Below are 72,089 nucleotides of genomic sequence, written 5' to 3' on the forward strand. Positions count from 1 at the left end.
CATTTTTTGAAAAAATAACAAAAGATCATTTTGTCAAACTAAAAATAGAAAAATTACCGGTTTAGGTGACATCAGTAGACATCACAAGCCGAGACAAGTCCGCAAATATTCCGTATTAGGGTAGCGCGTTCCAATTGGGAACGCGAATTTCTGTGTTGTTAGTCCTTGTTTGTCTTTATTTACTTGAACAACAACGAAAGGCGGAAAATATAACTTTGTTGGCAGTTTTTAGAAACGGTTTTCTTTGGTATATTGCTGGACTTTCCTCTCAAGTGACGCGCCGCTGCTGTCGAGGCTCGTCATTTGGCTGCTGAATGAGCTCTCGAACCTCACTTTGCCTCTAAATGTTATTCGCCCCAAATATCGATCACTCGGTGTTCTCACTTAGTGCATAATAATGACATTTTGATCAACTGTCATTCGCTCTAAATGCCATTAGATCTGTCGTGTAACAGGGGTATTAGCCACTGAGCCACCTCTGCAAGTTCAACTTTTCACAAGTGTGCTAATATTCTAAATTTCGGAATATTTAAGCGAACACAATGTCACGTTCAGCTTGAAGTCAAACAACCTATTCAAAAACATCATATTTTTAAGTATTTTGATGTTTGCAATTGCAGGTGGACAGTTGTTTCAATGAACTCAAACACATATAAAATTACAATCGTTCAAAATGAGAAAACTCCCTCCTCAAAGCATATTTCTTGCATCAAGATAAAAGTATTGGTGTGTAGAACGTATCGCACTTTGAGTGTATGCAAGCAACCGCGGCTAAATGTATCGGCTTCCTTCCATAGAAAGGCGCTGGGCGTGTAAGTAATAAAGGCGGGAAGCCTGAATGCGAACCGTCAGCGGTGTGGTACAGGGTTGGCCAGGACATGGGTGGGTCCGGAAATGTTATTCGGTTACCGCTTTTACTTGGGTGTTGCCGTACATGCAAGGGTGGACAGGGACCCAAACCAGCGTAAAACGTGGCCGAGAATTCAAAGCAAGTATTGAAGTAGGAAGTCAGTTGTATATGAGGGCGTTTCATGGTGAGCGAAATTACAAAGGGTTGTATTGCAGTCGGAGAAAATGTACACTGGCGTGGTGGTATGGATGGGGAGAGTAGCGTACCTTATTGCAAGGTCCGTTGTGTATTCTCTGAGGGAAGCCGGATTTGTAGGGAAACAAAAGAAACCGAGGCAATGTCATAAGAGGGCAGTTGGAGAAATAAAGCCGTGCCAGCTGGGCTTTGTTACCTGGAGAGTGTTGCCGGAGGCATCTTGAGCACCGCGCCACGTTATTAGGATTCGAAGAGAGAAGCAAGCATCGGGAGTTGGTGCGATGCCAAGAAGAAAAGAGAGGCTACTCACAGGTCACGTGTGCATTGCAGGAAAGCTTGTTGGTGCTAGTGGAGAGAGAGAACAATCTTTATTGCCCCCAGAACCTATGTCCAGGTCCTGATCACAGTCTTTAATTCTCCGGTTCCACGTAATGCTGAAGAATGTTCGGGCGGATCCGGCGCACGTGTTCATATAGAGCTACCTTAGCAGCCTGGATGTTCACTATCGGTGGTAGAGACAGCCAGAGCTGCCGGGAAGTGATGGAGGCAAGGGATGGGGCAAGATATGGTGAGGTGCACTTCCAATAAGAATGAGTGATGGATGGGTAGCAAGAACAGTTGGGACAGGAAGGATGGCCAGGACGCCGATAGGTATGGTGAAGGATGTTATGGCAGGGGAGTGAAGTTTGAGCCCGCCAAATGAAGGACACAGCCCCACGAGTTGGATGCGGACTGACGGGGGGGTTCAGGTTATGCCTCAAGGCTCCATCTTGACACCCACCCTTTTGGAGGACACTCTCCAGCAAGCGTGGTATGTCATCCAAGGCTACGACACGTCTGTCGGCCTCTGTATTCGCCAAAATCTGCTCTCCTCGTAGTCAGTAAAAAGCGTGGGGTGGCATCCGTTCGCTTTCTCCTTCAGGTACTCCTACATACCACGTGTTAATACCCAGCGGATCCTCGGATTATGCGGGCAGCTTGGTACCGACTACTGCGGGCACTCCAAAATCAGATCACACAGCTCTCATATCTCTGCTGAGTTGCTAACCGATGAGCTTGACTGCACAAACATTACCTGCTCCGCCTAATCGATGCTTTTGTTATGTTGCTGGATACTATACATAATTCAATACTTGCAACCTTCGCCTTCTCAGCGTTCGTCTCTGGAGGCCTCACCCCGTACACTTTACTGTTCGTTGTGGGAGTACCCTCCTACACTTCCCGCGACACCCTTTGAGATGTTAGAAGATACAACGCCCTTCAAGAACTACACATATAATACACTACATATACTACACATATACTAAATATCTTCAAAAACATTGCACTTGTTCCTAATATTTTTTACTGTATGCAATGTCTTGTATGCCGCACCATGGATGGCCTGGGCCCTAGTCAAGTTGTTTATACAACGTTTAGCCCAGGAATCCATGTATATTCATCTAGATCCCTTTTGGTGAATAAACTGAACTGAACTGAACGTATCGCGTGCCATCAGCAGGCCTAACTCGAGCGCCTGCAGACTTCTGCCCATGGTCACGCTATTGTTGAAGAACTTAACTAGCCACTTCTGCATTGTCCCCCGTAACTCCCTCCCTAGGCCACTTTCGCTAGTTTACAGGTGGAGTCTTTGCCCCGCAACATGATCCCTGATCGACGGCGTAATCTACGTGCACTGCTCGTTCCGGCCCACTCCAAACGACTTTATTTTCTACTTTGCAGTGGCTTCGTCGTTTACTTAACTGGTGCCAGCAACATCCCCCCAAAAGACAAGCGGGTAAGCAAAGTTTTTTTGGCGAAGACGTCGTTCTTCTTGCTCAAACGTACTCAGACGCTTTTAGACTTCCGCCAGATCCCCAGAAGCTCCCAGTGCTGGCTCATGCAGGTGTTTCTTGCGATTCAGGCGTGTCTTGCCCAGCTGGAGTACCTCCTTGTACGTAAGGGTGTCCTCGAGCTTAACGAAGGAAGCGAACCTCATCAGAGGGTGTCGGTTAGACGTGTCGGTTAGACGTCGTATCCCCCCCATCGGACACGTGTTCCTGTCCTGAGTTGCGGTCGCGGGCATTCTGGAGACGAGCTTCATTACCCTTGCGCTTACCGGGGCACTCTTTGAACGTAACATTGTGGTCGTCGTGTTCGCTTATGCCACATGCATAATTTAACAGCTTCGTGCGAGTTTTCCGGGTCTTGTTCAGGCTGCGGGCAAGAGGAAGGCCTATGGCCGGGCCGAAAACAACCCTAGGAATACACCACGCCTAACTTGTACGGGCGAAATCGCAGGATACTACCGTAATATGTGATGCTAGCTGGAGCAGATGTCAGGCCCTGAAGGGTGACTATTGCGCTAGCACAATCTCGTGGAAAGGCATGTGAGCGTTGCCGCGACGGTTTCTCGTGACTCTTCCGGCTCGACGCTGAAAGCTACATGCCTGCGAAGGTTGGAGCGCGAAATCAGGTATGCCTGAATCCCCACTGCAACACGGGCAGGGACGGGCATCTCCTTCAAGCCCAAAAGGCGGTCATCATCTGCAAGCGAACGCACCCACACGGAGATGGTGTTACTGGGATGGTGAATGGCGTAACATTAAAATGCATTTCTTTGGAGGCAGAAATTAGGGTTGGCTTGAAGGACACAGTTGGGCAGAGTTGTGACGTTCAAGCACTAGCGAGGTTTAATTGCCGCTTTGTACAGCTGCGATACCCCGGACGCCGCCACACGCACATCAGATGGGCTCTCACGTTTATACGCAAATCGGTCCTGAGTCGACCTAGCAGACGAAAACGGCAGAATAGAGGCTACAAATTGAATCGCATGCTGCTCATTTGGCACAGGATGAGTGTGGTCAACTGTGTGACCAGATGAAAGGCCACTTGAGCATGAAACGCACGTGGTCTACTCTTAGACATCTTCTAGACCCTGAACGATCAAAGACTGCCCAAATTAATAGGCTCACAGCTATTGCTCATAATTTCCAGGGCACAAACCAACAGCTGATTGACGCGGCCAATTCTTTGTAAATACCCAGGCGGGAAAATCTGGATCTACCTCCCTACCAAGCAACGGCCAAGGCAGAACTTGACGCTGATATCACAAAGGCTGAAATACGAGCTGCTGTACTCCACATCCCCCAAGGGTCAGCTGCGGGACCAGACGGAATTACTAAGAAAATGTTATGTAACTTGTACGATCCTTCAATCTGGACACTCACCAATTTTGTTAATCATTTTTGGACATCCGGTACCCTACCCCAGTCATGGAAACACGCAAAAATCTCTCTCATCCCAAAACCAAAAAAACCTCTCAGCATGGATCACCTCAGGCCGATATCACCTATGTCGTACTTGGGGAAAGTTCTTGACGAGATAATCTATGCACGGCTAACAAAACATGTCACCTCCATCAATGCCTTCCCTCATTCAATGATTGGCTTTCGCTCTGGATTATCGACTCAGGATATCCACCTTCAATTATTTCATGAAGTCATCTCTCCAACAATTAAAGTGGACACGGCTACCATCCCTGCATTAGACCTCACGAAGGCCTTTGACCAGGTTTTTCATTCGGCTATCTTGCAGAAACTAACTGTTGTATTCCCGGGAGAACGCACCTACAACTATGTGCGAAGCTTCCTCACGTCGCGTACAGCGGTCATTCAGGTTGTAGACAATTTTGGACCCTGTCAATATTCCCTCCATTGGCACACCTCAGGGCGCCGTTCTCTGCTCTCTCCTTTTTAATCTTGCAATTCTCCGTGTCCCCCAGAAACTTGAGAAAATTCCTCGCCTTAAATTCAGCCTTTACATGGACGACATCACTCTCGGGATGTCTGGAGGCAGCGATGCACACATAGAGGAAACTTTACAAACTGGAGCACAAATTGTCATCGAGGAAGCACGTGCAGCCGGAATTGACTGCTTCCCTACTAAATCCGAACACCTTCTTTTACCTGCAAACGCACCTCCAAGTCCGTCCCGGACATACAAATTACAATTGGTGACATCACTGTCCCGGTGGTAAACAGCATACGTATACTCTCTCTTCTAATCCAGATTAACTGGGCTAACACTCAGTACATCTCCCAACTCTCTTCGCACGTGAATCAAACAATTGGCCTTATTAGGCACATAACCGCCCGGAACACAGGGCTTAAAGAGGAAGACAGAGTGCGACCGGTGCAGGCTTTTGTCATAAGCCACATCACATACTCACTGCCTTTCCTTCAGGTCACTCCAACTGAACTGAAGAAAATTGTCTGATCAGGAAAGCTTACAAGGCTGCATTACAGATCCCCTTGTACACTTCCACTGCCGGACTTGCGAGCTTGGGAATTCACAACCTCGCGAAGGAGCTTGTGGAGGCCCATCGCATAGGTCAGCTGCAACGGCTATCAGGAACCTCTACTGGACGGCACATTCTGGGAAAATTCGGCTGATGAGCTCCGCTACTCACAGAGATCAAGCTTCAAATCCCCCCAAATATCCATGCTAATATCCTGGTTTCCCACATCTGCGCAATATGCACCCAACTTATCAAAGGGCTACGCGACGGGTATGAGCGCATAGTAAGCGACTCCCCGCCCGACCGGACATTCTTTATGTGGACGCGGCAGACTACCACCGCCATGTTGCATATGCGGTAGCAATCATTGACCGCCCTAATGCCCCGCCAGTTGACTCCATTTCTGTCCGCGCCGTTAATCCTGCAACGGCGGAACAGGCGGCAATAGCGCTTGCCTTAACGCACTGGCCAACTCCTACAATTGTGACCTCCGATTCGAAAACAGCCATTCGAAATTTTACCAGGGGACTCCTATCCCCACAGGCACTCAATCTTCTCTCTCAAAATCCCCCCTCCACCTCAGTAGAACTGATCTGGACTGGACCCCTGCTCACCCCGGGCTAGGAGGTAATGAAGCGGCCCATTCTGCTGCTGCAGAGTTCCCTTTCCGAGCTGGCCACAGCCTCGTCCCCTCGCACGGTGCAAGATCAGCTAGAGATAGCCTACTCAGCTATCACGACATAGGGACACAATTCCGCCTCGCCCGCCATGTATATCCCCCTGCTCACGTCACCCTCGATAATGTGCAATAACGCACGGGGCACCTTCTGCAGGCAGGTAGCCTCCCCTGTCGCGCCGCTGCTCCATCGCATTTACCCGTCTTTATTCCCATTCCCGAACTGCCCATCATGCGGCATTCCCGCCACCTTATCCGACACAATGTGGGCTTGTCCAAATGATTTTTTATTCATTCATTCATTTATTGATACTGTCAACCCTCGCTTGAGGGTCATAACAGGGAGTACAATAGCTAGTACGAACAGAAAATAGAAAAACAAGAAAAGGCAATGACAAGGCAATGCACACACGAACAGTATTGGCCGTAGTTCAGCCATGACTAAAATAAGCATCAATTTTGCTACCAAAAGTTTGCACATCTGTGCTATTAACAATATGGTCCGGTGAATGATTCCATTGTTCTATAGCATCTGGAAAAAAAAATGACCACATAAAAATGTCACTTCGAGCCTTGAAAGGATTAATGGGAGCTTCATGATTCGATCTCGCGCTGCGTTTTCCTGGAAGGCGTATGTACTCGTCTTTAGGTATTTGTAATAGGCCTTAGATGATACGAAATTATGTTTTAAGTTTGTTTTCGTCTTCTAATTTCCAGTGATTATAAATTGCACGAATTGCCCTATATAGTGTACAAATCGCCCTGCAAGCCTCTGAATTCGTTCTAACTTTGTGACCAAGTGTTCCAGGTGGGGGCTGCAAACCACGGAGACATACTCCAGTCTAGGTCGAAAATATGTTTTGTACGCAAGCAGTTTAACGTACTTTGGGGTTTCAGGCAACTTCCCTCTTAGAAAACAAACTATTTTAAATGACGCAGAACAAACCGATTCAATATAAAGATGCCACCTTAAGTTGTTCATAATTGTCGCCCCCAATAATTTAAAATAAGAAGTTTCACAGAGATTGTTGCTGCCGATGTTGTACTGATTACTGAGAACATTTTTCTTGTTAGTGATGTGTGCATATGTTGTTTTCTTGAAGTTAATTTGCATATCTCATTCGCAACACCACAATTCCCGATCTTGAAGGCAGTTGTTAAACTCCAATTGATTATCAGTACAGCTTACGGGCACATAAATAAAAAAATCATCAGCATAAAGTTTCATTTTAACTTGTGGCTTTACAATAGTAGTTATATCATTTATGTACAATAAAAACAACAGCGGGCCAAGCACGGACCCTTGAGGCACACCTGAAAACACATCTAGCGTAGCTGAAAAAGAACCATCAATCCTTACCGCTTGCTTGCGGTTATTCCGGTAGGCACTAATCCAATTTAAAATTTCATCACTGAATCCCATTTTTCGCAGTTTAAAAAGCACTTTAGTGTGGTTGACAACATCAAAAGCTTTAACAAAATCAATACAAATCACATTAACCTGCTGGCGGTCGTGTATAGCCGAGCTGAAATCATGAATTGTTTGAAGCAGTGGCGTCGCTGTGGACTTGCCACTTCTAAATCCATGCTGACAGTCATTAAGTCATTGATTGGCCTACAAGTAAACAATGATATGCTTTGCTATAACGTGCTCCATTACTTTGCAGTAAACAGGCGTCAGTGACACAGCACAATAGTTGCTAATAATCATTCGGTTGCCGGCTTTAAACAAAGGTATGACTATGACACAGAGCCAGTCCTGTGGGATAGACTGACTTTTTTACAGATTTTCTAAGATGATGACAAGAAAGAACGATGCCCATTCTGCGTATCTTTTCAGAAATGCAGTTGGCATTTTGTCCTTGCGCTTTGTCCGGAGAATATATTAAGGTGACTCTGTGCAGAGTTATGCAATTACGTGTCGTCTTACCCGTCCCTTTCGGCCGAGAAATAGAGACTCGGACACGTGGTTTTAAATGCCGCCCATGTGACTTCGCAAAACTGCTATCAATGGACGGGCTGCAGAAGCAGCCCAATAGGGAGCCTTGGGCTGGCGGCCGGCCCGTCGTCGAAGAACTTTTGTTTAGGGGGGATTATGGGTTATCAAAAGGAGGAGCTGTGCCAAAATAAACACACCCCCTCGCTTATGCGCAGCGCGAAAAAAGTCTTGGGTGGGTAGTGTGGCACACCCCCCACTGGCTACGTCCCTGGCTCGTGCTACGGCGACATTGGCTGGCGGCTCCCGATGCTGTTCGGGCGAAATTCTCCGTAGGCGATGTTACTTCTCCCCTTGCTCCCTCGCACTAGGCGCATGCGCACTCCCCGAAAGTTGGGCTATTTCGGTCCAACGGTGCGAACAAAAACGCACCTTCACTTTCCTCTTGCTCGCTTTCACTGGAGCATGTGAATTTCACGCCGGCGGGGCGAGAGGGTGTCCGTACCCAGAAGGGCCCTCTGCAAGAGTTAGAGCGCATGCGTCAAAAAAGCCGACTTGGAGAGGAGATGGGAGCAACAGGAGAGGGAAAGCCCCGGTCTCTTCCCTCGGAGTGACACGCCTTGGTGACGTACACATGCTTTTTTCTGAACTTTTCTTTCAGATTCATGCCCACCAAATAAGTGCATAGTATGCATATACTGAGGCTATGCAGCACACGACCAGTCTGTCCACATCTTCATGTTATTCATAACAACAAAAACAAAGCCAGATCTTCTCTTGGTTGAAATCTCCTGTTTAGTCACAAAACTCTGCGCGCATGCCCTACAAGTGCTCATAGTATTGAATCACCCGGATACAGTGAATAAAAAAAGATTAGCGAATGGCGTTATTGAATCAAAAATGCACATACAGAAGCCGAAAGTTCCCTACAGTGCACAGAGACCCACAAAATCTCCGCATGGGGTCAAACCGGATTAAAAGCTGTCGAACTGTGTCTCAGAGAATCGCGCACACTGAAAAGGCGATTAAAAAACGTTTACCGAAAGCGTTATCCAATTAAAAGGAGCATAAAAGTCTAAAGTATGTTACACTGCACAAATACACACAATATGTACCCATCCATTCAAACGGGATATAAATGGCACCTGTTCAACTACGCCTCAACGCATGCTGCAGATCTCCAAGCCAGACATTGCAAAGTGGACGCAGCGGTTCAAAGAAGAAAGGAGTTGGCCGCTGTCCAATCATGGCTCAGAACAGCGCGCATTTGGACAGGCTGTGCATGGTGTCGTATCCGGAGCAGTTGAACGCCTCGAAGAACTCTGGCAGACTTGAGGCCGCGAGGAGGCATGCCGCGTGGGCTGCCACGTCGTCCAGAGTGTTCAGGTCGGCCGGGGCGCCTTTGCCGACGCACAGCGTCAGGCAGCTGCGCTTGATGAACAGCGCGTTGGAGGCAGACAGGCGCTGCTTGTCCGTGCCGGTCACGGACGGGTCGAAGAGCTTCTTCGCGGTGTAGGCAACCCGGAAAGCCTGCGCGTTGACCATCGAGAAAGGGAAAGACGTATTAACAACATTCGTGGGGGCGCTTAAACTGGCTATAAACACACAATACAACTTCCGTTTATTCAAAACACTCCTTTATCCCGATAGCAATGATGTCTTTTCATTTCAAACTTCAGACAAATGCTGTAGTTAACAAGGAGAACAGATGAAGGGGTGGTGACTCTCGTGCCACTATCCGGCGACGTCTTTGTGGCGTCACCGAATTAATTGCTTTTGCTTGTTAACCCCTTTGTTAAAGCTGAGCTGTCTATGCCTCACTCATGGCGGCCGTCCCGTCACCAAAACGCCCTGAAGAAAAGCCGACTTCACAGAATGTTTCACAAAACGATGATGATGATGACACGGAAGGCAAATCAAGCTCATCACGAAAGAAAAAACGCTTCCCACGGTGGGAATCGAACCTCGGTCCCTCGCGTAATGAAGCCAACGTCTATCGGACTCCGCCATGCCGCTATGGTCGAAGCAGTCTGGATTTTGGACTTTGACTTGCAGTAACGTTACATAGAAGGAAGCTTCGCCATCTTTCTCTTAACAAAGGGCAGTTTATTTTTAGCCGGCAAACGCGTAAAATGCCGTGTGAATTTCGCAACGGTTTACATAGTCGCGCACTGTATTCGCAGTGGGCGGGTTACAGTGTGCCGCCAAACATGGCAACTCCGCTAAGTTTTACCTTATCGGTACCGAAGTAACCAGCTGTGCGGCGTAGTAACCCGCTCTAGGTTGTAATGGCCATTACCGGCGAACGTGTGAAAAATCAGCCTAGTATTTGCAAATTTCGCCGAAAGACACTCGTCTTCTGCCATTTCTGCCACGCCCCACACTCTCTTCGATCTCAGTTCCCTCATGCTCGTTCTGTTCCCTCTCGCTCCATCTGTGATAAAAGCAAAGGAGGTCACCTCAGTTTGATTTTCCCGCGATTGCACTGATCGCGCGCCACCTGTTGGGAACTTTTGTTATTACTTGGGTGCAAACTAATCGAGTTAGTGTTCGAGCCTTGTTTTAGTGCCTGGTGTTAACCGCTTTAAAGCGCTTTTATTGGCTATCGCAACAACAAAACCCATGTATTCTTTTTCTGAACAGAAGTCGGATAGTGTCATTTATATACCTCTATTTTGCCTGGAATAGGCCAAATGTTTCTTTTTGCTGAACCAAGTTGATTTGCATAAAGCATGTGTGAATCAGTTATAGGAGGTCTGAAATGCATTGCCTGTGCATGATTCGTATTGAGCCATTCTTTTAACTTCTGGTCGGGCGGTTCAACCCAGTGACAGACAGAAAGACCAAAAGTTACGCCTTTGGGTAACCCAATGAAGGCCATCACCTTTAAAACTTGTGCAGAAGACAACGATCCGAGTCCTGTGGCGTAGCTAATGCGGCCAGTGTAGCCCGTGTGACAAGTGTAGCCAGTATCGACAGTGTAGCCAGTGCGGCCAGTTTTGCCAGTGTGTCTAGTGTATTCACCTGGATGACGCCGAAGGCTTGCTCTAACTGTTTCCTCTCGACTGGCGGGTGCAGGGTGGCGGACTGGCGACTGTAGCAGGCCCACATTTGCTGGAAGTTTTTCTCCGTCTTCTCTCCCCAACCGGCGGCGTAGATGAACGGCATGAGCCTGTGGCCGAGAACGGGCGAGATGACGCCGTAGTTGACGAAGCTCTCCGTCAAGCGGTCGTAGAACGATGGGGGCACGGCGAACATGGGCGGGATCACCACGACCCTCGACGAGTTGTCCACCACCATGTTGGTGCCCTGTTACCGAAAAGGGTCAAGAAGAGGACCAGATTCAGGTTCTGGGTACTGCGCCGAAAAACGTCATGGACCATTCCACTCTGAGAATGTGGACGACCGGCGAAGGTTTCAAACAGACAGTAAAGAGGTGACACAAAATTTGAGCGAAAAGTGTGAGAAAACGGTATTTTTCTTGAGCGCTGATGGTGGTCATCTTTAAGAAACGCACACACTATTATTTTGATTGTACTGATGTTGAAAATGGTGCCCGTTGGTAACTAATCTACTCAAGATGCCTATCCAATTGATGAGACGGATTAGGTTACGGTACGGGTCGTTTTGCACGGTGCGCTACTTTAGTGGTGACTTCGGGCTTATGGCACAACGCGCCAGAAGTTCGTTTTTCGTCTCCTTCGGCTGTTTATTGAATGCCTCCCTCTTCGAATACCCGTGCGTTTGTTCGCAGACATGAAAAAATCTATTGCACTCAACGGAAGTGGAGAGAAAGTGATTCGCCATAATGGGCTATAGCGCCGTTATCCGACTACTGCTAACACCCAAATCAATTCAAATTTCCCGCCCTGTAGTGCTCGGGCGCCCGCTGCCTGAAACAGCACCAGCGGGAGTTCCGTTCTTTTCGTGCTCTCGTTTCCTTCAGTACGTGCCAGCGTTGCACTGCCGCTTCTTTTCGCTTGCTATCGCAAAAATCATTCCAACAAGCATTCCGAACTAAATGAAGGTGGATGCTGCCGGTTAATTACATATATTTTGCGTCAAATGTACCTGCAGTTTTTCTTGCGCTAAACAATGGGGAGATGTATGACAAGCGCCAGCGTTTCACGAACTTCGAACCGTTATGACTATTTAAACCGCTTGGTTTTTTTTAAGCCTCCGGGACGCCCTACGACGGAACGCCGCTCTCTACTTGGGTCCGTTATCTCGCGGCACCACCTGATTCCGGCAGTCGTTTGACATCGACCGTTACAGAGAGCTACGACGACAAGGCGAGCCCCTAAAGTGCTCTGCACTCAATACATGAAACTGTTTTCAATAAGCCTGGTTTTAAAAAATGAAGAGAAGAGGAAACACACCACGTATTTAGCCATCGTAACCGCTCAAATCGTTTTGCCCTCTTTGGGGATGGTCCAGAGAAGCAGGAATATGAAGGTAACAACTGGGACACAGCCAATGAGCTCCCACAATAGTTAGAAATTGCCTGTCCAAGGAGGTCCATTTATGAGATATGCTCGTTTTCATAGTCTCGGACCTTCGTTTGCAAAATTGTGCGTGATTCAATCCGAACAGGTCAGGATGCGGCCTGTTTATCCATCAACCGTCGCTAACCCTAACCATGGCTGCCGCTAAACTAAGTTCAGCGGACTTGCGGCCATCACGATGTCTTTTGCTATGGGAACAGAGGCCGTCACGGAAAGAAGATCATTATCACGGGGGCTGGGCGCGCTGCTTTAAAATCAACGGAGAAAGCTGGCCAGCGAACGAAGGAAGGAGTAATGGAGTTATGGAAGGAGTTACGGCCTGGTGTATTTGGCAGCTACTGATCAATTTCAATACACCCAAACCTCGTTACACACGCGTGCTCGTTTTCGTCACCACAAAAAAAAATTCCCCGGTGCACAGGTGCCTGGAAGGCTAAAGCCTGGCCATGCTTATCAGACACTCCTACAGCGTCATCGTGTTTGCACCTTTCTTAGTTTTTTTTTCATTCGTGTTTTGCGGTGAATTACTTCAACAGGCTTCCCAACTTCTATGTTTCTGCATTTCTTTCACCGCTTCGTTTCTTCGTCTCTTGGCGCGATTCACTTGTACGGGCTTCTTACAGGAGTAGTGACACGAAATTTCAAAGCTGAGACAACTATGTAAAAGGCTTCCTTTTTATCACGAGATATCTCCCAGCAAGTTTCAACAGTACCCGTTCAGAATAACATTTTCTAAATTCATTTATTCTCTGCCCGCACGAGAAAGCCCAGAGCGGGCCAGCATGACATCATATGATACTTGACCCAAACTGCCGACGTCAGGGCGCCCGTAACGTAGCCTACGCGCAGGCTGCGGTTGGCGCACTTTACTACAACGTGAGTACACGTCATGGCTTTGGGATTGACTGCATGCTGCCCGGGCGCGCGAGGATGGTGAATACGTGAAGACCTCGGCCGCTCTCGGCGAGCGCATGCGCTCACTCGCGCGCGCATCCCTACAGGCAGCGGTACGACAAGAATGGTGACGTCACGGATGCTCTCCTCTCATGGCGGCCGCTCGGCATTTGTTTTCTCTAAACCGAAGCTGACACGAATAAACGACGGCGCAAACGATGGTACACGCTGCGATCGACCTTCTAATGTGCTATTCTATGATTATTAGGCTAATAGGCACCCATAGCAGCAAAAAAAAAAAACACTAAAATTTCGTGTCAGCCCTCCTTTAACTGCAATGTTGTTTTTTAGTTTCTGTCTTCGCTTTCTTTTGGCGATAACTACTTCGACAGACCGAAACTTCCCTGGAATCCGCTTTCTGCGTGGCTGGAGTTCTTCCGGTCTACTCACGTGCTGCATGTTCACGTGTCTGGCGGTTCGCACTAGGCTAACGTTGGCCTCGCCGCAAGCAACTTGTTGACGTAGAGCGGTGGGAAGGCGCCGGGATGCTTCTATGAAGACCACGGTTCAACTTCTCAAAATGGCGGCCACTTCCTCTACCAAAGAAATGCAACATCAACACCTGTTCTTCGCACAATGAGCCATTAAAGGGACACTGAAGTGTTTTGTAAGCATTGCGGGATTAATAGGGGAAATGGTATTCTGGAGTCTCTAGACAATGTTTCGACCATTCTCCCTGCGTTTACGCGACTTTATTGCGCGAAGAACCCTATTCGAAAATGATGTGCTCCTCTCTCTGCATCCTCCTTGCCGACTTCCTATGAAGTCTAGTATCATGTCAGAACAATATGGCTGGGCTTGACTGCGCTACTGCACGGCTCGCCGACGCGCTCCATGAGAATCAGTCGGAAAAGCGTTTAGTCGACCGGCCGCTGACGGGCCGTCGCAATTCGGTCGCTCAGTTGGAACTAAGCCACGACACGTTTGTGCCAGGAATAATGTGCCTTTAGTTTGTTAGTTTGTTGACTGTTTGTTGACTGTTGTTTGTTAGTTTGTTGACTGTATCTAGCTCTAAGTCCAAGCACTCCACACAAACGCACATGCGATGCTTCGCTGACTGGTACGCTGGTGGAGAAATTTAAGGCCACTTGAAGGCGGGAGAAGAGCTATCGCAGTTAATATAGGTATTCAGGAAATAACATCAATCGATCATTTTATCGTGCAGTGTATAATAAGGCGGCGGGAAGCACGTTTTGCACTGGGTGAACTAGTACAGCGGTCAGCAGCACTACCACTAAGCGAACGCTTTTGCGGCTAAGGAATGCAGTTGCTAGAGATTAGTGAGATATTTGTGGACATTTGGGGGACGCTTACGGCACGAGCACTATTCAAGATATAGTCATGTAAGCTGCTTGAAATGCTAAAACTAAATAAAAATGATGCGCTCTGTATTCCTGTCCCTGGCAGCGCTTGATGACGGCCCAGCAGCAATAAAGAAAAAAAAAGTGCGCTTGATTCCTCTGTCATAGGAATCCGTAAAGCTAAAACGCAAGATTTGGCGACTTGTTATATATTCGTAGTAACAGCGCTAACAACACGAGACAAAGAGAAGAGGGCACAAACATAGCGCTGACTAACAACTAAGTTTTATTGCTTAAGCCAGTGGTTCTTATACACACATGGGCAAAAACTACAAAAAGGAAAAAAAAAGTCCCTGCGTTTTTGCAGCCGCCCTTTTCTACAGGGGCGATTTTCCGTGCAAGCCGGATGAACTTCCCAAGCGTTGTAGTCCCGCACAAGGGCCGACCGCCAGACCGGGGAGCCACTTGTACCTATTTTACCTGTAGGTGCCCGGCGCCACCACGGCACACGAATGCACATGGTGCCTTCCACAGCCACGGTGGACGCTCAACTCGCAACCGCCTGTGGCCGGACATGCCACCAAACTCTTTCACCCCCGGCAATGGCGCAACGCGGCATGATGGCTGGGGGCCCCACCAGATGGACAAGGGTCAGGGACCCCTCGCAAGGGTAAAGGCAGCTTTCCAGGCGTCGATTCCCCTTTCAAGGGTCCGCACTGGACCAGAGACGCCTGTACCCGTTAAAGAAACCGGTGGGTGCCCGGCGGTACGAGGATTCGATCCCAGTAACTCCCGCATACGAGGCGAGTGCTGTACCTCTGTGCTGTAGACCGACAGCGATGGTCGAGTGGTAAAACAGTCGTCTCGTAAGCGGGAGGTACCAGGTTCGAATCCTGGGCCGCCCGAGACCCACCGGTTTTTTAAAGGGTACAAGCGTCCACGTACCGTAGCTTGTCTCGACGGGGAAACAAGCGCTTGGAGCTTGACAACAAGCAGCCATGGGGGGCCATGTGGTAGGTCCCTTGAACCCCTTCGAGCGGGGTCTGGAACTTCTGGGCACCCACCAGTTCAAAGGGTACACGCGCCCCTGTATCGGCGGGGAATGAAGGGCTTCGACACGCACTACCACTGGGTAGACGTGGTAGGTTCCTCGGGAGCCGCTGGTCCCCCACAAGAATAAAAATGTGGACAGGTGCCCCACCGTACGGGGGATCGAGTGTACTGGAAAGTGTTACACCACGTCGGTTTGTACCATGGGGTACGAGAATGTGGGAGGTACTTCGGTACCGCTGCCAACCAACCAGAAAAGTTGGTACAAGCACCCTCTGAACCGGAGACCTCGTGCTTGGAAAGTTAGCCGACTTTGTCGGGAAATGTCCCAGTGGAAGGGGTCGTAACTTTTAAACCGACGGCGATGGTCGAGTGGTAGAACGCTTGTCTCGTAAGCGGGAGGTACCAGGTTCGACTCCTGGGCCTCCGGATACCAACCGGTTTCTTTAAAGGGTACAAGCGTCCCCGCACCGTAGCTTATCTCGACGGTGAAACAAACGCTTGGGGCTTGACCACAAGCAGCCGTGGGAGCGAACCTAGGAGGTTCTTCGAACCCCTTCTCGCGGGGTCAGGAACCGCTGGGCACCCACCAGTCAAAAGGGTACAAGCGCCCCCTGTACTGCCTTGGCAGGGGATAAAGGGCTTGGACCCGCTCTAGCACTGCGGCATACGTGGGAGGCTGCTGCTCCGCGACTTCAGCCGCTGGCAACCCACCAGTTTGAAAGTGGGAACAGGCGCCTACCTTGCGAGGTTCCCGAAAATCATAATACCACGCCGGACCGTATCATTGGTCACAAGAAAGTAGTAGGTACCTCGGTACCGCTGGGCACCAACCAGTATAAAATTGGTACAAGCACCCCCTGAACAGGCTATTCAGTGCTTGGGAAGTTACCTGACTTCGTCGGGAAATGCCCCCAGTGGAAGGGGTCATAACGTTTAAACCGCAGCGATGGCTCAGAGGTACAGCACTCGCCGCATATGCGGGAGGTACTGGGTTCGAATCCTGGTTCCGCCGGGTACCCACCGGTTTCTTAAATGGGTACAGGCGTCTCTGGTCAAGTGCGGACCCTTGACAGGGGAATCCACGCCTGGAAAGCTGCCTTTAGCCTTGCGAGGGGCCCCTGACCCTTGTCCATCTGGCGGGGCCCCCGGCCACCATGCCGCGCTGCGCCACTGCCGGGGGTGAAAGAGTCTGGGGGCACGTCCTGCCACAGGCGGTTGCGAGTTAAGCGTCCACCGTGGCTGTGGAACGCACGATGTGCATTCGTGTGCCTTGGTGAGGCCGGGCAACTACCGGTAAAATAGGTACAAGCGACTCCCCGGCATGGCACTCAGCCCTTGTGTGGGACTACAACGCTTGGGAAGTTCACCTTGCTTGCACGGGAAATCGCCCCTATGGAATGGGGCAGCTGCAAAAATGCCGGAACTTTTTTTAGACATAGCAGAGATGGCTCAGAGGTACAGCACTCTCCTCGTATGCGGGAGGTACTGGGTTCGAATCTTGGTCGAGGTATGTCGAGGTGCATGCACGGAGGCAAGTGGTTGAAAAGAATGTTTCCGCACTATTCGACAGTTGCCACTTATGAGTTCCTGCAAATTTTTTTCATTGATCACACAAATCAACAAGAGATGGTGGTTCCAACTGATTAATTGGTTACCTTTGTATTGTACAATTTTTTCGCGAACACAATATGTAACTTTTAGACTTAAAGCTGATCTGAGAAATAATATTATTCCCCCGGTGTATTACTTTCCTGGAATTCTTCCTAGTGTATTACTTCGCTGATATTTCATCGCGCGGAATTGAAGGCGTGATTGCAGGCTTGCCTATGGAGCTAACATCCCTGTAATGGCCTACCTGTAAATACGTGGACTGCATCCACCCTCATTGCAAACTTAGCTTCGAATGGCTTTACTAACACAATCTTAACGCCAACTCGTGTTAGAGTTTGTATCGGTTCACGACAGGATTAAAGCTCACGCAGGTGTTCACAACGATGCCGCAATTACATGAACGTTGCCATACTTGTCCGTGCCATATTTTGCTGACATTAAAAATTGTCCCCATGAGCCGATTTGATCGTGTATACAGCGAATTAGTTATGAAGATTGGCATTCTTCAAAACGGATATTAGCCTTTATGATTGGCATCCGGTTTTATACAGGCTAACAGGCTTTTTTACTGCCCGTTATGGCGGTAGCGCCGTTCCAGTGTAGTGTCTGAAGCATTTCGTGCCGTGTCGAATCATAATGGAGGATTTTTTGAGATTTGAACGGAACCAGAGACCACTTAGTCTCAAGACAAGTCGGGATACGTCCCCTGAACACGACTAATTACGAGAGAATGAATGGCTATGCAATCAACAAAATCAACAGCTGTTTTCGAGAGGCAGTTCACGTAAACCAAGACAGCTACTTGCAATCCATGGGGGTGTCAAAACTGGTCTCTAATCACCTCTACCAAGGTGCTTACCCTCAGTTCTTTGGAATAATCCCTGGTTTTATTTCTCTTCGCTGTACAGCGTACCTCGCTGCCGAGACGGTACATGGTGATCCTGTTGAGGGTGAAGTCGGTGTCGGAAAGCACCCGTGCTTTGTAACGCGTGCAACGGATCTGCTCCTCATCCAGATCAGGCATCATGGCTGTAACGACCGTGTATTTCTGGACTTCCCTGTCAGCCCTGGAGTGATCCCCCTCTTCCATCCAGGAGTCCTGCTGAAACACCCTACGGACAAAGAACTGGAAGTAGTTGTTGACCGACTTGACCGCCTCCGAGCTGATCCGGAGGAAGACGCTCATGAGGTGGTCCCACACGCGCTGGAAGGCCTGGCGCGCCGCCTCATAGCACACGTCATTCAGCGTTGGCGTGTTGTCCGTAGCGGCGAGCATGAAGTCGTACCGCAGAACCGTCGCGGCGATCACCGCCAGCACGTAGAGAGCACCGGTAGGGCGCTGGCGGACTTCGAACGCATTCTGGAGGTCGCTGCAGACGTCTTCGAAGCCTGGTGCGTACACGGGAGTGTCCCCGTTGAGCGAGCTACCAGCCTTGAGAAGCGCCTTCAGGGCGTCGATCCACACAGTGTGATTAAATCGCGGGCAGTCGAGGTCGCGGAAGGTCTGCGGCGTCGCTGACCCCGGGCGCTTTGTCGAATTCTGCTTTCTTTTGTCCTCCATGGCGACGATGTCTTCGACCACCTTTTTCGTGGCGTATCTACCACCAATGGCTCTCAGGACGTCGAGGAAGTACCTGGAGGCCCTACCTTCCTCGCCCGAGCGTCCGCCGTACATGATATTTTTCGAGAAGGACCAGCCCCGGTAGATAGTCCAGCTGGCGCTCGTGGGATTCGCCTCGCTCGAGATTCGGAACAGCGTGTGCAACCGGAAGGCGTACGACAAGCGCACGAGCCGCCTCAGCTGTGTTGCCGGGTCCGTCGGTTCGAGCCAACGGCTAACGGTGATGTTCAGGCGCTGAAAGAAATGAACGGTTTCCGTTACAGGGCGGATGTTAGCGCCAGCCTGGGTGTCCCAGCTACATGCACTAAGATTTTAAGAAAGAGAAATGGCGTGAGTCGAAGAAACCCCAGTGCATAGTCTTTCAGTACAGTGGAGTAGCTGCCAGTCATTTTTTTGTTAATTAGTTATAATCAATTATTTGTAATCAATTGTCTAAACCAAGAGGAACTTTTCCAATAAATAAAGTGTCTGTGATGGGCATGTAGGTTCTCACGAGAGGCATTTAACTGCGATCTTTTCAGCGACCAGCCAATTGCGTACTCATTTATTCGGATTGGTAAAGAAACTCCGGTTAATATCAAAAATGCCAAGTGACAGCGCTCTCATCCGCATCATAAAGCAGTGCCCTCAAAAATTAGTGATAATAAAAAAAATAAAAAAGAACAGAAGAAGCCACGACCGAGTTTTTGTCTTATCTGTTGCACGCGCGCCGCGAAATATGCTGTTGCTGCTGCTTTCGCGCATGCCATCACCAAAGTGATTCACTGTCTCTTCTGGCCGGTGACAGGCAAAGTACTGTCACATGCTGGAGAAGTACTGTTCTAATCAATAAAGTGTCAATACGCCACTTGTAGGTACCCACGAGAGGCATATCACTGCGGTATTTTCATCGATAAGCTGATTGCGTACTCGTTTATTATGACTGATAACGAATCCCCCGGAACATAAAAAAGATGACGTGACGGCGCTCCCACCTGCTTCAGTAACAAGCGCCCTCAAATGGGCTGATTGAAAGCAACTGCATTGCCTGTCTCATGCCCGAGGAGACAGCGCATCACTTTGATAACGGCAGGCATGAAAACAGCAGCAACAGCGCAACAGCAAGTTTCGCGGGGCGCGTTTGGCAGGTAAGACACAAACTCGGTCGCGATTTCTGCTTTCCCTCTTCGGGGAGAACGCTAGGTGGCGCCCGGAGGAACACCAGGTCCACATGAGCTCCGAAAAAAGTGGTTATTGCGGCCAAAAAGTTTGTGTGGTTTCACTAGAACATACGGAGGTTGCACCGGAACATCAAAGGGACGCGTGCATACCAAAGTCAAGGCAAGTGCACCGATATTTTGGATTTCATAGCCACTCTTCGTTTCAACCACGCCGGCCACCACGCTAAGCCTAATCAGCGGGGCGCAGGGCCGCGCCACCCACGGCGTGCGAGCGTTCGAATGCCACCCGAACTCACCGTGGGCGACAGAATGGACGTCGTAGAGGTGGAAGGCACGGAAATAACAACGGAAGAATATAATGCCACTGAGTGGCTCAAGAAAATTGACCGAAGGCGCCAGGCGCTGGTGGCGCGAACAGTAGACAAGGATGGCGGCGACGGCGACGCTTCAGCTGGGGAGACCGGCCGACGCAGCCAGGGCGGAGACGGCGACGCCACACAAGAACGCGCTGCTCGAAAGAAGGAAGGGAGGCGACTTGTGCGACAGTCGATCGCTTCGCAACAGCCAAGACTGCCCCGGGATGATTTCAAGATCATTATGAGACCCCCAAATGGATTGAACTTGCGCAAAGTGCCTATGTCGAGGCTCTTTGAGTCCATAATAACAGCCGCACATATCGACAGCGTGGCGAGCATAGGGTTCGACCAACTAATCGTGAATGCCAAACGGAACACCATCGTCTTCAGCACGGCAAACATAGAACGAGCAGGACAGCTCCTTAAGGTCATGCACCTGCACATGAATGGGAACAACCACGAGATCTTTGCTTATTCAGCGCCGCATGAAACGTGTGGACCGGGCGTAGTACACGGCATCCATCCCACCCACACCTAAGGGGATCTCGACAAATATTTCAAGGCCCCAAGAAACCCGGAGATCATAAACGTGCGACGAATGGGCAAGACGGCGTCCATCATCATGACCTTCCAGGAAGAGAAGGTCACGATGTGGGTCTTTTTCCTCAACACTCCGTACAAGTTCGTGCTGTACAAAAAGAGGTACGAGGTGTGCTACACATGTGGTGAACTTGGTCACCGATCAGACGTGTGTGCAAACCAGGACAAAAGGTGTAGGAACTGCAGGACAAAAAACCCACCCGAGAATCATCCGTATGACTTGAAGTGCCGACTGTGTAGTAAGGGGCACCCAACAGGAGACAAAAGGTGCAAGAAAATCTTCCGGACACCGTACATAGTCAAAAAACGACGCTGGGAAGCCAAGCAACACGAAGAAGGAAAGAGAGAGAATCAACGCCAGAGTCATTGGGAACAGCACCAGCAAGAACACCACCAGCGCAGCAGCTCCAGCTCCAGGTCGAGCTCCTTCCCGAGGCTACCTTCGCTCGGCGGAACCCGGGCCGATACCCGGTCCAGATCGAGATCCAAGTCCAGGGCCAAGGAAGACGGGGGCAAAGGGCGTAGCCTACTGCAAGACGAGAAGACGCCAGGAAACAAGGTGAGCTGGGTAGACAGAGCCTCCCAAAATTGCGACACAAACAAAAAAGAGATGGACGACTTGAAACAGCTTGTGAAAAAGCTAACCATAAAAGGTGAGGATCTTACGACAGATAAAGAACAGCTAATGACAGAAATTAATCAGCTTAAGAGCGGCCTCCAGCAAACGCTTCGCCGCCAGTACTGCGGACATCAGAGCGGAAGGCACATAGCCCGGACAGGAGCATGGTTGCCTCAGTACCCCCACCTCCTAAAAGGAGGGCTGCAGAGACTCCAGAGCAAACATCGGTGGGGGTAACAAACACGCAGGAAGTCCTGTTTGGCCACATGGACAAGCTTGATTGTAATAACGCGAAACTGAAAGAGAACATTCAAGAATCTCTGCGGCAGTTCACGGTGCAACTGAATGCCAACCTTGAAAACATTGCGAAGGCCACCAACGACAAAATTCAGGAGTTGGGTGCGAGATTTATGCAGGTGGAAGCTAGAATTCAGCTCATAGAGGAACGCATTATTAACTATGGCGTTCCCATCTAACTTCTCCAGAACCACTGGGTGGCAATGGAATTGCCAGGGATTCAGCCGTCCCGAGATCGTCCTGAGGTGATCGCATTGCAAGAAGCTGGCCTTAAATCAAAAACTATGAGGCTACCGAACGTATACGAAAGAAGGCACAGACACGCATAAAGCAACTCTAATCAAACGAAATGCAACTGCAGTGCTTCACGAGACTGACATTTACAACATTGATCATGTGCTCGTCGAGGCTGTGCCACGTAAGAAAAAAGACCGCAGCCTTTTTGTACTCAATGTGTACAGTTCTCCGAAGCATCGCAAAGTCAGGTTCGGAGTATTATTCATGAACACCCGGAATATAGCGCAAATAAATAACCGAGTTATTGTGGGAGACTTCAATGCACACCAACCAGCGTGGGGATACAGGAAAGAAACAATTAAGGGACGTTCGCTATGGCAAGACATACAGCAGCAGAAACTCACCCTCCTTACTGACTCCTACTCCCCAACCAGGCGGGGGAACAGCGTATCAGTCATCACGACACTAGACTTATCCCTGGTAAGCGAGGGTGTCGAAGCCACCTGGTGCAATACACAAGACGACTTGGGAAGCAATCATAACATTATAGAAATGGTCATAGAAGGAGGACCCATTAGGCACAGGAAGCAAAAACACAGGCTAACACGCTGGGACGCTTTCCAACAAAACAGAAGTGAGCCTAGTAAGATCTCAGATATAAGTGTCTGGGCCAAGGAGCTCTTACAAGACGTAGGAGATGCAACTGTAGAGATCCTCGAAGAACAGGAGATTGAAGTTTTCAATGAGCGGCTACTAAATCTCTGGAAACAAAAAAAAACATTTGGAAGACGCAATCAAGCGCTTCAAATTGGATAGATCGCTAAGAAAAAGCTCACCTTACTCAATGGAGGCATAGAGCAACATGCGCGTAATCTCACGAAGTAGAACTGGGAAATCATTTGCTACCAGATGGAGGGAAGGCCAGGGGTAGCCAAGACCTGGCACCTACTACGACACCTGATATTAAACCCGGAAGGTAGCAAAGCAGCCAACAGAAAGCAAATAAAACGTCTTGTGCACCAATATGAAGGCACATAAGAACTGCTAGATGAACTCAAAGAACGCTACATCGAAGAAGCGGAATTCTCCCACCATATCAGGGCCTTGAAAACGTACTCCTGGACACCCCAATAACTATAGCCGAAATAAGAGCTGCAATCAATAAGCCAAAAACGGGATCGGTGGCTGGACCAGATAGAGTTACCAACAAAATGCTCAGGAACCTAGATGATGGGTGGGTGAGAAATCTCGCAACATATATGCAGGAATGCGGGAACACAGGCAGCGTTCCTCAAGAATGGAAACAGGCTCGGATCGTCCTAATCCCAAAACCGGGTAAGAAATTAAGCCTTGAGAATCTCACACCTATATCGCTCACATCATGTGTAGGAAAGCTGATAGAGCATGTGGTGCAAACAAGACTGACAAACTACATGGATGACCACGATCTCAATCCGAACACCATGATAGGCTTCCGTCCACACTTGCCAACATTATGCTCCAACTAAAACATGATATTTTGGAAAATAGGACAACAGATACCAGAGTGATCGTTGCACTTGACGTTGCGATGGCCTTTTACAACGTTAAACACACTGCTATACTGAACCACCTCCAATGCCTCAACGTGGGGGAGTAAATGTACAACTACATCAGGAATTTTCTCGCTGACACGAAAGCAAATACCTCTATTGGACAAAGCTCACTTGATGGTATAAGCCTTGGCAGTAGAAGTACTCCTCAAGGGTCAGTTCTGTCACCCATTCTTTTTAACATCGCCATGACTGGACTCCCTGAACGTCTCGAGAAAATAGAAAAAATTACGCCCGCCTCCCCTCGCGGGAACCCTGTGTAGATGCGACGCATCGTGGGTTTCCCTCGGCGTTTCCGTTTGGTTGATTCTCCCATCGCATGAAACGTGCCGTGAACGCGTACGATGCATTTCCGTCTACTACGGGGTTCCCGCGAGGGGAGGTGGGCGTAATTTGTTGTTGTTAGTCCCCATTCAAAGCAGCGTTGGACATCGGAGCACCGCCGCTGGAACGACGGAGTGGAGCGGCGCAAGTACCGCGTTTTATACCGCCGCATAACGGTGAGGGGAATGAGAGAGAGCAACGCATGCGCATGCGTTAACCGAGCGCTAGCGCGCGCCGACGCACAGCTGGCATTGCGAGGAGCGAGCGCTAACCCGCAGATAACGCTGCGGTGAGAGCGGCGGAGAGCGCAGCTGGCGCGGCGAGGAGAATGTGGGAGGGCGCGGACAACGACGACGCCGGATGGATGGAAGGATGCATGCATGCATGGACAAAGCGGGTGAATGAGATGAGTTGCATCTAAAATCTTAATTACACCATATGTGCGGATGATGTGACCCTCTGGATAGCAAGTGGCAATGACGGCCAAATAGAGGAAGCTTCGAAAACGGCAGTGGACGAAATAGAGGACTATCTCTCGGGAAAGGGCTTAAAATGCTCAGCGGAAAAGTCTGAACTTTTCGTCCATCACACGCCAGGGTCAAGGATTAGTGACCGGAATCCGACTATCCAGATTAAAGCAGGCGGAAAGGAAATACAAATAGTGCAAACCATCCGCATACTGGGCCTATGGCTTCAAGCCAGCGGCAGAAATAATGAGACAATAACTCGTCTAGACTGCAGTGCAGAGCAACCTAGTTGGCTCATTCGCAGAATTGCAAACAAGAACTCAGGCATGAAAGAAGCCAACCTCCTCCGACTTGTTCAAGCGTTCGTGGTCAGCAGAATCACGTACACAGTACCATATCGAAAGCCTACCAAGTACGAGGACAAGCTAGACGCGCTCATCAGAAAAAGCACCAAAACTTCCCTAGGACTTCCCATATGTGCCTCAACAAGCTCATGAATCTAGGCGTCTCCAACACCATAGACGAGCTGGTTGAGGCGGCAAGAATTGCACAGCACCAAAGGCTGTTGTCAACCAAGGAAGGCAGGCACATCTTGAGCAGACTCGATATCCCTCATGAAACCACAGCCGACCCGTAAGAAGATATTACCCCGGATATCATAAACAATATCCGAATCCCTCCCCTTCCAAAGAACATGAACCCAGTGTTCCATGAGGATAGAAGACTGAGAAGGGCTGAAGCGCTACAGGGGAAGTACGGAGGACGGTGCGATGTATTATACACTGATTCTGCGGAATACCATCGCAGAAGAGAAAAGATTGCGGTTGCGTCCGATGAGAGCATGATCATACGCGCGTGCTGCACCATCAAAAATAGGTCTGTCACAACGGCGGAAGAAGTGGCGATAGCGCTGGTAGATATGTTCAAAAATACCGAAGTAATTATCTGTGACTCCAAAAATGTCATAAACAATTATAACAGAGGACGAATATCCGCTGAGGTGGTCAGAATCCTTGCAAAAAACCATGTGGACCATCAGGTTTTACTAATCTGGACCCCGGCCCATCAGGCTCTCAGAGGCAATGAAGGAGCAAACGAGCTCGCCCGAGGACTCACTTTCCGGCAGGTTCAGGCGCCCCTTCTATAGGACACATATTGTCTGAAAAAGACAGGATGTTCACCTACCGAGAAATAACTCAATACTACTGGTTAACAAGAAAAGAATACCCGTACGCAGACCGCAAACTCAGCAAGAAGGAAGTGGCAATCTCGCGAAAATTACACGTTGGAACCTACTCAAATCCGGTACTGCTTAGTAAACTCTATCCAGATCAATTTTCACCCAAATGCAAACATTGCGAATGCCTGGCAAGGATGGTCCGCATGATATGGACGTGCCCAGAGATAACTGACAGTACACACACCATAGACACATGGGAGGCTCTGATGCTCAGCTCAGACCAAGAAGCCCAACAAAAAATCATCAATCAAGCTCAGGCAGCCCCCAGGTCCCAAGGGATACTGGCCGACGCCTAGCGAGGGTTTTAACAAACCCATTGATTGATACTAAATAAAAATTTTTATCATCATCATCTTTCTCTCATTTATTTTTTCATTCTCACTAACTCAGAGGGCACTGCTTTATGATGCTGGTGGGAGCGCAGTCACCTGGCATTTAAGTGCAGAGCACTTTGTGGGCTCGCTTTGTCGTCTTAGCTCGCTAATGGTGTCAGGCGGCGCAGCGAGATAACGGACCCCAATACAGCTTTCTGTACCGGGGTCAGAGAGTCACGCTTTTTTTTTCTTTATTGCCTGCTTGGCGGCAACACAACACGCAGTGCTCAGTACACAAATTAGTAGCTCCAGCCACCAGTCGGCTGAAGGGAGTGGCTTAAAACATCTTAAATTGCGCTAGAACATCCAGAATGTGTAACCACTCAGGTTTTTCCGGCATCACTCGATAAACTACTCTTATATAAGCAACGCTTTCAATGAAGTACTCTCGCACTTTGCGAGATTGCTCTTCGGCATTTTGAACCGCCATGCGAGTTTTCCACATAGAATGCAGACTACGTGCCATGAACATATCATAGGGCACGCCTCCATCATTGTTTACGGGCAAAAAGCGAATGCCATAAGTCGTTAATAGTAAGCCTTTTTTCAGGGTTCGTTGGAGGATGTCCCAGAGAAACACCGCATCCCAACAGTCCAGAAAGATGTGCTAAATTGTTTCCAGCTTTTGACATAATCTACAGTTAAGTGTCCATGGGTGTACATATAGTCCTTTTTCCTGCAGCCACGCTTTTACCGGTAGCGTGCCGCTATGAAGTTTAAAGAAGAAAGATTTAACAAATGAACGTACTGGCATTCGTTTCACTCTTTTTAGAACATTTTTTGCTGAACCCACTGCTTATAACTGACGATAAACCAAAACAGGCAGACACACATCAATCATATCTTTGTACAAACGTTTCCACGGTACACTAACTCCGAAGAAAACCTAACCCTTAAAATCCTAAAAGCATCCACCACTTCGCGCAAGAACCCACGCACACGTACACATCGCATTTCAGAAGATGAAACTACATGGTCTGGAATAACATCACGTAATCGGACTTGTACCACAGTACGTAGAAAGCAATCTCTCTTTGATCTCTCAGAAACATAAACCTAGAAACTATTTGTCGGATAAACAATTGTGCCAGTCCCAATCCACCACTTTTCACCGAGCGAAACAAATTAGTTCGACTCATGCGCTCCCAACTTGAGCCCCTCCAAAACACCGCAAACACTCTGTCCAGCTTTTGTATGTTCCTTCTTGACATACAAATCGCCTGTAGGACGTACCATACCTTGGCAACACCAAACACATTACATACTGATGCACGGGCAAACATTGACAGATCCCTTCCCCCCTTCCCCCCATTGCGTTAATTTCTCTCTAACTCTATCAGTTTCTCCGTCCCAGTACTCTCTAGCGTCCTGGTAGTTTTCAAGTGGGATGCCCAGATACCTGTCCGGAGTTGTCGTCCAAGGCACGTTCTCGAAAAACACTGGCCTACTTTGCCACTCGGTGGCTTCGAAAACCAAGCAGTTTAAATAGTCATAACTGATCAAACCTCCTCAACTTCTGGCGCTTGTCATACATATCCCCGTTATTGAGCGCAAACAAAACTGGAGGTACATTTCAGGCAAAATCTGTGTGCATAACCAGCAGCTCCCGCGTTCATTTAGTTAGGAACGCTCGTTGGGTTGGTTTTTACGATAGTTAGCGAAAACATCGGCCTCGCAAGAAAGAAACGGCGCGTTCGAAACGACGCACAAAGACTCCATCCACGCAAGAAAAAAAATGGCGCGTTAGAAATGCCTCAGGAAAGCTCCAGCCGTGCAAGAAAAAAATAACACTTTCAAAATGACGGAGAAAGGCTCCAGCCAAGCAAGACAAAAAATATGTGTTGGAAATGACGCAAAACAACTCCAGCATACGAAATTAAAAGCAAGGGCAAAAAGAACAGAACTCCCGCTGGCGCAGTTTCAGGCGGGGGACGCGCGAGCACTGCGAAGGCGGGAAATTCGAAATGCAGCAGTGAGCGTATAACGGCGCTGCAGCCCATTATGGCGAACCACTGCTCTGCACTTCCGTCAGCTTTCACATTGAGTGGAAGGGCTTTAATTTTTTTAATATCTTGGTTCAGGATAGCTGGGACACCCTGTATATCACCGACTATGCCTAATTTACAGTCCACAATCACCGACGTACAATAACTACCGCCCTTCATTCTCTGTGCTTTCTTTTTCTGTTGTTGGCCAAACCTTGTGCTGGTCACCTTGAGTCGGTATTCTCAGTCCATCTAAAGGCTTGAACATGCCTATGCGGACTGCACAAGGAAAACCCTTGTCCGCCCGTAAGGCTTGACGTGGCAGACTTTCCTTGCATATTGAAACGTTGAAAGTTGAAAGTTTATTGCGACAACATGTACAAGACTGGCTATACAGTTGTCGAGGGGGACGGTCAAAAAGGCTACAGGAAAAAAAAAAAAAGCCTGACAAGGTGACGTCCCCCTCCCCCCCCCCCCCCCCCCCCCCCACGTGTTGGCGCGACTCTGCGGGAAATGGCACGTACTTTGTGACGTGCCATTTCCCGCAGAGTCGCGCCAACACGTGGGGGGGGGGGGGAGGGGGACGTCACCTTGTCAGGCTTTTTTTTTTTTTCCTGTAGCCTTTTTGACCGTCCCCCTCGACAACTGTATAGCATATGGAGAAGATATCTAAAATGCGCTATTTGATTCCTTACGTTGCTGCTGAGAACTGTCTTCCCGGGAATACATTTGCATATTTGTGAAGCCTACTTTAATTGGGCTCTGAGTCGGCGCTGTGCACACGTGAGAGATAAGTGCTTAATAAAATTTCCTCGCGTCATCCCACTTTGTCATCAGACTTTACCTATTTCCTACAAAGTGCCTTCGCCGCAACACACCTGTCTATAGGAGCAAAGCCGACGTTAAACGGTCTAGGTGCGTAGCGCTGTAAAACAGGTAATTAAAAATGGCCACGTACCTGCTCGCCTCACCGCAGTTGTCGTCGAGAGACATTCTGTCCCCTACCACGTGACTGTCTCTCCTCTCTCCCACTACCACTACAGACGATGTTCCGCCTTCTGACTCCTCCTAAATGAATGCGATAGAGCTTTGTTCGATTAAATTTGATTTTCCGGCTTTCGCGCAGCTCGCGCTACATCTGTGTCAGCAGCGCCTGTTTTTTTTCATCCGTCACTTGTGTTATGTTCTGCTTGGAACAGCATAAGACGAAACCTTTTATGTCATACACCTGCAACACCATTTTTAATGCATTGTTTTTCGTTAGTTGTTGCAAAACCATTCCAACACGTAGTCTTGAATATAATAACGGTGGTACCGTCTTCCTGGTATCTGTATATTGCTTAAAATATGCTCAGGGCTTCTTGTACGAGCCATCCATGCAGTTTAACGAGCCATGTACAAGACATCCATGCAGTTTTAGCAGTTCGTTATGGTCATGCCTACAGACACAACGTATTCAAGCAATCTTTCATATTGTGCGGATGGAAGAAGTGACTGACAGCTAGATATAACGAAATTCTCGATTTGTGGTAGCCTGAAAACTGCGCTAATCACTAATGCAGCGCCAGAAAATATGTCTAAAGTGTAGTGGATGTGCGTGTAGTGAGACTGGCTGTAAAAATAGTTGTGGTATAGCTGACCGGCTCATTAGAAACGTATCGGACAGCTTCGACCTAGGAGATTTTCTGATGCTTTTAGTTGATCTAACTAACAACCTGTCTTTCTTCTTCCGCTACAAGTATCATTTGCCTAACTCTGTTAAGCACCGTATCTTACAGATTGTGCGCCGCTTTTAAACTCCCCCTTTGGACACTTATCTTAAAAGTCTGTCACACGTATTTGAATCCTCCGTGAAGTAAGCGCCGAGCGGGAAGGTCAAACGATACAACAGCGGAGAAGAAAGAGCACGCCTGATTTCATCCCGTGCCCTGTGTTTGTGCGTTCGTGTGTGCTTCTGTGTGTGCGTGCGTGTGTGTGTGTGTGTGTGTGTGTGTGTGTGTGTGTGTGTGTGTGTGTGTGTGTGTGTGTGTGTGTGTGTGCACGTGCGAGCGTATGCGGGTGTTAATGTCCGTGTGCATGCGTGCTTGTGCGCGCGCATCTCTGTGCCTGTCTCTCTCTCTGTGTGCGTGCGTGCGTGCGTGCGCGTGCGTGTGCGTGCGTGCGTGCGTGCGTGCGTGCGTGCGTGTGCGTGCGTGCGCGTGCGTGCGTGCGTGCGTGCGCGTGCGTGTGTGTGTGTGTGTGCGTGTGCGTGTGCGTGTGCGTGTGCGCGTGTGTGTGTGTGTGTGCGTGTGCGTGTGCGTGTGCGTGTGCGTGTGTGTGTGTGTGTGTGTGTGTGTGTGTGTGTGTGTGTGTGTGTGTGTGTGTGTGTGTGTGTGTGTGTGTGTGTGTGTGTGTGTGTGTGTGTGTCCAGTTGTTTGCCTGGTTTCTCAGTGTGAGTGTGTATATATGTTCGTTTCTGCCTGTGTGTGCCTGTGTGGGTGTCAATGTGTGTGCATCTGTGTGTGTCTTATTCTGTCTCGATGTGTGTTTCTTTGTGTGTGCTGGGAGTTTCTGAATATGTGTGAGAGAGACAGAGGGAGAGCCTGAGGAATCACTTTTTAGTTATACTTCTAGGCTGCTGAAAGTTACAAGACCAGCTTAGGGAAACCCCAAGGTGTAGTAAGAAAAGACCCCATGGAAGTTGCAGGGATTGTACGGAACTGCTTATATTTCGGAATAAAAGTTGGTATGATTAGTCCTTTGCCTCATGGGATCAGCGCTTAGGCCAAGAAAAAAAACACCCGTGTTGCACTGTAACACCGGATGCTTCACTTACACTAAAGTAGTCCTTGATGATGTCTCTAATTTCCGGCTTGGTGCCGAAGTACACTTTGCAGGAGAGGTAAAAGCTGCGCCGAATACAAGAAGGAAAATAGGATTATCATGGCAAGTAATGTTAATTCTCCAGCAATGTAAATTCAGGAGAAAAATTACGCCCATCTTAACGCGAGGGAACCCTGATGTGATGCGAGCATCTAGGGGTTCAATTGGCGTTTCCATTGGGTTGATTCTCTAAATCGGGTGAAACGTGTTGTGAACGCGTATGATGCATTTCCATCACATGCGGGTGTTCTCATACGCGGGAAAATGGGCGTAATTCGGTGGTCGTAACGTTGCCTTGAGCGTTTGGGGTGATGCTGGTATTGGATTGCGTCAATCCACTCGCTGAAGGGACCGTCGCTTCCATCACGTCTTCATCGGAAGAATCAAGCCAAGCAGGAAGTCGTCAAGCAAGTCACGCGGAGTCGAACGAGAGCGAGCGCTGACTGAACCGCCGCAGCGGGCTACCCGCTTTATATTCACAGCGCCTGAAGGAGAGGAGACAGCGGAGGAGAGGCGCGCATGCGCGCACTTGCGCACCGGAACAGACGCGAGCGGAGCGAGGCGCGCGCGCAGCTGTTGTTGTTATGCTAATGCGACGGAGTGAGAGCGTTGCGCACAGCTGTCGGAGAGAAGAACGGGGGAGAGTTGCGCATGCGCAGGTGGTTTGCGGACGCCGACGCCGGAGGGACATGCCCCAGAGCAAGAGATGCGTCGCATCTAAAAGCGAATCGTTGCAGTGCTTCACGGGCGGCGTGTGAGGTATCTATATACGTCGGTAAAAATAATTCAACCACTTGGACTAGTTCACGGAGAGCAAAAAGCTGGTCGATTGTTTTAGACCTAAAAACGTGTCGTAAAACAACAATGGCGGAAATGTTTTTGGGTTAATTTGTCATACTAGAGCAGGTAATTTTGCAGCTATTCACTGTGGCTTTAGAAAACGACCATCGCTGCCTCTGCACTACCCATCGCCACTGCATACAGCATTAAATTTTTACGGCGAAGCTGTATATGTCTAGCAACCGTTGACTGACCCAGCGTAGACCAAAAATTTTCAGCGTATGGGAAGAATTAGCAAAACTCTATAAGATGGCTTATGCTGCCATGAGAGTGTCTTCCCTGTAATTCATTTGTGTTTGAAGGTAAAACCAGCTTTCAGCATATCGACGTAAGCTGCGTGTTTGTAAGCTTGGTTTCCCATATTATGCACTCCATGGTGTAGCGTGGCCATCTACGAAGGAAGTACGGTTGCAGCGCCACTTTACGCGTTTCTTCACTGCCTCCGTCTCTTCCCCGAGCCGTGTATTCTCCCCGCAGCTCGCGGCGTCTCGGTACATTCCTGTTACTGCGCAATGCCGTGAGGACTTTGGCGCCCCCTGTGCGGTGCACTTGAGCCTGCGCCGTGATTGGCGTAGGTGAACTCTGTTAAAACACATTTATCTCTACCCACGAATAGCCTGTGTCTCTGCAAATCACCAATACAGCTCAATCCTGGAATACCAGACCTCACCAGACAGCCAGCTTCGCTGGAGTACCTCTTCCCGGGGGAAAGGGCGGCGTATAGTAGTAGTTTTTGCTGTTTCATAAGTTATTGAAACAACTTTTTGTTATTTCTTTTCTTGCTTGGTGCAAACAAGTGCTATAATCAAGTCACCAGCTTTGCAATTCAGGGTTTGCGTTACGTTGCAGTGAGAAATGAAACATTTATCAGCAAATTCCGAGCTGAAACGGCAAGCCATGACGAGGATGATAATACCGATTTTAATCAAGCGCTGTTTGCCTTGCAACAGACAGACATCGTATCGTATGGCACACCTTCGTGAACGCGTTCCTTAATTTAAAGCAGTCCCGTTGCACTACCCACTGCGTGACGCGGGCCCGTTAGGGCGGAATGTTCTGACATTTAGCTTATGGCGATTATTTCTGGTGATAACCAGTCGTCCATCGTTGTAGAAAAGTAGGTGCGGCGAGACTGGGCTAGCGCTTCTGCATAAATACTTGACGCAAGCTCTTTATGTAGAACTTGTGCGACATTTACCTGAGGGCGATGTCCTTTGATGACAACGAGTGGACTATCTGGGTAACAGCGGGGCCACCGAGTTACGGGAAGATAAGTAGAAGTAAAGAAAGTCGAGCCACTTGGTATGGTTGCATACTTCGAACAGCACTAGCACGATAAAGACAAAGAAATAAGACGAACACAGCAGAGTAGAACCATTAACATGACGGACGGATACAATAAAAAAATTCCGAAGGCAAGGAATGAACTAGAGTATCAGAACATAAGAACGGTGGGAAGAACGTGGGAGAGGCTCTGTCTGGCAGTGGGAACAAACGGGTTGATGATGATCATGATTATATTGAGGATGATGACTTTTTGCATGCATCGGTTCGAGCGACTATACTCACGACGATATGAACGAGAGCACGCGGTCAGTGGTGCCAGTGATCTTTATGTCCTTGTTTCCGAGCACTTTGTGAAAGTGAACGCTAAAGTTCCTGGCCATGTCGTACATGAACGAAGACGGTGTAGTACGTGGGCGCAGCCAGTGGCCGCACACGTGGCGGTAGAAGTCATCGCACGGTTTCACCTTGGGATCCGAGAAACTGTCCACGAACGCCTTCACCTGCAAAGTAAAAGCCCAAACCGACACATTGAGGGAATTGCTCTTGCGTTTAAAACTCAGCCTGTTTTAGAGCGAAAGCTCTAGCAGACTACATCTTTCCGTTTCTCGAAGCGTCGCAAGTTACCTTCAGCCGCCGGCGACAAAGCACCGCCTTCCTTTCTTGCCGCTTCACTCGCTCTAAGCCCCGTTGCTGTGGTACCACGTGACTAGGAGAGGATGAACCAGCAGCGTCACCTGAGCATAATTGATCAGCGCCCGCTGGACAGTCTGTGCGTGCGCTTCAGTGCAAGCGTTCCACGTTACTAGGCCAGTGTTTAACGGCTGCTTCGCCGGCGCTTGGTCCCTCAGCCTCGCCTTCAATGGTGCGCAAACAAGCCTGCCTGTGCAGCCATTCAGCGGAGTCGAAAGGATGTATCCAATCATCCATTCGAGGAAGCTATACGGCAGGCTGCGAAAGCTTAAGCAAAAATAATGCGTGCCAGTCTACCCTGTCAAGGTGGTTGGGAAGGCTGTAAACGACGCCCACAGCATTACCCATGTTACGTCGCTTGAATTAACACACGTGGCTCTACAAAGAATGAAATCAGACACGTTAAATGCACTTAACGACACCCTTTATTACTTCAAAGACATATTCTTTGCTAAGGTTAAATCAGTGCATGGTTCATGAACGGTGTTTGATTGGGTTGTGTTGGTGAAGCACATGAGTGGAAACTCTTTTTTGTAAAATAATGTAAGCTCAAAACAGGTGTTAGATGGTCTCACTTCTCCCCATCTCTGTCGCCGCCGCCGACGGAGGCGGCGCGATCGGCGGCAGAAACGGCGAAGTCAGATCCCATGCGTTGGTGTGAGCTTCCTTCAATTGTTATTAACTCCTACTGCATGCGCAAGGCGCGCACACGGCCGCTGCACGTGCCGTGGGCGGAGCGCACAGCTGTGTGAGAGTTCCCGTGACGCTATCACAGGGCATTCAGCTAGAACACTGGGGTTAATCCCACAGATGTGCTCAGTGAGTGCACCATCTGCCTATCTGCATGCGCTCATAGTTCAATCGGTAAGACAACCTTCTCTCACTCTGTTTCAGTATACGTTCCAGGTTCAATTCCTGGCGGTGCCAGTAATTTCATTTATGGATTCACACCAAGTGAGCCAGTGTCACGGTGACGATATAGTGGTCGCTCCCAAGATTGTCCGGTAGCCATTTCCAATCAAATTTTGTGACATGTCGTACAAATGTAAGATCTGGAATGGTGCCCCTTGACACACTTGTTCCCAGTCTCGTAAGACAGGTTAGGTCGTTGCAAAGCACAAGCTGGGAATTCTGTGTTGCTTGCAGCAACGCCGTTCCCTTCTTAGTTGCCTTTGGGTAGCCCCAAGAGTGATGAGGTGCGTTGAAATCCCCAAGGAGCACTAAGGGGTTTCGGCCTGCCTTCCTGATTGCCTCCGCCAGAAGAGGGTTGATCTCCGTAAGGGGCTGGTTCGGTGGGCTGTATATGTTAAGGATTTATAGACTCCGGTGGCCAGGCTTCACCGGAAGGATTTCTATGAAGGTATGGGTGATGGATGAGGCGATCAAATGCTCTTGGGCCGTCAAATTTTTATTAACTAACACCGCCATTCTGTGATTGTGATCACTCGAGTATGTTTCATAGCCACGCAAGGTACGTTGTGGCGTATCCGTTTCCTGAAGAACGATCATTTCTGGAGGCGATGCCTAGATGTAGTTTTTAATTGGGCTTTTTTACTTCGGAATGACAGGCAGTTCCATTGGTAGATTTTTATTTCATTTTTTTTATTTTATTGTGAAGCTCGCAGCGTGCGATGACGTCGCCATAGCTGCCCTGTTTGTACACGTGCGCGCGATTGAAGGCTGCGAGCTTATCTGCAGCTCTTATCTCAAACAGCCCTTAGCGGTGCGTTAGAAATGGCTGTGGTGATGTAGAAGTCATGTTAGGATCCTCCAACACCATACGCAAGCTCTTTCTCACAATATGTCTTTATAATTTCGCATTGAAAAGAACACATTAGAGGTGGGACGACACCGCTTTATCATCCCGTTCTTCAGATCGTCCGCAGTGCCATAATTTGTCCACCGGGCAGTACCCAGTGCCATTTGTTACCATCTTGGCGTCATCGCCAAGGGCAGCCACGCGACATGCAAAGCATTCCTTCCCTAGGCTGTAGAGCCTGGGCTGCACTAGCAACGCATGTGCACCGTCACAGTTTGTGTGCGTGCGTCTTATTAGACTACCTAGGCGGGTTTGGAAGTGGTAGCGCCTGTTACGTGCCGATGGGACCACGTCAGATTCCGCTCAAGCCGTCAAATAGATACGAAGTATTTGGATGGATCACAAAAGTGAATTCTTGTGCAATGAAAGCCTATGTACAAGCAACCGAGATGTCTCCATTTCTTTGTTTCTAATTGCCAGGAGAAGCTTCTCCCGTAAGGAACTGTTTGAACAAATTTTACGCCTGCCCTGAAAGCAGCATGCGAGTAGTAAAAGTTTGAACCTACCTCGTGGCACTTCTGGGAACTGCAGGCGAGGTGCGTCTTCACTTCCTTTCTGCCACCGAACGCTGCCAAGTAGACGGTCACTATAACCCCGACCACGCAGGTCACCAGAAAAACGAGCCCCAACGTCCTCGCGTCGACTCTTCTACCTGCAAAGCGTGATGAGTAGGCGGAGTCATTCTGCCATCCCGCATATATACCTGTCAAAATAAATGACAGATCCTCCCTAGTATTGCTCGGGGGGCGAGGAGCGTACGATTAATTACATACACCACTCGCCGTGAAAGTGTGTTAGAGTTATGGCGAGATGACCAGTGTGATTTCTACTTTTAAAAAGGCTATCAAGAAAAGGAACAGGTTTTGTAATTAAATACCCCTTTTTTCCTAGGAGAATGATTCCTATTATAGCGCAAACTTTCAATAACGAAGCTTGATACTAGGGAAATCAGATGAAGCAGTGATGATTCGATGATTACCCAGGCGCATCCTCATCGAGTATTTTAAACGTCACTGGATCTTGTTTGTACAAATGGCTTCCGCCGACCGAAGCTACCATTGATTGATTGATTGATTGTAAGGTTTAACGCGCCGACGCAACGCAGGCGATGAGGCGCGCCGTAGTGGAGGGCTCCGGATTAATTTTGACCACCTGGGGATATTTATCGTGCGCCGAAATCTCGTACACACGGGCGTTTTTGCTTTTCGCCTCCATCAGAAAAGCGACCACCGCGGCCGGGAATCGAACCCGCGACCTCGTGCTCAGCAGCGCAACGCCTTAGCCACTGAGCCACCGCGGCGGGTCCGAAGCTACCATCGAGAAGCGCAACTGTGCAATTGTAGGACATCTAGTTCGCTCAGTGCTCCCTCTATTTTGTCACTGGGAATGTGGGGTAGCGCGAAATTAAGTTTTTCTTCAATATTTCCGTGCATTTTGTTTTAATCTAAAGGATACGCCTTTCGAGCTTGGAGTGGAACTCCATTGAGCAGAATGGAACGGATTGAATGGAGCTGAATTAGCCTGGAATGGAGCTTCCTTTTGCTGAATTGAACAGAATGGATTGAACAGAATGGATTGAACTGAATTGAACAGAATGAACGAACGATCCTGAAATGGAGCTCCATCCAGCAGAATGGAGCGGAATGAATGAAGCTGAAAGAATGAGTGAGCCTTGAATGGAGCTTCATTCAGCAGAATGGAGCGGAATGAATGGAGTTGAATGAATGAACGAGCCTGGAATGAAGGTGAATGAGCCTGGAATGGAACTCCAATCGGCAGAACGACGCGGAATGAATGGAGCTGAATGAAGAACGAGCCTGGAATGGAGCTGAATGAACCATCGTTTGATATACCAAACGGTGGTCATTTTCATGCGCTGCTCGCTTTTATTGTGTTTATAAAAACGTCGTTCAGTGGGTCGTTTCGATGTTTATAGCGGTGCGTTCGAAATCAGTAATTTGCCAACTTTGGCTTGATATTATATAGGGAAGCGTTTTTCACGTACCTTGCGCGGCCTGGAGCTTTTCATCGTACCTTTTGCTGCGCCTGAGCTCTGTGCCCTTTGTACCCATTTTGGTCAACATCGTACCTGAAAGAAAAAAACAAGACATCCATGATATATTTTTGCGGAATTTAAGTGCAACATGGAAGGCTTTTTTAAGGTTCTCTTTCGGTCTGCTTTTTTAGAAAGAAAACAAAAATTTTTGGACAACAATGAATGTCGCGCGTGGAAAGTTAATATGCTGTATTTCGGACCATTACGACAAGATTTCCTTGCGTATTCTGTTTTCGTTAAGAATACAAAGCGTACCCGGCCGGTGTGTCAACAAGAAAACCTGTTCGTTTAATATTTTGCGGTTGTTAAAACGGTTTTTGATTATGTAGCGGTCTCAACCTTTTCCGACCTATATACGTACCTGTTATTTTACTAGGCTGTTTTGGTCGTCATTGTCTTATATTTCCAACAATTATGTTGATATATTTTGCCTATATTGTCGCCTCTTACGTAGCCATAATGTCACAATTTCGTTAAGCAGTTTTTGCATGTGCTCTGCTGAGCTGGTTCTGCTGCCATGGTGCTAAGTCAGCGACGGTGCATCGTCAGGCAGCTCAAACGCCTTTTGCCCCATTTACTCCGCCAGAAGATCCAAAATTGAAATGTTCTGTGCGATGCACTTGCAACCTCCTCCCCAAAAGCAGCCAAAATATTTTGTTTTTTACGGAACTTCTTGCACTTTCGCCGCAAACAAAAACGCTAATAATAAAATGGACTAGGTGCTTGGTATTTCGTTATCCGGATCCTTATACTACACCTGATAAGGTACATCCCTAGCAGTGCATTTGCGTATAGGCGTGATGCTCAATGGGCTTGCTGGAGAGCACTTCGTTAGCACGCGTCGGTTCTAATGGGGGTATTTAATTGAAGTTCCCGAAGGCCTTCCTACATTGTTATTAGGCTGCTTAGAGCACACGCATGTGACAATAAAGCCGACTTTACAAGGACTTGGTGTATGACAAAGCGGCCGCAGCTTTTATCCGATAGTTGCCACTTCGGAGTGTATGGAAATTTTCTGAACTTATCATGGCGTAGATGCGTAAGCATATTCCTCGACATTTTCTGGAACTTGAGGTAACACATGAGAAAATAATTGGTGGATGAGTATCTTTCATCGTATAGTGGGAGTCTCCGAATATATTTAGGTCAATTGAACGCAGTTTTGGGAAGTATTGAGCAAAGGATATTGTAACAAACAACTATGAGCCATTTCATTCCGCTATTGAGGATGACAAGCGAAGCTTGAGTGCGGACTATACGTCGTGTTCCCATTACAGCGAGAAAAGAAACGCAATTCAAACTGGACAACGGAAGCTTGCCTGGACGATTGAACCGCCGACCCAAGCAGCCGAAGGAAACTATACACGCCAGTGCCTGGAACGCCGACAAAGAGAGGACACTGCGAACGTAAACGCGGCCGACGCAGGTCTCACAGTGGCCAACCTTTGAAAAGCATTATCCGCCTGAGGCGCTTCTGATCTTGGAATTGGCGCCTGTTGATAGCTAATTCACTCAAAATTCCGGTTCAAGTGGTGAGATGTACAAGCTTAAGCTGTAGATACTTCTTTGACCTTGGGGATAGATGGTGGCTGCTACTGGATAGCCATTTCGAAGTGATGAAACATATAGCTTGAGGTCGGAATCAATATTTCGAGCTTTGTGCTTTGATGGTGACCGCCTCCCAACTAAACATGCGTCTATACGTTTGTTTTCAAACGTCTTGCGCTTCGAAGCTACGTAGATTTTCGATGGCAGACGCGAGGAACAGATAAAATCTTAGTGAAATGGTATTTATTGGGACGATAGATAGGGGTGCGACGATGAACGGGGCCAAACCAAGCGGTCGTTTCAGCTGGTCGGAACAGGGCGAGCACGAGACAAGCGCGTGCGACAGGGCGTGACCAAAACTGGACCATGATAGTGTCCTGACCCTGGTGCATGCCCACAGACGGAAGATTGTCCGTTGCACTGTCTTCGCACTGGCGCATACCCCCAAGCAGGAGATTGTCCACTGCAATAACTGGGTGACTATATTCTTTACACTAGCAATTTCAGCTTCGTTAAAAATGAAATCTCATCTGAGGTTGGAATCCAGATAAGACAAGCCACCAAATCCTCCCCGGTTATAAACGCTTATCCTCTGACTTAAATTTTGTTTGGAGCGTCGCACACATTTTTTTCAAGACCTGAGGAAAAATCATTTACAATGTGGCAGGATGCACCGAGGTGGACCTCAAACAGAGCGATATGAAAATGTTTGGGAACGTTCTCTACCCCAGATAACTCTTACTGGACGTTATCGGCTTACTTCCAATTAAAACAAGCGGTGGAACAAGTGTGGGCATTTAAAATAAAAACTGAGTCCAGTTCCACGCAAGGTGACATGTGCTGAACGAATTAAGCTGCGGTTTTTTTTTTTTTTTTTTTTTTTTTTTGCCGTGTCGAACGTCAACAGTCCCTCACGCGAGAACAGCAGCGCCGTCGACACGCAAATTCTGCGGTTCGCACGGCAGCTAAACGTGAGCGCAACGAAGCTTCCACTCCGCTCCCTCTCCTACCAGGAATGAGAGGAACCCGTTCGTGCGAGACCACTGCGCCTTCTATCGGTGTGTCCGACAACGGGTTTCTGCGCGGCCGCCTGCGTGACAAAGCTCGGTTACGAAACGGCTCGACCTACAAGAGGGCAAGCACGAATACTGTACAACTACTGACTCCAACGTACACGTAGCTAGTTTAGTTACTTTCCTTCTGCGGCGTACACTTTCATTTTTATTGACCCATCTGCTGTTTGAATCAGCCACTTTCTGAAAAGTAACATTTTGTTGTATAAAGCTGCACGAAAGTTTTTAGGACATGCAAACGATGCAGAGCAGAACCTTGCCATAGTGAAGCTCATGGGACAAGTGACTGCCTCCGTTGTAAGAGGTACTTCGATAAAGGCGGGTATAATTGCCCCCCCCCCCTCTCTCTCTCTCTCTCTCTCTCTCTCTCTCTCTCTCTCTCTCTCTCTCTCTCTCTCTCTCTCTCTCTCTCTCTCTCTCTCTCTCTCCGCACCTCAATGGGGACCTGGAACAATTTCCGACTAAACCGACAATTCGTATGAAGTGATGCGTTAACATCATCAACATGCCAGTAACGTACAGTGCAGGATAAAATCCGGTCCGACGCACCCTCGGCCGCTCCTGTCGTGCGCTGCCCGTGTCCACCTTGGTTCTACCACCCGATTCTTCTTTATACCTCCTCTACCGGTTTAACGGCCTTCCCCTGCAGCTAGTCCTGTCTCTCGCCAGCCCCAGTGTTACCCTGGTGCTCCACTGGATGCCATTTCGTCGTAATCCTACCAGCGATTTACTGTGCACGTTGCGTCATGCAACGCGTACAGGATTTAGGCCAACGCTGCACTCACTTTCAGTCATGCCGAAGGATTTCTCGTCTGGCGCTGAAATGAGAGAACAAATCCATCAGGCTCGGGGCAATCTTCACGACTGGGTTTAAATGGTATTTTATTAATGGTATGGTATTTAGTGAAAGGATCCAGGGCCTTCTTAACAATTGGGCTCCTTACATGGCCGCTGAAAGCGTGTTCCTAGGGTTGTCCTTGCATATAGTAGTGGTGCCGACATAAAAGGGGCTCTATGTATGGCAATATTTGGAGATTCATAAGGTATTTATTAGTAGGCCCTAGAGCCTTCCAAATTTGGTGAAACACTCTACATTGGCGTTGGAAAAATGCCTCCCTAGCAATGCATCCCTGTACAGTAGAGGAGCTGAATTTACAGGACTCAATGTATAGCAAAGCGTACTTATCCAACAATGCCGGCTTGGAAGTTTCTTCACTTTTTGTAATGGAAATCCTGCAACAATGCGCTGAGAGCCTAATTGCGCTCCTAGAATAAAAACGCGGGAGCTCAAGGTGGAAAAACTGTCCTCGGAACTGTAAATTTTTCAAAATACCGTAGAAATAGAACAACTGCGGACACAAAACTGTTTATCGATAACTGGTGGTGTTTCTGCAAGCATAGATTAAAGTAGCAGCTACGGCCGAGTCCTGTAGGCAGCATAGCGCCTGAAGCTGCTGTATTTGTACAGCTCCCTGTACATCTTATGCTTTAAGATTTGTCTCAACCTCTGAATCAAAATTTACTTCTAGGATGCACTTATTTGGTACTTGTTGAAAAACAATGTCATTACGTGAACACCAAGCGTTGATATTGAAACACACTTTTGCACCTACCGGACAATTTTAATCAATAAAAGCGGGCACAGGGTCGACCCTTTTGTCCGTTACCCAAAATCTAGATCATCGCTAGACACTGTGTACTACCTTGCAAGTGAACAATTTCAGCACGGTTTTTCATAAAAGGTTCGTTCACCGCGACTACTTTTTCACCTTCGGAGTACAACTACGAAAACGCATACTACCCATAACTTCAAGGATAATGCCACCCAGTCGATCAAACTCTCATTTATAAAAAAAAATAATTTACCAGCAGATCATTATTTTAGTCATTGAAAGACATAGTAATTGTGTAGTGAATCCCAATGTACAAAGAAATCTGATGCGGTTTTCGTGCTTCGAATATTTTATAATTATTTTTGCTGGAAAACTCAGCTTTTGTAGGTTTTTTATAGTAGATTATCGTGGCCCGGAACACCTTTTGCACATTCCCGCTAATTCCGCAGGCAAAGACTTCTCTCAAGTAAATCATATGAAATCAATCAATCATTCCAGCATGTCACAGCAGGCCACACAGATTCCACCTTTGAGACCAGCGGATGCGCCTATCAAGATCGTCTTTCTGATAGCGACGTTGCCTTCACAACAGACTCCACCTGTCGCAAAGCCAAAATTCACGTTTTCAGCCGGTGCAACAAAAAAAAAACCTGATGATACGTAAGAAACGTCAAGTACTTACAAAGTCGCCCTGAAACGCACAAAACGTTGCGCAGACGATTTATATCAACTGCGGAACGCCAAAACTTAAGTTTACAATGCTCTAACAAACACACATTCTCTATTTATTACTTCTTCAAATATGGATTACGGAGGTGGTACACACAAAGTGGGCGCCTCCTGTTATTTAGACACCTTGAAAAAGAGGTGTTGAAACTTCGAGCTCCTCATCCTTATGCTGGAATCTGTAGCCCGTGGTGTTCCATTCGGAATACTATATTTTAATGGGGCGCAGGAAAGTTGCTATGGGTTTTGCTTTTGTCGTTTCTTTCCGGGAAATTCGAATGTCTGATATTAATTCGGGTACTGCTAACACTTTGGTTAGCCTGAGGCCCTGCTCTTAGCATCAGCTCCAGTCCATTTTCAGGACGCATCGTATCGTGGCTGCTCTTAATTCCACCCATAGTCTTGCAGGCTCTAAGTAGTATGAATGTATTTCCCCGCAGCCAGATTGCCAGCTGGTAGATGCACCCTTGTTATGGCGATCTTGACTCGTTCAGCTATTTTTTATCCCCTAAACTCTATCGACTAAGCGAATACTTCAGGCATACCAGCTCAATATTCTGCACTACTGTGAAATGTTCACAAACGATCGGACGAATCCTGAACAGCTAGAAAACGCTATCTCAAGTGCTTATAAAGATTTTATAAAAAAATTAATGCCCTTCCATTCTGCGAAGAAGGATGAGCTGCGAAGCTGGATGCAGTACCCAAAATGCACGAAACAAAACACGTTTGTTTGTAATTTTCAATCTTGCAATCAGCATTACCCCTTCGAAACTTCGAAGGACTCGAAATTTATTCTAGTAGACAAACATGGAGCTGTCTGTTTCCTTCCCTCGTTGTAGGCATTTTAGTGCCTGGGCAACACATCAACTCAATCCACAGGACCACCGAGCACAACGGTGAGTTCGTATTGGGAAGACGGTCGTACAAGTTTAAACCACCCACCAGCACAACGGATATGTCATCAGTGAGGGCATGAAACCTATACCTGCGTATGCACCCCCCTTCCCTCCAATACCAACTCCTGCCTGATAAAAAGGCAACCAGTTATGTGCGCGTGCTTAGAAGTGAAAGACACCGCCAGAATTATCGCTCTGAAAGCACTTCAAGCTGAACAAGAAATATCGCCACAAGTCGAATTTTCTGGTCATCCGGGACAACTTCCCAGCTACTCGGCGAGCTTTAACGTGCAGGGGAAATGGCAGCGGCTTCCTGCCGTTTTCGCACTCATTCGAACTTCCGTTCCGGCAGACGCTCCTTCGATTCCATCTGTTCTTCCTCCGACTGAACGACACGCGCCTGTCCATAGGGAGTTAAAACCTGGAAGGATTCAAACTTTCTTCTAGTGGACAAATATTTGGCTGTCCATTTTCTTACCGTGTCGTAAGCCTCTCATTGCCTGTGTAGCACACCAACTCAAACCTAAACCGCTAGACTACTGGGTACAGCTGACAGGTCGCATTATGCTGCGAGGCTTCCATGTTTAAATTTCCCGCCAGCACAATGCGCATGTCATCGGTAGCGGCATGAAGACTAGCTGTGCATGCACGCTCCCTTCAACCCCAGCCAGTGGACGCATAACCCGGTGACCGGTCATGGGCACGTTCTTAGGCGTAAAATAAACCCGGCGAAAATATCGCGCGGAAAGCCGTTCGTGCTAAAACAGAGCGATTTAGCTGACCGTTTCTGACGGTTCGCTCCGCTCCGATTGCAAGCGGGAGCGCCATTGCGCATGCGTGGCACGCTAGCGCGCTACTGGCGGTACCGGAGCGGGGCCCCGCTCCGCTAACCGGGGCCTCTTAGCAGACCGTCCCGGCAGCTTACGCTACCGTGCGGAATTTTACATAGACATAGTAAAAAGTGCGTTGGTTACAGTTTGCTCTCTCAACAACATTTAGCATTTGTGATGGCCTTAACCTTTCCTTTTGTCAATGCTAGTAATCGTGATCGATATAAAAGGGCCTATAAAAGAACACTTACTTTTTTTCGCTCACGTGGGTTAAACATGCGGTCTAACACGAGCACGGTTGGTTCTTTCTACTCCTAATTAGTGCCCTCCTGGCAATTTCAGTAGCCACAAAAGCTTTCTCCCCTAAAGTAACACCGGTTTGACTACATTTGTTCTCGCAATACACCGTGAGGATTATGCACAGTGTGGCCATAGTGCGTGAAAAATATTGAAATCCTCGGTACCTCGTTTGACGGTAATTAAGGGTCATTTCAACCACATGTATTAAATAAATGTGGCGTAATTATTATATGCTTGAGGAAAATGATCTGCGTCAAACATAACTTCGTCCAAACTCCGTACAATAGAGTGGTTAAAGGGACCCTGCAACACTGTTTGACTAGTGCAAGTAAACCTGCGCGACGTTTAGATTACACTGCTAATACCTGAGCCAAATATTACAAGTGCACGTGAAGCGGTTAGCGCACAAATCGCTGCGAAAGACGCGGAAAAACTAACCGCGCTCTCGTTAATTTGCATCATTGTGCACCCCTGTCATGGTCTAAATGACGTGCTTGCGGCCATCGCTGTCCTATTTGCTGTCGCTTCTCAACTTGGCGGCTTATTTCTCGCATTTCCTGTGACGATCCGCCATCCTAGGCGCTGTGTACCAACCTCTTCTGTGCCTGAACTTGTACACACAGTTTTGGCGTTTCTCTTGTGGTTGAGTGCGCCCGGAGTTTGAGTAACTAACTCAATACTCTTCTTTCAACGAGGCAACAAACGTTAATTGCTTCAAAAACGCCCTACCAGCCTGAGCGCGCGCTTTCGAGCAGGCAGCCATGCCTGCTTTTTTGTGGCACCAGACAGGAAATACAACCCTCCATGCTGCTGAGGAAAGGAGAAAATTCCCCGGCCTTTGATGAGTTGAAGCAGACCGAAAAGAACACCACCAGCCGACCGAAAGCCGCCGACCACGTCTCCGCGAGAGAGCGGGCAGCTTTCGTAACGTTGTCCGCGGTCGAGTTGAGAGGGAACAATTACGCGTACTGTCTTATCTCGCGCAATTTCGGTGATAGTGAACGGATTCTCATAATGTTTGAGGGAGGAGATTAGTTTACACCAAAATACTTTCCGACTAGTCGATGGTAAGTGCTGCAGGACCCCTTCAAGCTTGACCACAGCACGCGAGCGTCAGCAATCTAAACCTCCAGCAAAACGCACTAGCGTTGTGACGATACCCAGACTACCGTATGTACTCGATTCTAAGCACCCCCTTTTTTGCAAGATCGCGATGACCAAAGTCAGGGGGAAGTGCTTAAGCAAGAAAAACCTAAAATGACCCCACCCCCCTCCCCCACATACACACCCACTTTACGTGGAAGTAGCTAGAGTAGAGGCGCAAAAAATAATGTTTCATACAGAAAACATTTTAAAAAGTAGGCACAGACAGTGAACTCCCTGTTTACGTCTCATACTTAGTCACTCACAATACCACTGGAGTGTGTAGCACCCCTTGACCCGCTGCTCTCAGTATCCCACACCGTGTTGTCTGTTGCCCCGTAAACATTTCTTTTAAATGACCCAAGTACAGTGAAAGGCTCAAAAACGGAGCGAGAAATTGCGGTTGGTGGCCTGGGCCGTATAAATCTATAGCCAGGGCACGGCGCGGTTCCTCGCCGAAAAGAGTGTGCTTGAATTCGCCAGAAAACTTATTCTCCAACTTTTTTAAGGTAGGGCGGGGGTGCTTAGAATCGCGGAAATACGATAATTTACTCAAGAGGTTCGTCCGCGCTATGACATCCCGCACTGTAGGCACGACATTCTGCCTTCCGCGGTTCCGGAGCGTATGCCATGCTTTTGGAGCAAATGGTATGCACGTTCCTGTCGATCGCCCAACTTGTGGTCTCTTATTTTCCCGCCCAGAGTAGTTTTGTGCACGCATGGGCAGCCAAAAACCGCTCCTTCCACGAAAACTCAATGGGCGAATAAAATGCGGAGCTGCTCAGGAGTACTTTCGAGCATTACAAAATGAGAAAAAAATTATTCTGCTATGGTAAGGAGAAGAATTATCAATGGAGGGCATTGTGGTTATGCTGAATAACGAAATTAACTTAGGGTACACACGCACCATCTATCCCTACCGCATCTCATTGCTAATTGCTTGTATTTTTATGCCGACTATTCTTCTGATTGATTGTAGTGTCTAACGCGCCGACGCTACACAGGCGATGAGGCGCGCCGTAATGGAGGGCTCCGGATTAATTTTGACCACCTGGGGATCTTTAACGTGCGCCGTAATCTCGCACACACGGGCGTTTTTGCTTTTCGCCTCCATCAGAAAAGCGGCCGCCACGGCCGGGAATCCAACCAACGACCTCGTGCTCAGCAGCTCAACGCCTTAGCCACTGAGCCACCGCGGCGGGGTCTGACTATTCTTCTCAACCTACAGTTTGGTACATTCCCGGTGTGTACACCGGTGTGTTCGGCCCGGTTTGGACAGTAGCTGGTTTCTATTCGATTTACAGTTCAGTAGGTATACACCGGTGTATACGGCATATGCGTCCGTGTATTGTCAGGTGTATACCGTAGCCGGTGGAGTACAGGAATGATGGTGACCTGGAACCGAGAAGGGCATGAACCTTCTGTGTGCTTTAATAAAGCATGGGTCTTTCAACTGAAGAACTTCTTGCACACACACAAAAGCACTTGGGAAAACGTACACGCCAAATTTCGGTCTCGGTATTTTTTTTTTTTTTGTTACGGCACATGTACTCGTGTTTTTTTTTTGTTTTTTTTTTGAACAGCTGTGACCGAAGAAGTGCGCACGGTAACGTGCAGACTGCGGATTTTGAAGACCTTCTACAAGCTTCCTACCAATCATGAGAAGCTGGCTTAAGATACCACAACTAAACACAACTTACTTGATCTTGACAGTGCTGAATGAAGAATAAAAAAATGACGTCAGTTTCACAGCTTCTAAATGCGGAAATTGCGAATGCGGAGATATTCTGTCAAATATGGAGGATTCGTTATATGAAGAAAGTGGAATATTTACGCACACTCCATAAAAAATTACTTTTGTAGAAACAAAATTTCTCTAAAATGAGAGACACAACCTGGTCGATGTGTGGAATAAAGGTGAAGTGCATGGCTTAACTAATATTGCTTTTAAATTACAAATAAAAACACTCGGAAGCGTTCTATGTATGCGCGTTTTATGGGGTGTGTTTACATATATTGCCTGTTTGTTAAACGAACTCAATGTGAAGCACGTTTCCACTTGGAGGGAATGGTCTTAAAGAAAGCCTGCAGGCTGGCTAGTTCATTATAGGCATTGACAAAAGTTGGTCATACGAATCTTTGAAGTGTTTTTATCCTGCAAAGAAGGGCTAAATTTTACACACGGTTTAGATTCCTCCGGAAATGGGGTGATGGCTCAGAGGGATGTGTGAGAAGTTTCCATTATGTAAATTATGGGAATATTGGCTTACAATATTCAAATGCGTATTCCAATCCTCCTATACAAAGCGCAAATGAAGTTTTTTTTTTCAGTGTATCTGCATAAGTAACTCTTGCAGACACTTGCAATATCCACGGACTGCCGCCATACACCTTACAGGCTATGTTGTAATAACAGCACAACTGAAAGCTTAGGATTCGGTATGGCCACAGAGGTGTCCTATGATGTTATTAACATAGTGCAGCTTCTTTTTTGTTCTCACATTGAACAAACAGAGAAGTTCTCTGAGAGACTTCACATTAGAATATCACAACTAGCGAATGTGACAAACAACGTTATTGGTTCAATGAATATAATTGTTTTAATTTTTATTCAATCTTGGCGCCTTGTCTTTCCTTTCCTGCCTTCCACCACTCAATAGACCCTGCCCACAGATGCTTCGCCGCAGAGAGGTGGAGCCATTAACGTTAGCTTCTACACTTCGAGGTAACCGTGTTCGTTGGCTTCACCACAAGGCACTTAATTGGCCAACTCACGCTGGCAAGAGTGAAATTTCGGTGAATGAGGATGTCGAGCATGACATATAACTCGAATGTTTGCTCGACGCTTTGGCATCATACAATGCAAGCATGGCGTTGGGCATTGCTCAGTGCCGCAACGCACTTTCCTTTTTTGAATGAAACGTTACACGCGCGGCCGTCATTCGTCGAGTTTGCTTGTGGTGAAGCTGAACTATAGGGTTGCCATTGAGTGTTCTGTAAAGTTGGCTATGCCACGGTGCGTGTCCAAGGTATCCCACGCCAAAGGTTCAGCCAGATCCAATCGTTTCACATTCAGCATTAGCTCCCCATGTAGAGATTTCTTTGCGGTGAAACATGCAGTACCTATGGGAATCAATCCGGCCGCATATAGTTGTGTCCCATCTTCTGGAAGCGCCTTGATAATGTCGGTGATCGCCTTCAATTCTGTTGTAAGGAAACACGCAAAGCGGAAATTTGAAACACTAAGAACAGCGTTATTGGATGCTATTTCTGTGCGATGACTGATTGCGTAAAGTAACAAATATAAATTTAAAGATACGTGCGTACAGAGCTGAAAAAGGCTTGTCTATAACAGCGAGGTTATCATACACTAGCTACATCTGAAAACAGCGGGAAAAAGCTTGTTACAGAAACTGTCCGGGCAAAAGTGGTGAGTAAGACCTTAATGCCATAATGGTTTTCTTTATACCCTTTTCGGGCGAGGTAGGATAACGCTAGGACGAAAGATGGGTCATAGGTAATTGTGTTGCCTTCTGTAAAAGATACATACATACATACATACATACATACATACATACATACATACATACATACATACATACATACATACATACATACATACATACATACATACATACATACATACATACATACATACATACATACATACATACATACATACATACATACATACATACATACATACATACATACATACATACATACATACATACATACATACATACATACATACATTCGCGGTAGCACTGCAGGTAATGCATCAAACAGTTTAATACATTGAGAATTCCGTAAAAACGCGCAATTCAAGTTTAAAGATTTTTTCAGGCGTTCAACATTACATTCCTGACAAAAAAGGGAAAAAAACGTAGTATAGCTCTTTGAAGATGCTCCCTTCACCAGGGCTACATCGGCAGCAAGGGTAACAAGGAGCAAGTAGCAAGAAACTAATCGCTACTGCAGTTTTCAGTGTAAATAAAACAGTCGGATGCTTATATACAGTTCACGTGCCAACAAAAAAGCACTTTATACGTAAAAATAAATAGGCCACAAATTCAGGTTCGCCTCAATAGGCGTTTTCTGCCGAAAACTGTTTAATTACTTCGTGATGGTTGTAAGCGTTATACAGTAGCCGACAGTTTTTATTTCGGATTTTCCTGAGGCACCGCCAATTGTTAGGAGTGATGACTCGCGGATTTTCTGGACTGCCCTTTTGTTCGGAAAAATGTTTGTTCCCCTCCAGGTCCGAAAAATCGGTCTACTACTGTATATGAGCACGACTCTGTCTGCTATACAGAAGGGCCTGTGAGAAAATGAAGAATTTTCGCTAAAAACATTTTATGTTATTACAAATTTGGGCGTTAGCCAGCTCAGAAAACACCGAGCCTGGTTGAGCTGTTGAGCCATGATAAGAATTTACGTCCGGAGTTTAAAGCTTCAATGTTAGACACCTTGGTCTTCGGGAAAACAGACGCCACCATAGCTATTTTTTCTTCGTTATGTGCGTTATTTTATAACTATCGCTTGCTTTTATCAGAATAAAATCGTGAAATCTGTTCTTGAGCATTTCTGCGGGTACAATGACAATTGGGCTTACGAACGGGTGAACAAATGTTGAGGAATCAATAAAAACGCGTCAGTTACGTCACAGTTTCACGGGTCCTTCTTAAGAAGTGTTCTGCAGTAAATTATTTAAAGTGTCTTTTTCCAGTGTAATTTGAGTGCATTGGGCTATTGATGGTAAAATGCAACGTGAGTACTTGCTTAATTAACTAAAACCTGTTTTTTCAGTCAGTTTTAAAAATTGCAAAACCGTACATTGCCCGACACTAACTCTACCAAACCGTCACACATACCAACTTCCTCATTTCAAAGGCTGGGGAGGGTAGGGCCTTATATGTCGAACTTTCAAACTTCTCCTAGCTTTAACTAGGTCAATGGCAGTAATTTCGATGCCAATCATGCCATAAAATCCCAAAGAATACAATGCAGGCCCTGTAGACCTTACCTGGAGCTGAAAGGTAAAGAGAGCGGCGTAAGTATTTTAGCTGCACGTACTGTTTTACGGTTGTTCTCTTTTTACTGGGCTGTTATACTTACGCGTCTCTTCTTCTGCCGCTAAAAACGTTTTATTCAATTCATGTTCCCACACCGAGGTACTGTGGCGGTCAAAGGTTATAGAGGAGCGCAATCTTAGCTTGTCGGTATAGAAGCTGGTGCTCAAAACTTACGGAGGATTCTCTTCAGGACTACAATTGAAAAAAAAATGAGTAAAACGACTGGTTTGTCACTAAGAAACTAAATGCACGTAAGGCTTCAGCAAAGGTTACATGCGCGTAATTCTCAACGGTGAGTTACACTAGGACGTCTGTACTATTATTTCACATCAACGTATTTGGAAATCATATGAAGTTGAATTGACAAGAAACAAAAAGTTTTAAAATGCGTGTTGTGGGCGTTTTTTTAAGTGCCATGGTTCTGGAGCAAGCTGTGTCACGTTACTCCAGGGAGAAAGAAAGTTTGCAGATACTGCAAGCGTTATTGAGGCATATTATATATGTTATGATAGCACGATTTTTCCGCCCTTGAGCCATTCAGGAAATAGACTTCAGAAGCATTTGCAGCACCCCAAGCCTGTGGCGAATACATGTTCATCAAAATACTTTCGATATCCTTAGTAACCCTTAATTTTTTTGTGCAATTCGCAAGCACAGACACTCACACACACAAAGAGGCAGACGGAGGGAAGGACGTACGGACGTATAGACAGAGAGATAGACAAGGACAAGCAGGGAAGGAAGGCTATGTAGGCAAGGCAGGTAGGAGGTAGGGAAGGCAGGCAAGGCAGGTAGTCAGGCAGGCAGGCAGACAAGGCAGACAACACAAAAAAACAGAGGCAGGCAAGGCAGGCAGGCAGGCAGGCAGGCAAGCATGCAAGGCAGGTAGGCAGGCAGGCAGAAAAGGCAGACAACGCTGACAAGACAGACAGGCAAGTTAGGCAGGTCAGGCAAGGCAGGTACGCAGGCAAGACAGGTAGGCAGGCAGACAAGGCAGTCAACACAGGCAAGGCACGCAGGCAAGGCAGGCACGCAGCCAGGCAGGCCTCCGAAAGAGATACGCCTGTTTTCGCTACATTGTGCACCATATGATGCCTCGCAAATCACGGGTTCCCAGTAAAAGAAATGCATGCGGGAGTACTTACAAAAATAAAGTGGATTGCATTCGAATCTCACCCTATTTTTAAAACCTGTTTAAGGTAGTCCATACGGCTAGCTAATTCGGACGTCTTAAATATAGAGAGCATGATTTCCTTCTGTTGGTGTTAGGGTGGTGAGAATGTGACGTGTTCGACACGATTTACTCACAGCTCTGTCGCCGCTTTGCAGCTGAAATTAAAGAGAACATTAAGCTGGTTTTTTATTTGAAGTTCACGCGTGTTTTATTCGCGTCATTTTCGGGCACCGATGTAACCGCAGTTGTCAACTTGTAGTATAGATCTGAATCGCAGTTTTTTTGTGTGTGGGGGGTTCATAGTGGTGTAAACCTGGGACCCATGTTGGTACCTACTGACTCGATGGCGTGTTGCCACTTTGACAAGAACACTTGGTAAAACACATTACTGCGTTATCTGTACATCAGAAGTTAGTTCTGTGTATGTTCAAGCCACCACGTTATCGATAATTATGCCCGCTTGGCATTTGATACCGTAATGATCACCCGAAGATGACGCCTAGAGCAACACAAAGATACTTGAAGACAGAACATTACCCGGCCGGAAAGCCAGAGGAGGTGACGTTGAGACTAGCTAAAACGGAAGAGGAAATTTCTACCAATAAAGATAATCAACCCCATTGAACATCAGCTTAAAGTAATTGTGCCCTTGGTAAATTGGAGAATCTTAATATAAATAGTCGTCCGCAAAATTAAACTATTTCAGATATTTTGCTCCATGCAGAAAGAACAAGGACAAACAATTTGCCCTTTGAATGAAATGCGAAATTTGGCTGCTTTCTCCAAACTATAGTTACCTTGTTTAAAGTCTTCATCTGAAAAAAAAACGAAAATTTATGTAACTGACATTATGAAAGGAACAAGGTCAAGCAAAAGCAACACCCCAAAGATCGCCTTGCTTCAGTCGACAGTAGATGGACCATTGCGCCACACAACTACTGGGCAAGTGCGGGCGTTGCGCAAAAGATGCCCTAAAATTGAGCAAAAATGTGCAACCATACCTTGGCGTGTACTTAAAGGAGCCATGAAGACAAAATACAAGTTGGGTTTATTAAAAAAACTGCTTAGTCCCGATAACAATGATACCAATATCATCACAATCTTCGAACAAATAAGAGATATTGAAGAAAACGTTTGAATCAGTCGCGACCCCCTAGCCAATTTCCCGTAACTTTTCTGTGACGTCACAAAACCTTGTTTGCGCGATTGGCGGCCGCCTAACTGACTGTCGCGATGACCCATGACTGGACGTCTGTAATTGGGCCTCTAGTTCCATTTGACCGCATCACTTGAGTGCTAACGTGCAGTTAACGCACTGAAAATTATGTTTTATTGTTGGCCCGTATGACGTCATTGTTGCTCATAACACGTCACTGTGGCGCAAAATTTCAAAGTTTTTAAATACTTCCTGCTTTTTTTCGTTAAAAAAGCATCTTTTGTGGCTGTAATGGAGCTGAGTGACATACTGAATTCTAGTTCTTTCAAATCAAACAAAGTTGTATTTTCGTGGCTCCTTTAAGGTGCGGGTGCCAAGCACCGTGAGCGATATGTCACAAGCTATTAACCAACCAATAGTCTTCCTAAGCACCACACTTTACCAGATGAATTTATTCTACCACCGTGGAACTAGTGTAGCGCTACATTTCTGCAGAATATATACACTGGCATTCAGGTCCAGATAATATATTGTCGGCTATTTCTCAACCTGCGTTCTACAAACCATGCAAAATTCTTCGGCAAGGAAGTGATAATCTGAGGCAAAGTACGCGTTGACTTATACGTCCGACATTATCGATAATTATACCCACTCTGCATTTGATATGGTAATAGTCACTCGAAGATGAGCCCCCGAGCAACACAAAAATACTGCAATTGAAGACAGAACATTATCCAGCCGGAAAGACAGAGTAGGTGATGTTTACAGTGGCTGAAACAAAAGAGGAAATTTCTACCTAGAAAAAGTAATCAACACCATTGAACTTCAGCTTAAAGTAACTGTGCCCTTGGTAAATGGGGGAATCCTAATAGAAATAATTATTACAAAGGATAGACTAATGTCGCATAGGTCAGGACATAAAGGGACACCGAAGACAAAATATCATTTGAGTGGCATCGCTATAGACTAGCCGATTGAGAACACGAATACACAAATCTTACGCGTAGATTTTCTAAAATAAGGTTGAAAATAGCGAAAAAGTGAAGACAAAGTAGAGTGAAGTGAAGAAGTGAAGTGCCGCCCTTTGCTGCACCGCGAAACTAACACCGAAGTGGTTAAAAGTGCGTGACAATTATTGTTAAAGGGGAAGTGAACGTTTTTGTAGTGTCGTGTTGGAACGCAAGAGAACAAAAAGAAACTAGAAACACTACCATGAGAGCGCGCAGGCGACAGACCATGCGGTGACTCTGAACGCCAACCAAAGATGGTAAAATTACTTCTAAAATGTAATTAAAGTACATTACTCATAATTGCCTAGAATTTTCTAAAATGTAATTAAATTGAATTACTCAATATTTTCCTAGAAATACCTAACATGTAACTAAATTAAATTTTAGGAAATTCTAGGGAAGTAATGAGTAATGTAACTTCATTACATTTTAGAAGTAATTTGTCATCTCTGATTACGCCACTCTGCGTGATATTGCTGCCCTAAAAAAACACGGGAACGCTTATTTTGGCTGATGTCAGTATTTTCGAGTGTAAGCAACGACTGCCGTACGCAACAACTTCCTAGGCTGGTGCTGGATGGCTCTTCTCGTCTGCACTTCGGAACTGTGAACACCGTACAGTGGTGCCCTCTTGTGCGAAAGTTGTGCGTGTGTGTGTTTGTCTCTAACTTTTGTTTTTTTTTTTTTTTCTATTCGGCCAGAGCACTTACACTGCCTACCCGTGGCAAAGGGCATGGCCAATAAATCATCACTCCTGATGGGGCAGTTCCGCCATGCGAGTACAAGTGTCCGGGTGAGCTACGCATGAGGTGTCAACATTCGCGCGGCCTAAAAAGGGCGATATTTTTTTGTGCACCAAAGCATTCAGTACTGATCGTGGGTCCCACGAAGAAATATTTTGCTTGGTGGTCTGGAGCAGCAAAGGACGTGGGCGTTCTGGAAAACACGAAACCGCTTTACGTTTTAGTATTGTATTCGGTTGCTTATATACCGCAATAAGCGACCGCTGCGTGGCTTGCTTCCGGATTATCGCGACGCAAACAGCGGCTGCATTACCCGCTGTTTGCGTCATGGAATCGCAGTGAAGGAACTGAGGACGGAATATGGGTTCTGCGATTAGTGATTTCTCACCAATTAAGGCATCTCTTGGCCAAAATGTCTATAAGAATTTTAAACTTTCGTCTGAAAACAACCTGCTGGTTGCCATTAGTGTCTTGATGTATGTAGCATTGTGAGCCCATTGTAACATAGAAAAATTTAACCAATCTATTGATACTAATTAATGTAATGAGCATTGACGGTCTACTGAGTAGGGCTGTACGTCATCGGTTGCCATCCTGGCGGGAAATTTGAGAAACTCGCGACTGAACCCTACGCCACATTTTTGCTGTGGGCGAGTTCAATATCCCTGACTTTCCTCGTATAACGAAAGAAATAAATGGTCTCATTTTAGTGTTTAGCGCCATAAACATAAGCCTTTATACTCATATCTTTGGTTTTGCCTGATATTTCACCTCCCAAAATATCCCCATTCCTTTCGAGTCCGTATAACAACGTTAAGTCAGCTGTCTATTTCTCCAGTCCCAATAACATCGATGTTTTCGCCCACCACCTTGTTCAAGATATTTTGGAAGCTATCACGCAAAGAGAACCCAGTTACTGCCGATAATCTAGTTGTTTTGTTTGCAAAAGGCGGGCATTTGCAGTAGCCTCAAAGGTTTATACAGATAGTGGGATACAATGTATCACAAACCACACCTCTAGAAAAAAGATTAAAAATGATTAACAGCAATTATGGGCTTCTACTGCAGCTTCTTCTGAGTAACACGTGCATCTTTTGATTTTGCCCGAGGTGCTAGTAAGTAAATTCAAAATTAAAAATATCAATGTTCATCACTTCCGTTAAAAGCACTAATAATGTGTTTACGGATAACGTGCAACGGCGTACTCACGGGGTGCGACAATTTGCTGGGGACCTGCAGAAAGAAGACGACCCGACATGGTATGAAACGAACGGGTTGCAATATAGCGGTCATCCTCGAAATTCGCGACGCCTTGTCTGGTTCCCTCCTATGAATCGCCGTTGCCATTCACAGTTTTGTTCGTTTTATTTTCGGATTAACCTCATGACGGCGCTGTATTAAATGCACCTTGTTTACTATCCTTATATCACTTTCGGTTTTTTAGTTCTGATGGTCGTTTTTTAGCCTATCCCATGGCAGCGCTAAATTCCCAAGATATTCGTGATTTCATTAGATCGTTGGCAGTTATTCTTTAAACATATACCGTCACATTTGGCTTTCGATAGACTTGGCGCTGGAGCAGCCGCCGAAATATTCATCCGCAACAAACTCTGTAAAACTGATTAGGCTACGGCTCCAACTTTACTCCGTCAAATTTGACGGCCCACACACGGGTGTATGTACGGGACCAGGACATGTACCCATCAACTCTGTTTACTTCCATGCAATGTCCTATTACACTGGCATAAACAAATACGTAAATCGATAAGCAGAGCGCTCTATCTCGTGAAATAAAGATTTCATGCAGCGTAGGCATACGAGCCTCTCAAATCCGGATAATTATACTCACTGTCGTAATCATCCGGTGCTTTACGAGTTGAAAAGAAACATGAAAGAGAGGTGCAGGTGTCAACAATCGTTTGTGAAACATACGTTTGCCATAGCGTTTTCAGTTAAGAAACGTGTCTCATCAAGTAACTAAGAGACCCCGTTACAGGTCCTGTTACTGAAGGAAGTGGTCGAGAGATTTGCCATTTTGACAATGGCATCCCTCAGTATACCGTAAAACGTTACTAGAAAGAACCAAACATATGCACGATGCCACATGATGTGTTATCAAAGATACAGTGGAACCCCGCTGATACGTCCCCCGGAATTACGACGACCCGCTTCTTACGACGGATCACGGCAGTCCGGAAAAATTCCCCATAGGAAAAATGCATTCAAAACTCCGATGATATGACGCTCCGGTGCAGGCGGTCCGCTTCATACGATGGACCCTGGCGCGGATACACCGGCGTTTTCCCCGTATTTTACCAAGCTTAGCTGCCTCGTCCCGACCTCCTTTATTCTTAACCGCCGTTTAATTCTGCCTGATGTGCAAAGGTCCCCAGGGGGGCCAGGCCACTTGCTGAACAGACGCAAGCAAGCAGGCGACTACTCGTGAGCAGGAGTTAACCTGCGACGGCCCCACGCCGCAGCAGTGCGCCAACGCGCCAACAGCGAGAAGTCGAAGTTCAGGGGGCAGGCGGACCGTTTATTTTAAGCTCCCGTACAGACATACGACGAAACCCCACGGCGATGACGCAATCTCACTGCGAGTTTCTTCCTTTCAAAATGCTCTGTCTCTCCTTCTCTCTGCTTACCAGTGTCCTTCAAAGCCGCGTTGTCATGTCCTCCTTTCTTTGGTAGAGTGCCTCAATTCATGCGCGTCCGCCGCAAGGGTAGAGACACATTTACGTTGGCACCATCATTCTGGTTCTATCGCCGGCCGTCGTCACGGTAGAAAGACCACGCAATATTTTTCGTCGCAGCACGGTTTACTCGCGTATTTTGAATCATCTTATCTATTTCGCTTTCCTGAGTCTTGTGGGAAACGAAAACAGCTAAGTGGTGAGCACTTCGGCCCAATAGCGACGACACGAGACCGCTCAGAGGATATCTCCACCAAGTACAAGAATGCTGCTATTTTTATCTCGGCCTTGTACAATCTTTCGTTTCGACTACGTCGGCATAGTCTCTCGCGCGCGAGGCGCGGCACTGTCGGGCTAGAAATAGCGCCGGAAAGCACGGGTTCCGCGTAGCGCACAGCGCTTGGCTGGCGGGCTAGCTGGGTAGCATGGAGAGGAGTGGGGCAAAATATAGGCGTTATTTTTATTTTTAACTTTGGATCTCAGCGAAAGGTTCGCGAATCACGTACGAACGCGGTAAATTTAGTAGTTTAAGTACGCTCTTAGCCAGCTTGTCGTGTTAGACCGTCTACTTGGCCATTATTTACCTGAACCCCGGTCGTACGACAACCCGGTAATACGACGCTTTCTCACGGTCCCTTGAGAGTCGTATTATCGGGGTTCCACTGTATTTGTGTGTACAAGTTGTCAATGCCGCTATGCTTACGGTACGGGCTCGCTGGATCAGGGGTACCTGCAAATTTGTATAAAAAACTCAAGTTGTAAAGTAATCGAAACGCGTGGCTCACCACGTATGTACACTATTGGGAACACCTCTGGGATGGGCTTAACAAAAACTACAAAATAGGCCTAGTTTATTTTGATCTTTTTATTTTAAATTAGGCCTTTTAAGTAAGCAAAGGCGTTCGCATCTCCGGTGCTCGTCACCTAGCAAGAACATAAAAAACGGTTCAGCTAAACGATCTAGAGCAGGTTGTATGAATTTATAGCGGGATGTCCCCGCCGGGTTCACCACTGCAGTATGCAACAGTAAAATGTCTCCGCAGCGATATACCGTCGGCTCTTCGGCTTGAATTATTACTCCATTTGTTTATATAACAACTTCCACTGAACCAACAGTTCGGCATGCTCCCAAGTTCTTGCGTTAAGTTGCAGGGTTTTTCAAGGGAAATGCTTTTGCTTTGAATGAAAGGAATGCTTAAAAATCGTTCGCGCCTTTTTTTTCTTCTTCAGGTTTTCTAACCGGCTCGTTGAAAATAGCAAACGGTCGTGTTCACCCAAAAATTTTTTTTCTCAAGAAATAATTCGCAAATATTCAGGAGAAATGAAACTTTATCGGTTTGATGGAACAACTGACAAATGTGGTAGGTTTACATAGGCTGGGAAGAGAAACTACTACTTTGCCTAATTAAAAGGGCTGCTTAGTCCCGCTAGCAATAACACCAGTTTCATTGCACTGTTTAACGCACGAAGAAGTGGCGACTTTCCAGCCAGGTTATAGCTTGTATTCACTTGCGAGGCCTGCGAGCAGGCAACCATCTAGCAGGCAACCGGCAGGCAACCAGGCCGCTACTGCATCACCGCTGACGTAGTGTAGCACGAGACGGGGACGTTTTAAAGCAAAGCTTTACTACTTTCGTCCAGCGGTTCTACGGAGGATGCGCAAGGTGACCTTTTGACCGCAGACGCACTCCCGGCGAAAACACCCCTCGAAGCACATCGCGTGATGCGCCGGGCCCGCTGTAGGTGCTGCGCCCAAGGCCCGATTTTAAGTAGTTGTGCTCACATCACCGCCGCTCCCGTCGCGGCGGCGGCGATGGGAGCGGCCGCTCAGCTGATCGGCAGCTGACCAAACCCGAAGCCTCCGACGCATGCGCAGCTGCGTCGTCTCGAGTTATGTGACTCATCTTGCACCGCGTTCGCCGTTCAGCTGCACGCGGTTTTGGATTGGTTGCCTTGTAGCCTCACTGATGCCCGTTGATGATGCAGTACACTCTAAGAAATAAGGGAGAGAAAAGGGAGGAAATCCTGCTTTTCCTCCCTTGCGCCCGTCCGTTCCTCCCCTCCAATGATGAGACGTTGCGCGCCCTCTTTCGGAAGCCTTCAGAGGGAGAGAATTTCCTCCCTCCGGCGGCACGGGGAGAACGGGGAGGAGTGGGGTGTGGACGACTCTTCAGCGTTCAAGCGTACGCTTTTGGCGTTTTCTCGTTTATCGTAGCGTAGCTTATTTATTATTTTTTAGCGTAGCTTATTTAGTGACGCTAGCGCGAGCGGCTGCGTCATGGCGGCAGCGCGCATGAGACCGGCGAAGTCGCGCGCAAGTCGCTGCGTCGACGGGCGTTGCTGGACACGTATGACATCCTGTTGAAGTCGTTTATGAGCAGTTATTGTCGATTCTTGAACTGCAATTATCAAGACTTTAGCTTTACCCCCCCCCCCCCAAAAAAAAAAAAAATCGCTTGTCGTCATTAGTTATTGCTAAGTATGTTGGCGGGCAAATATTTAAATGCTGCGAAATGTATCTCGAGCAATCACGGTCAAATCAGAACAAAATAAGATAGGATGATAAACGAAGACGCACCTCGTACAACTTCTTTACTTGCTACTTGATTTAACCTTCATGCTGTGTACCGACTGCCCGTTCAGGAATTGAAATTGTAAGCAAAACAAATTTCAGCGCTGCTGTAACACTGCGGTTACCGTGGAACGTCATTTGTACGTTGAAAGGAAAGGTACTCTGGCACTCTGTCTGCACCCTGTAAAAACACTGATCAAACTCTCGCCTCTCGCCTAAAAAAAAAAAAAAAAAAAGAAAAAAAAAAAAAGGACAAGGAAGGATTCGAACCACGGACCTTCAAAATATAAGTCCGGCTCGGAACCGCTCGACCACGCGAACACACGAACGTCTTCCTAGAATCAGGTGTACCAACTGAGGCTGCCCACGAATAGTGTCGGGTATGCTTTCTTTTGGTTGTATTTGATAGATTTTAGCAATGGTAAAGGCTGCTTTCCTCTTAATTCGCTCGGCGAGCGAATTCATCCGGCTCAGCCGTCCGGCTCGGCCATCCGACTTGAGTTGGCTCTGCCCATCGGCCTTCGGCAACATGGCGGCGGCGACCTGCGGGGACGGTGTGCGTCGTGCGTCGCACAACTTGATTGTGATATCAAAACGACAAGCACTTGCAGAAGTTACAACAGAGCATGTCGGTCCTGAGTCGGTACTGCGATATGCGTTTATCGTTGGTCTATTTCAAATGTTCGCGCTTTGTGTGGAGCCGAGGCAGAAAAGGCACCAGTACCAACGTCTGCGGTGTGGTGCGCCGTGTTTTCGTTTTCTATCAAGTGTGTAGAGATACGCTCATCGTGCTCATCGCTAGCGCGAGAGGACCGATAAGTCCAATTCATCGTGGCCCGGCTCTCGCGCGCTCGGAGCTGTCAAGGTCTGTCTCCGCGCTGGGATCATCGACAACGTTCAAAATACGGTCACTGTGCGTGAAATCAACGCGCCGGTCAGCGCTTGTGTACAGTGCAAGTTTTCATATCAAGTGCGTACGCCGTGCTGTTATCTTCGCTTGATGTATCGAAGTTTGGCTCTCGCAATCAGTCGTATGCACCAAAATCCACGATAATGCGATTGACGTGTGTGGTACGTCGCAGTTCTCCCGGAGTTGAATGTGTGTATGTGGAGCTACGGCGCCGCAATCTCCGATACTGCAAGAAACACATCGCATCCGAGAGGTGCACCTTTTACATCATTTCCCCTGTGTATATCTGCGCAGTTGGTGGTGATGTGTGGCGGTTTTTCTTCGTTTTAAAATGTGGGTGCCGCTGGTGGACTGCAGCGTTCCCAAACCAGCGACGTGAGTGCTCCGCTAGTTTGCCTATTCTAGTGGCCTTGTGATTTGGTGGCAGCTGTGCTTTGAGCAGCAACTGCAGTGTGTGTCCAGGCTGTCTTTTTTTTTTTTTTTTCGTGTTCAGCACTGCCTGGTTACGTGAAGGGTGCTTCATGCGAGATGCTGTTTCGGTTTGGGACTAGTTTTCGTGGTCATTTCACTTGCAGCTGTTGTTTGTTTACGCATGCCGCGTATAGGCACTAGGTAAAGCTTCCATGCACCACTATTTGAAAAAGTACCTTTACTAATGAAGCACGTGGTTATTGTTAATGTAATCATCATGCAGTCATGACATATTCCTGTGAGTAATGTTTACACAACCATGTTCACAAAATGGTTTTTATCATAAACCTTTTCAAATGCCCATTTACGCTTTTTTATTATTGTTGTTTGCTTTGAGCCACAGCAAAGTTGGCTATGTTTTGGTCTTCCCTGAACTCTTAAAATGCCAGCACTGTCAATCATCAGTGAACATTCTTAAAGCTGAATCGGGGGTAATTCGTGTTCAGTGGGTGGCACACATGACTTCTTTTGAGAATCCCTCTTTGGTCCCAACGTATCTAGTATTTTTCAGCTTGATTAAGCTAATTGAATATGAGGGGTCCCAATTTGCTGCTTTGTTGTTTGGTTCTAGCAATGAACTGAAAAACCCGAGCTGTGACTCTGATAATGCTTTAAGATTTTGCCATAGAGTTCCAGATTGATCATGCCCCTCAGCAGTTGGCGATGTCGCTGCAGGCAATGATCTTGTTTTCTTCCTTTCCCCTAGTTCGATTTCATCGTATATCGCTTTCGGAACCACTCGTTCCCAATATGCATGCGGGACAAATCCACAGTGCTTTGCTCCGCTACAGTACGTTTTTGGCCAGCTGCATGGCCGGGATCTTGCGTGCTGGATTTTCTTTTGCCGGATAATGTCTACATACGAACTTGTCCGCGAGGCATTGAATTTTAGTGACTCAGTTGCACGCGAACGGCTTCCAGCTGCCAACATCTTCATGAATCCAATGGAGTGCTGTTGTTGAATCTGTCCGTAGGTAGATCTTTGAAGGCTGTTGCTTGAGGGTTTCCAAAATAAAGCCACTCAATTGAACAGCAAGCAGGCATGCCATCAGTTCCAGTCTCGCCAGTGTAATTTCCTTGCCTGGTGCCACCCTTTGTTTGCTTACCAGAGTTGTCGATCTTCTACCGTTTCCACCCTCCAGGGTGAGGTAGGCAACTGCCTCATATGTCATTGGACGGGTATCGGCAGAAATGTGAAAGCAGTCCGCCCTCCCTCCATTTGTTTGCGACCTGTAGTACCGGGGTACTTGAACCTCAGGGAGATAGGGAGTATGTCTAGCTACACCTTCCAGGCCGCCGTGATGTAGTTAGGTAGCGTGTTCAAGTCGATGTTTTTACACCACAGTTCGTGGAACAGGACCTTGGCATGGACAACAAAGAGAGAAAGCCCCCCCTCCCCCCTTAGTGGTTCATGTTGAACCTCAGTGCAGACGACCAAGACGCAGTGCGATAGCAACACGACACACGAAGCACTGCTGTGTCCTGTCGTTTGCGTTAGGGTTCAACATTCATCACCAATTCTCCCAAGTTTTCACGTTGCACCCTAGTGGGTGTAACGCCATTGTTTGCAACATGGGCCAATTTGTGAATGGTTCTATGCCATGAATACAATCCATGCATGAAGAGAATGTTATGTTAAGTGGCCAGCACACGGGTCCCACGTACGTCACAAAAGCTTTAGCACACCCGACAAATAACCGAGATGCATGGTAGCGTGGTAGTCGCGTTGAAATCACTGGCGTAGCATTTTACTGCTTCAAACATTTCAGTTGCATTGTTGTAGAGCTTCACTACAGCTTTCTCAATTTCAGCTCCTGTGAGCACGTCATCCGTGTATGTCTCACAGTTTAAGGGTACTGCTCTTTGTTTAAGTGGCGTTGAAGCGTTTCAGAAAGTAGAAATGAGTTAGCTATCATTCCGAAAGGGATTCAAGTCATTCAGCAAGTCAAAACTGGTGAAAGTGGTACACCCGGTTTTGGTATTGCTTGAAACCACAGGAAACCCAATGCATCTCTGTCCACTGGTTTTATGCCAACCTTTAAAAATGCTTGTTTGATATCCGACCCTAGCACTACTTGATGTCTTCGGAAGTTCCGCAATAGGGCGTATGCACTGGCCTTTTGACGGTGCGACGATGCTACCTACGCGACGACACCGACACCATATCCACGGTTGCATTCTGCCGTGCAGGCAGCATGCTTCCCGACGCAAAACGTGGTTTGCAGCACAGTGTTGGTAACAACGTTCGTGTGGGCAGTGTTTTTTCTGCGTGATTCGTGGGTTTGCGAATGCCTTGTCACAGGGACTAGTCAGCATTGTTGTTGTTTCGAAATTTCGGACTGTGCTGTTCACACTTCCACAACCGCATACCCGAAGCAGGCCCCACAACAAAAGCAAGCATGTCGCTTTTTTTTTTCTGTTTTGAAGCGAGGCTAGAGCAGTGCTTGAAGACAGTCTGACTTCATGCAACGAATTCGCAAAGTAGCTATCGATAATGGGTCTAATCAGTACCGAATCAGGTGCGCCCACTTTATTTCAGGTGGAGACGACGGGCGTCAAAGCTTTCACCTCATACCTTGCACACGCTTGTAACACGATGTGTTAAGGTAGCTGGCGTACTTTATCGATGAGGCTAACCCGACTGGGCATCCAGCCGCAGCCTTGTCTACTTCGAGTGTTTTTAGGTGAATACGTGTACATGAAATGCAACTTTTGGTCAGGTAATAGTGTGCATCCAACCCTTTTGTCGTCTTCGACTGCTCTTTAATGACCAAGTGCATTCTGTGATTATGCGCTAAAACTTGACGTTGGCTATACAATTTAACTACTTCAAAAACAGCGCAGAGGTGAAGACTTTTTGAGTGACAAACTAGAGCAGTATTGTTAATCACTTGTCTTGGCGCTGTTTTTGAAGTATTCAAAGCATGTTCCATAACCTCGTTTTGCTTATAATTTCCACCTTGTCTACACCGAAAAAAAAATGCACTTGAAAATTATTGGTGGAATCTTTGTCAACATGGCTGCACCAAATTTTATATACATGTCTCACGATCGCTTCCACCCAGAGCCGCTGCGTAATTGCTCACCTTCATTGGGAGCTTAGGTAAATGAAACGGGTGCAACACATTCAGTACTGATTAGTCCCATTATCGATAACTTCTTTGTGAATTCGTCACATGAAGTCAGACTGTTGTCAAGCACTGCTCTATACTTTTCCACACCTGCCAGGTTTCCCGAATAATCCGGGATACTCCCGGATTTTGATGGTTTTGTACAATTGTATGGTCGAAACGAAAATCTCCCGAATACACACCCGTGTTTGGCTAAACCTTTCTCCCAGTCTAGCCACATTGTGCTAGACACCATGCATCCTACACCACTGGACATCGTAATAACTTGTAAAGCATAGTTGGCAATGCACGCAAGTTGAACTGGTCAGTACCACAGAAACGCTGAATGCGAGAGGCATTTCAGCATGGTAAATAAAATTTGCCCCCAGTTCCGAACATCAAGTTCTCGCACAATCCGAGGTCAGTCGCGTTCTTTTGGCGAAGTGTAGCAGGAACGAACATTGTTATGCTCGGCAGTACTCCCAGGAGTTGTTAAAAAAGGCGGCGTCAGCCTCATGGAAGATTTAGCAGCTGACCAGTCGTGTAGCTCGTTATTAGTTTGGACGAAACAGTTCAGCTACTACTCTGTTGTGTTGTAACTAAATTAGAAATGCATGTAAATGTAAATCATTCCATTCTGTTGCTACTAATTTTTGTATCCCTCCTACTCCGCCCCCCCCCCCCCCCCGGACTCTCCCTAATGCCATCTCGGCAAACCTGGCAGGTATGATTTGCTTCGAAGCAGCAAAAAAAAAAAAAAAGTGACACGCTTGCTTTTGTCATGCGGCCTGCTTTGGATCTGCAGTTGTAGCAAGCGTGCACAGCGCAGTCCGGAATTTCGACGCGAAAACAATGCTGACTACTACTTGTAACAAGGCATTCGCAAACCCACAAATCACTCGGAAAAAAACACTGGCCATAGGAACGTTCTTGCCAACACCACACTGAGAACCACGTTTCGCATCAGGAATGGCACGGCCCATGTGACAAAATGCAACCGTGCAGATGGCATCGGTGCTGCTTAGCAAATTGCACCGCCACGCATTCGAAAGCACATCGCATACGCCCTATAGACTGACTAAATCGGTGGTCAGGTTCAGTGCGCTTTAGAAGTTGTTGAAATATTTTGGTGAGTTACTGTGCGATGAGACATCAAAACCACCCGAAGCTTGTGAGAGTAATGCGCAACAGCCTAGTGCAGCATGTAGTAAACGGCATCGGCTTCACTCGTACTGCCCATAAGTTTTGCTATTCCTAGCTGGTCGTAGTTTCTGGTCGTAGTTTCTGCTCACAGCATCGGTAGTCCTGACACAATTCTGGGGAGTTTAGAAAGTGTTTTATCAAGTGGTGTAGCGACATTGGCTTCTAAGGAAGTGCCTCCTTCTAATGTCCATCCATTTGTTTGGTGGTCTCCAAATAAAATTTAACGTTAGGATGTGGGCTGTTTGTTTCCTCGATGTCATTCACTCCAGTTGATTCCAGTGTCCAGGACTTGGTCAACATATCAGCCACATTTCTTTCGATGGCAGACATTTGCAGCATGACTGTTTTCGTGTACTGCGCAGCTCCCTGAAAGGCTGCCACTCCTACCGTTGTGCGCTGATCTTCCCCAGCTCAATTCTTGGTAATTTTACATTCATCTGTTGTGGCGTCATCTGTTGAGGTTCGCCACTGTTCGTTTTTTCAATTACATGAATTGCTGCTGTTTGACCCGGAGAGTTGCTCTCGGTCACCATACAACTACTGCTGCAGCCGTGCCAAGCATTGCATGATGCGGTCAGTGTACTCCTGTACTTGGGTACATTCTTCCTCCAAGTCATCCTCGGAAATGAGGGGCTCAATCTCGTTGAGAGTGTCCAGCTTCATCTGTATGAATGTCAGGCGTGCATGCAGCACTCTCGATTCGTTGTGTTACTTCTTTTTTTTTTTTTAATGTGACAGAAGTTTTTAGCTGTTACAGATATTGTTCATCTGCCCGCAAAACGCAGGAAAATAAACTAGAGGTGTGGTAATTTCTGAAAATGTCGAACACTTTGCGAATATTGTTTTCTATTCAATTTGCAGCGCATTTTTGTTTTCGAGTGTTAAAAATTTGGGAATAATTGAGCAGTAAAAGTTGGATCTGCCGCATGACATTCAAACTTTCTAGCTTCACTGCATGGCATGCCCTCTTTCACTGACTTTTTGCATGATGCCGAAGTTGTGCAAAAAAGCTTAACACGCGGTCGTACTTTGATTTGATTGAAGGGTTTTAACGCGCCGACGCAACGCAGGCGATGAGGCGCGCCGTAGTGGAGGGCTCGGGATTAATTTTGACCACCTGGGGATCTTTAACGTGCGCCGAAATCTCGTACACACGGGTGTTTTTGCGTTTCGCCTCCGTCAGAAAAGCGGCTGCCGTGGCCGGGAATCGAACCCACGACCTCATGCTCAGCAGCGCAACGCCTTAGCCACTGAGCCACCGCGGCGGGTCACGCGGTCATACTATCACACTTAAAAAAAAAAGAGAAATTACCAAGTGTATACCAACTGTGGTAGAGGTTTGAGAAGTGTCAAAGGCAGTGGGGCTCAAGATCATCGCTAATGACATCGAGGTTTTCCAGGCTTTAGCACACCATTTGCTCTCTTCTCATTTTTCTTCCACTCAGTTTTTATGTGTATACCAACTTTCAGCCTTTTGTCCACCTGCTTGAGGGTCTAGCTTCCATCAACACCGGAAGATCAGAAAATAAATTAAAAAAATCACTCCACAAAGTGAACACCCTCTTCCAAAATGCTTATGCGGAGGCCCATACTCTGTGAAAGAGAACACGTGTCATCTCTTGTGCTACTGCATGCAGTATGCAACCCAACACGAAACAGCGAAAAGAACTCTTGTGCAATTGCTACGAAAAAACTTTTCAGAACTGAATCACTTTAGTGAACTTTGGCGGTCACGCTGACACAGTGCTAGGGACAAAGGCTCTAGATTGGTTGAGGTTCTATCCTCAGATCTGTTTTCCTACTACTGCCATTTTTTCAAATGTTCCTGATTTATTTCATTCTCCCTCTTATTCATTTTTCTGCGTACTCTTCCACATTTTTTTTTTCATTTACTGTGTTCACCCCATCTGACGCAGCAAGCAATGCCATTTGTGGGGCTGTCTTCAGTATTCATTAAAGCTTTCTCTCTATCTCGAATCATTTATTTAGCATTACTATCATCATCTGGAAGGCTCCCGTGCAGTTACAGCTTTCAGCCCCATTTCATGCAGCAATGGCCTCGGTCTGCCTTGCGTGGTTCTTCCACTACACCCTGTTGCACTAAGCTCATGTGCTTGCGCTTTGTGTATAAAGTAACCGACAGGCATCCTGAGCTTGAGAATGCCTTGATTGGGCTGTGTCTAGCTGCCATTCCAGGTGCAGAAGCACAAATGAAAGGGTGTAGCACTTTTGTCTTCTGACTGGTGCCAAGCGTAGGGAGAAATGGAAAAGGGCACTAGAACGGTCGGAAGCTGACTGTTTTAGCTGATATGTTGATATGTTGACTAATTAAGTACGTCCAAACCCACTTATAACGAACTCAATTTCTGCGATGCACACATTATATGAGGGCTAGTTATCTTCAATGGTAAGAATGACCTTATTGCAGAGAAAGGTACATCTAGTAAACTAATTTAAACTTGAGGCTGCTGCTTAATGACATTGAAAATAGTGCTTTTTACACACGACTTCGTGTGAAGGTGCTCTAGTATACTTCCTTCAACGTAAGAGAAGTTCCACAAAAAACATTAGAGCAACCTACATACCTGACCCAATAGCAAATGTTTGCAGCTTAGATGAATCACCTATGTTGAATGTGTCTGCCTTGTTATGTGAGGACACAAGACACACCACACAGGGTGGATTACTAGTAGACGTCTCTGTACAGGCAGCGAGGTGAGTGACTACGAAGGAAAGTTTGACATCCACCTCAATGCAGCTGTACGGCTACAAAGGATAGCCGTAGAGCTCTCTCAGAAACTTCGCAGTTGAAGAAAAATTAGTCCTGCTCCAGGATGTGGTGTGTACCTATAGTGGTGTGTGGATATAGTGTGTGACTCACGGGAACTTGCAGCGAACCGTAGCTATCAAACAGGTAGGGGAAATTTGTAGAGGAAATATACGGGATATTAATGCAAATGATTTCGTTGCTGGGGGTTATTGAAAAACCCTACCAGGTTTTTTGCACTACGTCCACTCGTTTGAAAATGACTTGTGTGTTGCACATGCATGTTATGTACAAAGCAGCACATTGGGCAAGTCATTGAGCTTCTGTTTAATATGGTGTTCACGTTTCTTAAGGGAGACAGACAGTCAGAAAAACATACCAGTTCTTCCTACCCTCTTGTGACCTAGGAAAGTTGTGAAACAGGATTAACTAGAAGCTAATAAACCAACAAGATAAAACAAGGACATTTTGAGCTACAAAAATTTGGCATATGTGTACGTTTTTTAATTGGGTATATGGTATTGTTAGTAGGTGTCAAAGTTTTTGCACGCCGCAAAAACAGATGTGCAGCGCTCAACATAGTTTAATCTGGTTGTCCACTTTTCTAAGCCATTGTATTGGTGTTGAGTGCATATAATTTTTACTGATTGCAAGAACATAGTGTATGTGATGATGCTCAAATATCAATTTATATTTAAGGAACCCAGAAGAAGAAAAATATGAATGGTGCAAAATGAATGGGTTCGACATGCATGGGACTACTTGATCATTGTGAGTTGTGTGCCCATTGATGAGATGTCAATAAACCGTGCTGCAGTTTAGCATCATCTAGTGCTGATCTTTTTTTTTTCGAGTCGGAATTAACTTAACTTATTGTTGTATGTAGCCTTGTTCACTTAACGTTGTGTGTTTCAAGTCTGTAATACTTAGTACATTTGGTAGCATTCAACAAACACCTTTTGTTGTGCTTTTACTTGCCTAACTTTGGCTGAAAGAGGCTTCATTTCAAAACAGAAGGCAGCATTAAAGGTGGAAATTATGGAAATGAATTAGACCTTTGTATCTCATTGAGACATCACTGCTCTTAACAAAACGCAGCCATCTTTGCTTATAAATAAGCTTAATTCATGTATCTATAGATCTCTAGGGCATGTTTGTTTTTGTACATGGCTGTCTTGCTTTCAAATAAAATTTAATCTGTGAGTATCATTTTGTGTGGGGTAAACACGCTGTGTTCTGCCAAGAGCCTTCTGCAATTAGTGTGAGACCAATTTTTCTTCAGCACCTCGAGCTGCCCTTGTCACTCATTTTTTAAATTTTTATTGAAGTGCATACTGCATATCAGAGGCCCAAGAAGGAGGGGCATAAAGGTGTGAAGATGAGAGATACCAACAGTTCAGGATACTACATGTGGCAGCAATGAGAAGGTTAAAATAAACTAGGTAAATATTCAAATGAATCAAGACATATGTTCAGATGTATTTTTTCAGTCGCTAATACATGTGGAAAAAAAAAGAAACTTTAAACCGGTGTGTACAACGGGTGAAAGAATGGCATGGTAATGACGAATAATATTTTGGAGTATGCCGTGGTCTTGTATCGAGGCCAAGTTTGCAGGATAACAAGAGCAAAAATTTAAGGCATTAAGACCCTTTTTTCCCTAGTGCTGGAATCACACCAGTTTGAATGAGCTCAGAAACAGATCCCGTGCGACCATATTGTGCGACTATAGCTATAAATCTGAACTTACTAGTAAAGAAATGTAAGATGTAAAAACTTTCTCTTTGACTAATATTTGAATCTCGTCAGCTTACGTGATCTCACAAACAGAATTTGTGCAATTATATTTGGAATAAATAAAGTCAACAGCCTTTCTTAGAGTCTTTTTAAGCAATTCGATATTATTTCCTCTATAGACCATGAGACCATGCAGGCATGCTGAAGTTTCTATCAAGTTAAAGTAGGGTACAAAAGTCGTCTAACTTTTGCTGGAGCATTGGTGAGTTTATACTTTATAAAACAGACTTCACGACAAGATGAGGAAACATTGGTTTTTATATGGGACTTCAACTCAAGTTGCTAGTTTATGTAATAGCTAAATAAGTACATTTCTGAGCTTCGGGCGACAGTTTTCCTGAAAAAGGGTGAAAAAATGTGAATGTATTCTTTTTGTCGACGATATGAAGGGAGATTGGTTCATCCGGTTTTAATCCCGTAGCCCATTCATGACTCCAGGACGGGATATTATCAAAAATGGTGAAATTGCGTGTATTGCCAAATCTGGATGGGCTAATTTACAGTGGAACCAATTCATTACAGAAAAATTGAAGAAAAGACCAAGGGCGCTACCATGGGGACCATTAAAAGTACGAGAAGAGTGTCAGCTCTATTCGCTCCAATCTGAAAAACAAGCAGCAACCCAGGCTACAATAAAGGAGCGAGGAGGGTGGGAGGCAGTTGTGAATTAATTTTTTGAAATTAATTTGGCCAGACGGCAGGTACCACCAGTAAAGTGCAGGCGGTGGGTCCGACCTTCATCTGTGAGTGATTAAAAAAAAATCCATTCTATTGTATGAATCCTTCATGCGTTCAGGTATATGGCCACCATACGCAGACGTATACAGGCACCTTTTTTTATAAACCCTGGGCCAGGTTCGAAGCCTGTGCTAATTTGCAAACAAAATCTGTAATGTCGGAATCAGCATAATTAACCGTAAACAACTGTACTGGAAACATGCAGCAAAGTGTTAAATGCGCCTAGTTGGGTTTTCTCTGAATTTTATTTATTAATTAAAACTATTCACCTGGTGGGGAGCCTTCGTACAGTCGTCCAGAAAAAGGAAATCTCGTTGTAGAACAGAGATCAAAGCCGGCATCGCCATTAAAAAAAAGAAAGAAAACACCGCGGCGTCGGTCGGTGGAACTATTCCTGTTTTTTTCAGTTAATAAATACGATCGCTGGCTGCCCGTTTTGAGGGAGTTGTGCATGTGGTTATGGGAATTTTCGGCAAAATATTCGGTAGTAGGGGAGAATGCCTGTACAGGTGAGGAGAGAAGCATTAGATGAGACAAGGGAAGTAGCCAGGTGAAAGCAGATTTCAGCAGACAATTCAAGAAGTCGAGAGAACTTTTTTTTTTCTGTCCAAGCTTATGCATGCCACTGCTGTGTGTTCAAGTATTTAAGGAGTAATTTCCTGGAAGGCTTTGTGTAGTCAAGGGTTTGCAGAGGTGTCGAAAGCAACACGTTTGCTTCTCTGTAGAAGTATCTCCGAATTACTTAATTAGGC

General features: G+C 46.9%; 1 protein-coding gene across 1 annotated transcript; it reads right to left on the bottom strand.

Moving 5' to 3' along the window:
• Positions 1-9,187: 9,187 nt before the first annotated feature.
• On the bottom strand, positions 9,188-37,802 carry LOC144143089 (uncharacterized). The gene is made up of 7 exons (XM_077674906.1): positions 37,736-37,802; positions 36,237-36,382; positions 33,504-33,721; positions 31,048-31,120; positions 18,274-19,215; positions 10,961-11,245; positions 9,188-9,466 (listed from the first exon to the last, which is right to left on the bottom strand). Exons 1-7 carry the CDS (start codon positions 37,800-37,802, stop codon positions 9,188-9,190), a joined length of 2,010 nt encoding a protein of 669 aa, XP_077531032.1.
• Positions 37,803-72,089: the final 34,287 nt, after the last annotated feature.

The sequence above is a fragment of the Haemaphysalis longicornis genome, unplaced genomic scaffold, assembly GCF_048455015.1.
Source record: "Haemaphysalis longicornis isolate Haplotype H1 unplaced genomic scaffold, Haemaphysalis longicornis Haplotype H1 scaffold_6, whole genome shotgun sequence".
Classification (NCBI taxonomy): domain Eukaryota; kingdom Metazoa; phylum Arthropoda; class Arachnida; order Ixodida; family Ixodidae; genus Haemaphysalis; species Haemaphysalis longicornis.

Excerpts from the sequence above, each read along its gene's own strand:
- LOC144143089 (XM_077674906.1), bottom strand. The coding sequence starts at position 37,802 with ATGGGTACAAAGGGCACAGAGCTCAGGCGCAGCAAAAGGTACGATGAA. Across the intron at positions 31,121-33,503 it reads GTGCTCTCGTTCATATCGTC|CTTTTACCTCTCCTGCAAAG; the intron begins GTGAGTATAGTC and ends TATTCGGCGCAG. Across the intron at positions 11,246-18,273 it reads TGTACCGTCTCGGCAGCGAG|GGCACCAACATGGTGGTGGA; the intron begins GTACGCTGTACA and ends TTTCGGTAACAG.